The following is a 72,089-nucleotide window of genomic DNA, read 5'->3' on the forward strand; positions in this document are numbered from 1 at the left end:
AGGTGGCTTGGCTATAATTTTGAGCAGGACTGCTTAGCTATGTGTGGATACCTCTTGCCTTCTACTTACACCTAAACCTCTTGTCAAGACCCCAGAGGTAAACTTGGGTTACTGCATGGCAGGAAAGGAGGGAGGGTAAGGAAAAGAGGCATGGAAGTTTGCATGGGAGTGAAGCTACTTTGCAGAAAGACTGGAAACTCCCCACCAGGGAAGAGTCCACAGCCTCTAAAATTCAGGAGCAGGGTGGCACCGTGAAGATGACCAACAATGGGGCATGATTCTTCTGGATCCATGCACGCACACACACCCCTCCAAACATGCTGGTCAGAAGTGCTACCTCCACTGCCTATTTCTGTCATTGTCCATTTGCCCCAGGTTGAGTCCTTTGCCCTAGCAAATGAAAACCTTAAAACCACAGCAGGTGTCCTCATGATGAGCTGCGCTTGTGAAAACTAAACCTTTTCATCTGTAAATATTGCAAATATGACAATATTGCATAAATCTCCTTTCTCTGATTTTCAAGATTATTTCTCTCTAATTGATCTATCAGGGTGCAGGCTCTGACCCAGGTCCAGCAACAAAATCTCCTCACAATCGGTGAGGGATGATGGTGAGGATTTGGAGCACTAGGATTGGTAAATACTCAATTTTAATTAAGTACCTTTGGGGCTCAGAAAACCACATTGCATTTTGGACTTTGTCCTTGAACTCCAAGATCTCTCAAATCCCTTTTGTAATAATTTAGATAAAACACTGCGCAGTTCCCTGAGGGGAGCAGTGGGCTACGAGGGGCAGCTGGGTCCCACCACCCGAGGCCTCTGTGGGTCCCAGGCGGGTGGGAGACCTTGGCAGGTAGGTGGGCAGCTAGTCCCACCAGGAGTGGGTGAGAGATAGAGACGAATTGGCATGCCATGAAGAATGAATTTGGATATAGTTTATTCAGTAAAAGGGAAGAGGGAGACAGAAAGAGAGGGAACGAAACAGAGAGGAGAGGAGACCGCAGCCACTTCTTTGGAAGAGAGACTGGAAGTGGAAGGAAAAGCCACTTGCCCCGTGGAAGGAGAGCAGAATGGGCAGGACTTGTCTCTTAAAGGGACTGGACAGACCATTACACCCTTCTCTCATACTTTATGCTTTTCATTGTCCTTCAAAGTACAGGGATGCATTTTCTCTGCAGTTCCTCTGTCTGCCTATAGAGAAAGCCTCTAAAACAGAAGTCAATTATCATGTGTTCCCTCCCTAGACTCTTACCTTAGACTGGTTCACAGGGTAGACAACACAATCTCCAGACTCTTTATTGCCCATTTTCTTAATGCGCTTTCTGAGACAGCTCTTGTTATGTAAGAGATCCTTTATCTACATGTAGTAAGAGGAGCAGTGGGCTGCGTCCTGCTGCCTGGCTAGCTTAATCCCTGAAAAAACCACACAGAAATTGTATTAATTAAATTACTGTTTGGTCCATAAGCTCTAGCCTCTTATTGTCTAACTCTCACATCTTGATTCAACCCATTTCTAATGATCTGTATGTCACCACAAGGTCATGGCTTACCAGGAAAGATTCAGCATGTCTGATCTGGCGGCTTCATGGTGGCTTGGCTCTATTTGATTTCCTCCTCCCCACATTCAGTTTTGTCTTCCTGCCTATCTAATTTCTGCCCTACCAGGCCAAGCAGTTTCTTTATTGATTAACCAATGAAAGCAACACAAATACAGAAGGGCCTCCTATACCATTTCCCCTTTTTCTGTTTAAACAAAAAATAAAGGCTTTCACTTTAACATAGTAAAATTACATATAACAAAAACAGTTATCGAGCAAGAATTACAGTTAAAATATTTAGATCTATTTTATCTTTTATCGTAACAAAGGAAAACTATAACTATCTAATCTTCAACTCCATCAAAGACTCTAGAAGGATATAATATTACCTAAGTAAACAAGAAGTAAGCAACTTCCAAAACTCTAGAAATGACAGAGACTTTCACTTCCTGGACAATTACCGAAAGTTCTTTTATACTGTTGGAGCATCCATCTTCAGCCTGCAGGCCCATAGTATCATTTACATAAAGCAACTCACCCCCACCCCAACAAATTTCTTCACATGCTCCCATAATTTCTTGCCATCTTCCCCAAGAAACTCCCTATTCTTCTTATGTATTCTTTGTGTCTTTCACATTATGCATCCTGATCTCACTCATCTGATGTGGGAGTGTCATATATCAATCTGTTGATTTCATTGGTTAAGCAATAAAGAAACTGCTTGGCCCTCATAGGTTAAAACATAGGCGGGAGGAGTAAACAGAACAGAATGCTGGGAGGAAGAGGAAGTGAGCTCAGACTTGACAGCTCTGCTCTGGGGAGAGACGCCATGCTTCCTGCTCCTGAGCAGACACACGCGATTCAGCTCCGACCCAGGATGGACGTAGGCTAGAATCTTCCCAGTAAGCGCACCTTGGGGTGCTACACACAGATGATTAGAAATGGGCTAAATTAATATGTGAGAATTAGCCTAGAAGAGGCTAGATAGAAATGGGCCAAGCAGTGTTTAAATGAATGCAGTTTGTGTGTTATTATTTCTGGGCATAAGCTAGCCAGGCGGCTGGGGTGCTGGGGACACAGCCCCGCCGCTCCTACTACAACACCCATCTACCCCACCCCACAAAAACTAAACTAAAATTTAAGAGATAAAAGGGGGAAAATAAAGAAAAAGGAGGGGAAACTGCAGTGTGACATAGTAAGTCACACAGTAAACCCCTTTATATTCATGCATTTTTTTACATGCAGGCATTCATTGCTGAGAATCATTGGTCTGGTTCAAGGTTTCTGGTCTCTGCTGCTACACCATTGATGCTGAGACCTCACTTGGGACTCTTCCCGAACATCCTGTTGCTGCCTTGTGTTGTAGAGATCCTGTAGCCCTGGGTTTACAGGATCTTGCCCTGCTCCACTCCCACCACCGTGTGTATGTTTGTGTGTGAGTATATGTATATGCGTGTGGGTTCGCACCAAGCCAGAGGATGACATAAGATCTCCTGGAACTAGAGTTACAAGTGGGTGTCAGCCACTTGACCTCTTGACCTGGATTCTAAGTCCTTTGAAGAGTAGCAAGCTTTGTTGAGCCATTGAAGAATCTTTCTAGCCCCAAAGTCCCTCTTCTCTTCCATAGTCTTAGGTGCTTAAAACCTTCAAACATGTGGTTCTTCTTATAGTCAGATATTTCGTGGGATAGTATTCATAGGCATTCTGGTGGTTTGAGGAAGACTGGCCCCCACAAGCTCATGTACCTGAGTGTTTAGTTACCAAGGAATGGCACTATTTGAAAGGATTAAAAGGATTTAGAGGTATGACCTTGGAGGAAGTATGTCATTTGGGGTGGGCTTTGAGCTTTCAAATGTCTCTCTGCTGCCTGGAGATCAGGACGTAGTTCTCAACTACTTCTCCAGCATCATGCCTGCCATACCTGTCATCATAGAACCACAGTAATGGAGACAGAAGTTGGTACCTGGGTGGGGTAATGCTGTGATAGGTCTGACTAGGCTGTTGTTTGGAGAAATAGGGAAGAGTTTGGGAGCTGTAGAAGAATAGCTGAACGCTTTAAGTGGAGATTAATGGGCCTCCAAGGAGGAGCTTGGAAGACAGTAGTGTCAAGGGCTGTGTGGACTGCCTTGGCCCAGCTGAAGAAGTCTCAGAGGGAATTAATATTGGGACTATTTCTGTGATATTTGGCAGATATGTGGCTTTTTTCTCTTTATCTATTAGCCACTGTGTTATGAGGCGATGAGTGATCACTCTGTGCAGACCTACTCAAGAGTGATAAAGGGACACACTGGCAAAGAAAAGTACAAAATGTAGAATTCGAAGAGAAAAAGAATATCAAGAAATGTAAGTTAGGAGCCAATTCTTGTGTTCAACGAGATAAAATGTCCAAAGAAAGGCCTGATGTGAAATCGAATGAAGGGAGTGGTGTCCACAGGAAAAGACCTCACCTAGCTAAGTTTCAGACTTGTGAAAAGTCTTTAAAGGAAAGCTTAAGCAACTACAAACAACACAAAGCTTGTGCAAATGTAATTCAAGGAGTGGGGGCAGGGCCCAGCCCCAGGAAGCAGAAGAATTTGGCAGCTTCAGCCACATGGTTCTGGCTTTAGAGTCAAGAATGACACAGGAAAGGAGTTATGGAATCTTTCTTGATTAAGAAAAGCTGCTGAGGCCAGGCCTATGACAAAGTCCCTGCATAGAGGCCCAGGGAGGTCATTGTATGAAACTGTGAAGCTTGGATTGCCTTGGAGACACCAAGATGTTGGGGAATACAGAGGTGTGGGATATCTGCTGACGAGAATGGTAGACATTATAGGAAACCAGTCCAAGAAAGAGAAGAGTGTTGCAGTCAATAAAGCTGGGAGGGAAGAATCTTCTATGCTCTTGGACATTGGGCAAAGAGAGCTGCAGAATTTGGGGTTTGGTCTGCTGGCTTTTGGACTTTCTTTGATCTAGTATTTCCTTCCTTACTATGTTTTATTTTTTTTTTTGGAATGGCAAGGCATACTGTGTGCCACTGTATGTTGGACATAAGTAGTCTGCTTTCTGCTTTTGATTTTACAGGGAGTTACAGTTAAGAGATTGCTGCAAATTTCAGAAGAGACTTTGGACTTTGAAACAGTCTCATGACTGAAAAGGATGTAGACTTTTGAAATCACACTGAGTGCACTTTTCATTATGATATGGTACAAGTCTATGGGGGTCAGAGAGGAGAATGTGGTGGTTTGAATGAGAATGGCTCCCATAGGCTCATATATTTGAATGTTTAGTCACCAGGCCATGGAACTGTTTGAGCAGGATTAAGAGGTGTGTCCTTCTTAGAGAAAGTGTGTCACTGGGGGTTGGCTTTGAGATTTTAAAAGCCCACCTCAAGCACAGTGTATCTCTCTCTGATTGTGAGAGACCATCTCAGAGAACAGGAGGTGAGATCTCAACTCCTTCTCCAGTACCGTGTCTACATGCCACCATGCTCCCAACCATGATAATGGAACTAAACCTCTGAAACTGTAAGCAAGTCCCAAATTAAGTGTTTTCTTCTATAAGAGTTGCTTTGGCCATGGTGTTTTCACAGCAACAGAACAGCACCTAAGGCATCAATAATAATCTCCCTAGAGCTAGCAGGATGTCACAAAACCAGATAATGATCTGAATGAGATACTCCATGTGTCTGTAGCAGAGAGGAATTGTAGCCCATTATGGCTGTCAGAGGCTGCAAGACTCCCCCCTCAGGATCCTTCACTCAGGGAAAGCAAGGTCCTTGACTTCATTGAAGAGAAGAAGGCAAGTCATGGTAGAGTAAACTTAAGTTTATTAAATAGAGATAAAAAATAGCCCTTGTTTTAAACTTAAATATGAGGGGATAGAGAGAGAGAGAATGTCAAGAAAAGGAAAATAGTAAACATACTACACATGGGCGTGGGCTTCTTGAGAGAGAGAATTGCACCTATGTGTCTTTGCTAGATAAATGATTTTTGTGTTGGTTTTTGAAATGATATTGCTTAATGAATGTAATTTACAACCAGTCTCAAAAATTAAGCAAAGTTTAAAAATTCAGGAAAGAACATATGAAATAGTTTACTTGTTTCTTTTATCTTAAAAAAATATATATCTTTTTTGAAAATGAACTTGGGCTGGGCAGTGGTGGCACACATCTAATCCCAGCACTTGGGAGGCAGAGGACGGAGGATCTCTATAAGTTTGAGGCCAGCCTTGTGTACAGAGTGAGTTCCAGGACAGTCTTCAAAGCTACACAGAGAAAGTAAAAAGAAGAAAGAGAAAGAAAGAGAGAGAGAGAGAGAGAGAGAGAGAGAGAGAGAGAGAGAGAGAGAACAATCTTGTAAGGGGGCTTGCAGGTGCATTGTTCGGGCTCAGGGATGAGAGAGAAGTGTAGATATAGCTGAACTCAAAGGTTACAGGCATTCTGGTCTCAAGTAGAGTAGCCCATTTGTTATGTTTAAAGCTAGACGACCACTGTTAAGTTGGGAGTGTAGCCTCCAACCCCTGGCATCCATCCCAACCCCCAGGCCTTGGAGTTGCTTTGGTCTGGACTCCAAATCCCAGCATGCCAGGTCCTGACCTCACCACCCCCACAGAGTATTTAAATGGGCTCCCAGAGCAGAAACACATGGTTTTTGGGTCTGCATGGGCTCTCTGCTGTCCTGTCTCCCCGCCATGTGCTCGGCCACCCGAAAGCGTCATTTTTAATAAAACGATGGACATTTTGATTTGGTTTGATTTGACCTAATTGGATTTTTTGCGCCGGCGGAGCTGCTTCTTTCTTATTATTTTTTCTTAACGACCACTACCACAATTTTGTAGCCAAATTTAAAGCAAGCCTTATTAAATACTGTCCAGGATGATAGACATTGGCCAGGTCATAAACAGAAATCCCAGAAAACATTGTTGAATTATGTTTCTCAGGTACTTATAAAGGCAAACCCCACAAGGTTACATACTTCCTGCCTTCATCCAGCTGGTGGCAAGCATACATCCTGACAGATTTCCTGCCTATGTACCTCCCACCTCCATGTATCAAGTACATCCTGTGCCTTTGGGACAATCCGACTCTGTTTACTGAAGTGAAATCATATAGCTTAATATCTGACATGAGCAACCTCCATCATTCCAGGAAGCTATCTATCCTTGGGGAAGTGGGGCTTCTAGGTTAGGGGCATCTTTTGTTTTGTAGGTCTCTTAAGCACAGTGGTTAAAATTTAAAACAAAACTTTAGCCCATACACTACTCTTGGGATAGGAATACTGTATCTGTAGGTAATCTTGGTTTGTGATAGTTGTGTGAAAGTTTCCGATTCTCAGTCAGAAAACACATGAACACACACACACACACACACACACACACACACACACACACAGAGAGAGAGAGAGAGAGAGAGAGAGAGAGAGAGAGAGAGAGAGAGAAGAGCTTTCCCTTCCCAAGTCCTCTTGCCTCTGTTACCTCATATTCTGGGGACATGGTGAAGGGAGAAGTCGAGCTGATTATACAGCATGATTATACAGCATGATTATACAGCATGATTATACAGCATGCAGTCAAAGGTGTTTTACCACATTATGTAGAAGGACTACAGAGACTATCAAGGAGGGACAGGGCATGTGGGTGCAGTAACAGAAGAAATCAGGCTTTATTTTTAGGAATGACTATCAGGGGAGGCAAGGAAAGGGGAAGGAGTGGGAAGCTTTGCTATTCAGGAGCAGCAAAGAATTTTTAAGATAATATGAGTTCCGGGAAGGAAGAGATGAAGGAAAAGGAAGGCCCTGAGTCAGCTCAGGTCTCATCGTTGCTCACATCAGTTGCCTTCTGTGCTCAGACGGCTGCAAGCTTGCAGTGTCTCTTGCTATCGTTCCCAGGCTGGGCCCTGTCAGCTGTGAAGGCTGCAGGTGTTAGAATCATCTAGGCCCTCAATTCCAGGTCCAGGAACCAGACTTCACTTGAGTAACAGGGAGGTGGGGCCTCATGTGGCTGCTGAAGGCTTAGGAAGTTGGGAAAATTTAGGACGTGTCAACAAGTTTGAGGGGGCATCTGGAGGTCTTAAAGCCCCACAGGAGGGAATTGTCTGTCGTTGAGACCGAAGCTCCTTCCTTTGCTTGGCTAAGGGAGCAAGCAGCTGTGGCTCCCTTGGAATGCAGCAAGCCGGGGAAGCAGATGGTTGGTTTCGCTTTTAAAAGCCCTGTTAGTATTGGCAGGAAGCCTGTCTGAGATAAGATTCTTCTGGGGCTTCCGCTTCTCAGTGATGCAACTGGGGCTGGGAGCGACAGTGATGCAAACAACTCGGGCCAGTCCAGGAGGAATCTCTTTGGCGGGCAGAACAGTCAGAGGGGATTTTCCGATAGTTGGAACAACTGGCTTTAGTGCTCAGTAGAAGGGGCAGGGCCTGCAGACTTGGTTGTTATTTTGAATCCACATCAGAAAGGAGTCAGCTCTAGGGAGGAAATCTATGTTTCTGTTCATTTAGTTTAATTGATGTTTTGCGGAATAAAGTGTCCCCCTCCCGTCTCCCCCCCCCCCATGGAAGGCACTTAGTCTTGGCTACCTTAAACAAAGAATGAACTGGCTCGTTCTTGAGCAAGGAAGCAGACCCTCTAGATCTGTGCCAATACCTCACTTCTCGCTGTGTACTTTGGACCCATGTAGAATATCAGGAAGCTCACAGTGGCACCACACAGAAACCAATCCAGAATAACCAAATGCCAGCCTGTAAACCGCCTGCCCGGGAACCGAACTGCGAAGGTCCCTAGGAGAAGACTCCATCTTTGTCAATCCAGAACCGCTGACTTCGGCAAAAAGGACATTTCCGGGGTGATGACAGAGTTGCGATGACCCGGGAGAGGCTTCTGCTTTCATTTGCATAAATCGAAAGTTACACCCTGCTCATAAAGGAAGACGTGGTGCTGTACAAAAACAAACAACGCCAGCAACCTGGTGATGGTCGTAGTGGAAGCTCTTTAGACCGGAGAGGGAGGCATTTGGTTTGTACACCTGCCAAAAGGAGAAGTGGTATTATCCTGCTCTTGCAAGTCCAAGTGGAAGAGAGAGGAGGCAAAGTAGCCAGGCAGAGCAAGAAAGAGAACATAGGAAAGGAAGGAATTCACACCTACTAAATCCTGGGTTATGTTGTCATTAATCTGAGCACTTTCTACAAATTCTTCCTTCTGGTTGCTTGAAGAGTACCGAGAGAGAGGTGTTATTGCCCTTATTTTAGAAATGATGATAAAGATTAAGAACAATCATCTGAGGCCATAACACTTGCAGTCTTTTCTTTCTGTGCGCAGTGTGGATTCAGAGGGTAGAAGGACTGGGTAGCTGGTATGTAAGTTCTAGAGAAATGATGCCTGGCCTGAAGTTACAGCAGTCATAAAGGCCCATTAAGGGAAGACGATTTCCTCTGCTCAAGAGGGTGAAATCCCTAGTCTGAGTGGAAAATTAACATTTCAGTGGGCAGGGCCAATGGCTTGACTAAAGACTACCCCACTCAGGAAGGGGGAGCACCCCTAGAAGGTAGCTTAACCTTCAGTCATGCTAAAGAGGAAGGAATAATTCATCCTTTAGTGAGGTAATATGCTTTTCCTTCCCAGAATTCCTGCCCCTTAGAGCGGTCCCTATATGCTGCCATGAGGTTTGTTGTGTCTGTCCACTTTTCTGGAACTTTTCTTTGTTCTGTCTCTTTCTTTCAGACACTAGCTAGAACTCAAGTATCTTATTCTGGTAATCTGGGCTCCCTCATCCCACCTCTGAAGCCCTTCCTTCCCCCATGCGGCTGTCCTCGGTGCCAGCTTAACTCAAATGGCTTGTCTTTTCCCCTTTTCTCCTCCATTTCACTCCTCTGGGCAGCTGCTGGGGCATGCAGTTTGCCTGCCCTACGGCATTTTTCTCTTATGCTCTAATTAAATTATCTCATGCTTTGGGTTTGAGTCTATTCTTAAATTCTTTTATCAATGAGGCGAAAAGCCTAAAGACAGAACCTGTGTTTCTCTAGTATCACTGGCTTCATCAAGAACTAGGCACACGCTCCATCTTGCAAATGCCAATGAAGAGCCTTGCTTAGATAATCTATGTAGAGCAAGCATCGAATCTGGAATACTGTATTGCTCGAACACAGCTAATTATTATTCTACAGAAGCTAGTGGCAATGAATGAGCTGTGTTCACATTTTTGTGCTCTTTTTTCTATTTCCAGGTGTCTGGTTGTTTGAATGTAAAATGTCATTCACAGGTTCGTGTGTTTGAATATTTGGTCCCCAGCTAGTAGCTCTGCTTTGGAAGATTGTTGACCTTAGGAGATAGAGGAAGTGGGTCACTGAGACCCGCCTTGAGGTTTTATAGACTGGTTCCATTTTATGGGCATGCAATGGTTGGGTGAACTCAGTGTGGCCAGTTACTGTACACCTCTGCCACTGTGTCTTCCCCATCATGAGGGACTGTGTCTCTTTAAACCGTGAGTCGAAACAATACTTCTTCCCTTTTCTTTCCTTATCACGGATTGATCACAGCCACATGACAAAGAACTAATACATCTCTTACAAATAGATTAAAATATTGTCCTGCACTTTTAAAAACATCTGTACATCTATGGCTGCACTCTCTGATCATTTGACTATGACAGTACATTGCAATACTCTTTCTAGCAAGAATGCAACCTTTCTTCTAGCATGCTTGATTAAAATACACTCTATTTTTTTTTTACCTTTAGCATTTATCAAAAAAAAAAGTAACAGTTATAAAATCTGGTCCAAAGTTAAAACCCTAGAAGATTCTGCCCTGAGATGAAGGTGCGGCCTTTCCTCCTGTCTGTACCTCATTCCCTGGTGGCTCATAGCTATTGCCTAGACAACTGATCTAGATTGGACAAGATCTTTAGCTTCTAGTGTCCTATTTTCACTAGGTTAGTCTTCAGAATGTGTAGAGGCCATGCAGGCTGAGCCCCAGATATCCTCATAGCAATATCTCATTAGATTCTTCTTGTGGGTATAGGGAAAGAAGAGGACCAACAACAAAAATATCCAGAAGTTTGATGAGGTCCACCAAGAAGAGTTTTTGTTTGGGCGTGTTGGGTGTGAGGAACATGTGTACCTACCAAAGACCCCAGGACCAATGTGGTCACCTGGAACTCTATGCTACCCTTCCCTTGGCTGTATCCTTTCCTGGTGAAGAGTTAGCAGGGCCCTAATTCTTCTGTACACTGTATAAATTCCACTGTGGATGGTTTAATAAAAAAGCTGACTGGCTAATAGCTGGACAGGATAAAGTTAGGCAGGAGAACCAGACTAAGGACACTGGGAAAAAGAAGTGCAAAGTCAGAGAAGTCGCCAGACAGACATCGAAGGAAACAGGAGATACAAGATAAAAGAGAGGTAACGGCGCATGGCAGAATGTAGATTACTATAAATGGGTTATTTTAAGTTGTAATAGCTAGTTAGTGATAGACCTGAGCTATTGACCAAGCATTTATAACTAATATTCAGTCTCCATGTCAGTTTTTTGGGAGCTGGCAGGTGGGAAAGAAAAGTCTGCCTACACCAAGTGGTTACAAACTGGCTAAATCTTTATAGACTTCTGGGCTTATGTGCTTTCAGACTTGTGGGGCCTCTTCCTTGTATCTGTCCTTCAAAGATAAAGAACAGTTGTGGAATGTACATTCCTAAAACTCCGAGTAGCCATGTAGTAGTTGTTTACAACAGAAATAGGATGGAGTAGGGGCAAGAAGGGCTATGGATAGAGCTGGATGTGTAAGTTAGGAATCAATGAGATTCCTTAGTATGTGGGAAGAAGCCAATGATAAAAAGAGATGGGTGGAGAAAGTGACAGAAGCAGGCCCTTGCAATGTCATTTTTCATATCAGTTGTAAATTAAGAATTATAAATTTATCCTGGTCTTCCAAATCATTTTGAAGGCTCTTTGTCATATCGGTATGATACTTGATTTTGGCTCATACCAATCTAGATTTGGGTGTGACAGATCTTTTATAAGTTAGAATGCATCTTCAGATCTTGTGACAAAGTTCTCCCATTTTTTAATGCTCTAATATTGTCTTTATATAGGGAGGTAGGGCTTCAGAGTAAACATTTTAGAAGAATTCATACACACAGTTCTCTTGGTTCCCAGTTGTTTTGTGTTAATCAGGGTCCTTTGATTAGTTTTGACCATTGGTGTGTGTAACGAGTTGAAGAATCAGTCTAAAATTCATGTGTTCATGACTCATCACATCCTTGAACACAGCCAAAAACAGAGGCAAGTACCAGGCAACCTTCCATGTTTCCTTAGGTCCTTCCTGACATTTGCATGCTAAAAATTGGCAGAGAAAATAAAATTCTCTTTATTTTCTCATCTTTTTTTCTATACTCTATTCTCAAAAAAAAAAGCCCACACCCACATTGCCTTAATTATTGTAGTGATATTTCATTTGTATTTTAATAAGTAAAACTTGCCTGAAGATCAGAGAGTAAAACAGTGCCACTGGTCAGCCTTACAGACCAGGCAGTGGTGATGCACACTTTTAATCCCAGTACCCATGCTAGTTTGCCATAGAAATTGGGCGGTAGTGGTGCTGAGCCTTAATCTAGCTTTAGAGAGGAGGAGACAGCTCTCAGACACAGTTTCATTCTTGGATTTCTGGAAGCAGGATCGCCATTTCAGACTGAGGTAGAGGTAAGAGCCAGTGGCTGGCTGTTTTCCTTTTCTGACTTTGAGGTTTATTTATTAAACCACAATATCTGCCTCTAGGTTTTAATTAATTGTGCAATGAGTTAGGGTTTCTATTGATTTGATGAAACACTATGATCAAATAGCAAATTAGAGGAGGAAAGGGATTTTTGGCTTACACTTCCAAATCATAGTCCATCGCTGAAGGAAATCAGAACAGAAACTCAATCAGGAAAGGGTCTTGGAGGCACGAGCTGATGCAGAGGCCATGGAGGGTTGCTGTTTACTGGTTTGCTTCCCATGGCTTGCTCAACCTGCTTTCTTATAGAACCTAGGACCATAAACCCAGGGATGGCACCATGCACCATGGGCTGGGCCCTCTCCCATTGATAATTGAGAAAATGCCTTACAGCTGGATCTCATGGAGGCATTTCCTCAACTGACGCTCCTTCCTCTGTTATGACTGTAGCTTGGTCAAGTTAACACACAAAACCAGCCAGTACACACAAATAGAAAGATTTTACAGGGCTCTTGTAAAAACTTGTGGTCAGAGGTTTTCTGGAGATTTCTTTATGCTTTACTACTGTAGAGTATAAGAGGGGAAAAAAGGCTTAGGAAAAAGGAAGAAATCGTCTCAGAACACGGAAAGCAAATTCTAAAAATAACGCATAGCTTCCTTTTGTCCTTCGGACATGATGCAAGCATTGTGATATTTAGGAATTATTGACATCCATCACATTATTTCTGGATCTTTGCTATTCTTCTTTCCCATTAATGTTTTCTCATATTGAGGTTCTGTGCACTGATTCTTGAGTGGATCTCTGCAAAGAAGTAAACACAGATGTCTCTAAGAAAACCCTAAAGTCACAAGCTCTTCTGAACCTTGAGTGTTTTGAGTGAAGAATAGAGACTATGAAAGAGGAATAAGTGTTCAAATTGCTTCCTCAAGGACAGGGGAAATCAGCCAGACAGGAAGGGAAAGAGGCTGATGGTCTTCAAGGCAGAGGAAATGGATGCACTGAAATCCTCATGGAGGGCCTAGGTGGATGAAACATGGTCATAAGTCCTAGCACAGAGATTCCTCATATTAAGAGCCAACATGGAAATTTACTTCTGCAAGACAGTTGTGGCACTTACAAAGATGTATCAGAAGGGATATGAGGAGGGAGAGGACACAAGAGACTATGAACAGAACACAGGTTCATGTTTAGCTGGAAGGGCGAGTACCACATTTCCATCTAACTAGGAGAAAATGAGAGAATATAATTGGGTCACTAGTTCACTCTCTAAAAAAATGGCATGTTTTCTTCTAATGCTGATTGCAAATATTTCTCTAAAAAACCAGCTCTTTATATTTCTAAGCATTATTTATAAATTATTAAGCTAATATGAGTTTGTGGTGATGGTCCACATATGTTAAAATATTTTAACACAGGTCATTTTATTATTCAGAAAAAGAAATATTATTAATGGCTCAAAATATTTTTAATTTCTTTCTCTCTCAAAGTGTTTCATAATAAATATAACAAAAGACTCAATTAGTACAGAAGAGGCTTCAACATTAATTTAGTGAGAGTTGACAAACATCAGTTTTGCCATGTGTCTTGGGAGGGGGAAATGGGGAAAGATTATGTGCTTTACTTAGGGTTTCTATTGCTGTGATGGAACACCATGACCGAAAGCAATTCACATTACAGTCCATCAGTGAAGGCAGTAGAGGTAGAAACTCAGACGGGGCAGGAGCCCAGAGGTGGGAGCTGATGTAAAGGCCATAGAGGGGTGCTGCTTACAAGTTTGCTTAGCCTGTCTTTTTTTTTTTTTAAAGAAGCACCCAGGACCGCCAGCCCTAGGTTGGCCCCATCTATAGTATACTGAGCCCTCCCCCATCAATCACTAATTAAGAAAATGCCATATAGACTGGTGTTTCCTCTTCTCAGATGATTCCAGCCATCGCATTACATATAGCATTCCTTTCTTGGAAATTTATAATAGGTTTTATGCTGATAAAGACTCTAAAAATTACTGTCTTTTTTAAAATTGATTTTTATTGAGCTCTACATTTTTCTCTGCTCCCCTCTCTGCCTCTCCTCTCCCCCCTTCATCCCTCCCCCAAGGTCCCCATGCTCCCAATTTACTCAGGAGATCTTCTCTTTTTTTACTTCCTATGTAAGTCTCTCTTAGTGTCCTCATTATTGTCTAAGTTCTCTGGGATTGTGGTTTGTAGGCTGGTTTTCTTGGCTTTATGTTTAAAAACCACCTATGAGTGAGTGCATGTGATAATTGTCTTTCTGTAAAAATTACTGTCTTAAGTAATAATCAGTACATCTCAAGTATCAGACCTTCTCCTAGGCACAGGGGACACAGTAACAATTTTGGCTTGATGGAACTTACTGTGCCAATGTTGCACAGAAAAAAATGTGATTTAATTAAAAACCTTCCAACTTACCTAATAACAGAATAAAATTTTCAAGAGATCCCATCAGTACTCTGCAGAATACACTTTCTGAAATATGATCTACATTTCTCTATACCAGCTGACTAAAAGCCCCAAGACAAATGTCCTGAGTCTTGCACACTATATTTTCAGTGATTGGTGACTATCAGAAGGCAATGGAAATTGGAGCTTTATAAGAGTGGCATGTGATTACGGGAAAATAGGAAGAAAATCATGAGACAGGCAGTACAAGAAACAAAGACAATTACAAGATGACCCAGTTTTCTAAATCTTGGCAGTTATAAACTGGTTGACAAATAACACACAATGGTATCGGGGAGGAGCAGGCCAGTGTACCATAAAGTAAGATTCTTTCTGAGAAATCTAGGTGCCAACAATTGTAAATTCTCTCTTTCAACTGTTAGAGAAGTATATGTATTTTCAGTACAATGTTGCAAGTGATGGCAACTTTATGGGAATTCAGGCCTAAGCCTAGGTGGATCTTGATAATATCATGGCCAGGGAAAAGTTCGAAATTAACAATTCTCAGAAACAATATCAAAACCAAAAGTCAAGACTTTCTAATTAAGCCCAAACCAAGGTCAGGAAACTGGAGCATAGCTCCATTTTCTACACCCTCTTGACCCTCTGCCATGGTTGAAGAGTAGTCTCCTGTTTGATCAGCCTCCTCTCAGGCAGCATCTTGCTTCTACACAGTTTTTCTGTGGCTGTTTCCCTTCCTTCCTCACTTCCCATCAGGCCATCACATGCCTACTCCTTAAAGATAAAGACTAAGTCTCTCTTTGCCTTTCTTTTCTTCTTCCAGTGGAATATATAATACATTGATGGAGGAAGGTCATTGGCTAATAAAGGAACTGCCTTGGCCCATTTTATTGGTTAGAACATAGGTAGGTGGAGTAAACAGAAAGGAGTGCTGGGAGGAAGAGGAAGTGAGCTCAGACTCCACAGCTCTCCTCTCGGGAGCAGACGCCTCAGAGAGACGCCATGCTTCCCGCTCCAGGGAAGATGCACGCATGAAGCTCCGACCCAGGATGGACTTAGGCTAGAATCTTCCCGGTAAGACCGGTGCTACAGTTTATTAGAAATGGGTTGATCGGGATATCAGAATTAGCCAGTAAGGGCTAGAGCTAATGGGCCAACCAGTGATTAAAAGAATACAGTTTCCGTGTAATTATTTCGAGTAAAGCTAGCCGTGGGGCGGCCAGGTGCCGGGGACGCAGCCCTGCCGCTCTTACTACAACAATACATCAGTGGCATTAAGAATGTTCTCAGTGCCAAGTAAATGTTTCATTCCCATGCCCATGTCCACCCAGAACTTTTTCATTTGAATGTTGATATAATAGAAAGAGTGCTAAAAAATCTCCTTCCCCACATGGAGAATATTGAGAACCAAGTAAAACAATGCATCATAATATTTTCCAGAAGTCCTTAAAATGTCACTAAATGTTTATATGAAATAGGATGAAAATTCATTGACTCTAAATAAAAAAAATACTTTTATTTTATTAGGCAGAAGAGAAAAAAATAAGACAGTTTCTTCCCCTAGCCCCTCATCCCTGGAAGCACTCACTCTTCAGACAAGAGAGCTCTGTGCATAAAATGGGTGAGATTGACAAGTGACCTCATCTTGGGATGTCACAATGATGAAGGTTCTTCCTGGAGGTTGTGTGAAGGCTTCCTGGATTATATATATTAGGTGGGTCTGGAAAGACCCATCATGGAACCAAATGAAAAAAACCTATGGTGTGGTAGAAAACTTAATAGTTGCGCCTGGAGAGATGGCGCAGTTGGTAAGAACACAAGCTACTCTCCCGGAGGACTCACATTTGGTTTCCAACGCCCACATGACTGCTCACAGCTGCCTCTAACTCCAGTTTGGGGAATACAGCCCTCACAGGTATAAACTATGAATAAATAGATTATTAACAGCAGAACACAGCAATCTTTAATTGTGAAGAGGTAGCTACTCTTTGTCTGACTTAAGAGTTCTGAGGATTCTTTTGAACAAAAAATCAGAGACCATGGCAGGGAAAACAGACTCAATTTGTCCTCAAGCTTGCTAAAGCTTCTGTTTCCCTCTTCTAGCTTCTGTGTGAGAACTTTCTAAACCATGGTTGGTTATTTGCTAAATCCACTCCTGTTGCCTATGGTGGCTCTGGCTCCTTTCTCCTTTAGAAAAGTTAACAATAACAATCGGGCTAATGACAATTAAACCAGAAAGACAAAGGACCACTATTTTCACCAAGTGTGAGTTAATTTAGAACTTTCTCTGGAGCTGCAGGCCTTGAGACAGCTCACAGCATTGCAATGGTCTGTAGTGTTGTTGGAAACACGTCTTTTTCTTTCTCAACAGTTTCCAGAGATCCAAACTATGGAGGGGGAGAGTTGAATTGAGTACAGCTGTCTGATCAGGGGGTCACTTGGAATGAACTCTACAGGAAATGATCAAATTACAAGGCACTCAGCGCAAGATAAACCCAGAAAACATTACTCACCAACTTTCTCCCAGCAGACAACCCGCACCAGTGTTCAGATTTAAAAGAGATGGGGCCCTGGCAATAGCTGTTTTATCATTACTACCTAAGCCCACTGGAAGGGGCCCGGTGAACTGAATCCTGAGAAGATGCTCGACAAAGGAGGTCTAAGCCAAAAGTGAAATCAGGACAGCAAATAAACTTCATTATTATAGAATGATTCTAGCATTGATACTTCTTTCTCTTCCTCTTCATTTGCCCTTTGAAGAAGAATTCATACCCTACAATCAAAAGATGAGGCCCAGTGAGTAGGGTTTCCCTTCTTGCTTATCTGTTGTTTCTTTCCCCTAGACTAGAGTACATCGCTACCTCACCTCAACTGGGAAAGATACTTGGTCATGGTGCCTTTTTACAGCAATAGAAAAGTAACTAAAACTGTTATTTTATGTCAAAGGCCAGATCCTACATTATCATTAGTTAATTTATACCCTCAAATATTAGATAATAAACCAAAAGGCAATACTTTTTTTTTTTTTGTTTGAGACAAGGTCTTGGTTGGCCTGGTGATTGCTGTGTAGCCTAGGCTGGCCTCAAACTCACAACAATCATGCACTAGTCTCCAAAGAGCTATTAAAGACATGTGTTGGTGGTCAACTTGACTATATTTGTAATTAAATAAACCTCAAAATGCCTGAGTGATGTGAGAATCCACAATTTATTAAGGGGTGCAATGGAAAGACAAATTTACAGATACAGAACAAATCAGACACAGCTACTGACTGAACTGCCTCATCCAGCCTTTCTGCCCAGGGGTGAAGAGCACCAACTGCGCTGCCTCTTGGCCACTTGCTCTCCACCATGCCAAGAGAGAGTGCAAGAGCGTAAACAGACAAGACCACGCCCTAGGGCTCATAACTCCAAAAGCCTTTGGCTAAAGGGATTGAAATCCCACAACAGCTGGGCACATCTATGAGGAATCTTTACTTAGTTACATCCTTTGAAGTAAGAAAATCCAGATCTATCTGGATTTTTGAGGTAGGAAGACATACCTTTAATACAGATCTTCTGAGGTGAGAAGACCCAACTCTAATCTGGGCTATAGCTTCTGCTGGCAGCCTATAGAAGGACATGGAAGAAGGAAGCTTCACTTTACTCTGTGTGCTTGCTCTTACCTAGCAAGTCCATTCCTTCACTGGCATTAGAACCTATGTTTTCCAGATTCTGGCATACTTGAAGACCAGTTAAGATATCCAACCTCTTGGACCGAAGAACTACTGGACTCTTGGACCTTCTGTTCATAGGCAACTATGGTTGAATTAGCTGGACCGCAGCCTGAAGGTTGTTCTAATCAGTGCCATTTTATTTATAGAGAGATTCATTCTATAAGTTCTATTACGCTAGAGAATCCAGACTAATTCACCCATATTCAAAAGGGATACTTTAAAATTCCAAACTGGTGGCAGACACTTCTCTAATGAGAAACTTGTAGAATTTGTAGAGCCAGATTTGGAGGTGGTGACAATTCAGCCTGAGCTACTGGAGCTTCCAAATTGTCCATCTTGTTTTAGAGTTTGCCATCATCTACTTGAACAGAAGCTAAGCCAGCCACTTAGGCCTCAGAACCATGTGGATGGAACTCTGGCAGAATTTGTAATGTTCTGGGAGCAAAAGAAATGACAAAAGATGCCTTAGTGCATGTCACATGTCTGTGTGTGTGTGTGTGTGGCAAGGCTCACTTTAGGGTACTAATGTTTACCAGCCTGTGGTAGAACATTCCTAGGAGCATCAGTATGAGTGGAAGTTGACATTCTGAAGACAAGTTTAATTTCAAGAATGAATAGGCCTGTCAACTATAGGGCGCCTCTTGAGAAACGCAGCCTGAAAGCTGGGCTTAAAAGGTTTTATTTCATGACATTAGAAAAGCAAAGAAGTAATTTTCTGAACTGTCTCTCCTCCAAGTAGATCTGTACATGCCTTGGGTTGAGGTTCTTTTAATATTAATGCAATGTCCAAGGGGGACGGTAACTTGTTTTCTTAGCCATCCTTGTTCCTTGTGTTACTTAGTTCCCATTTGCATGCAATAAGAGAAAGCAACATTTGATAGTTCTCTTTTAATGTTTTATGTCTAAGTATAAATCTCTTAATTGTTAAGGGACTTCAGAGTCATTGATTAAGTATTGTTCCATCCCTTGTTAGACTCTTTCCACCAGGCTAGATGATCATATCATTCTGTCCTCTGCATGGCTCTGTTGAATACCTATTTCCTCTTGCCTTTCTAATTTAACTTCTGTAATAGTTTTATAAATGTGTCCATCTGAAGAAGTACTGACAAGAGATTAATTCAGGAGGTTGATCTGAGTAACTTTAAAACACATAAATACCTAAAGAAATACTGTATTTAAATATATTTATACTTTAATATATTTGTAGATTATATAATAAAATTAGATATATATCTTTGACATATATACACATGCACATACAGACATATAGTAGGCATATTACAATGAGCTCTTATGGGATAAAGAATGTGGAAATAGAGAGAGAGAGAGAGAGAGAGAGAGAGAGAGAGAGAGAGAGAGAGAGAGAGAATTCATTTATTATAGACAATAACTGCCTATGACTCAAAACAAGATAAAAACTGAGAATGAGGTGGTGGTCTTTCTTGGTCTGGATTACCTTACTCAATATGTTTTTTAGTTCCACCCATTTACCACAAAGTTTGTGATTTCATTTTTCTTTAAAGCTGAGCAGTATTCCATAGTTGATCACCTGAGTGAGGATAACTCCATTTCAAGAGAACACCATTTTCTAACCCTCCCACGTATGTTTCTAATTTTTAGCTCCCAGAACCTAATGCTCTATTCTCTTGAGTTTCTCCTCATTGCCACAATGTCAGCTTCTCCCTAAATCCTGCCACTATACAAATGAGCCAATACTCACTAATGTTGTGCACCTTTATGCAGAAGTCAAGTTTTACCTTTTGGATTATGTAATCATTTCTTATGATGCCAGCCACATATTCAACAAGAGCAATCTTGTTCACTGAATGTTAATTCCCCAATCCAATCTAGCAGTTTGGGTGTTAAGCAATTGTATGTCCCAGAGCCAAAAGGTTTCAAACATATTTTTGTAAATGGAGACTATTCTTTTGTTCCTGGCCACCCAGACCCAAATAATCACACAGAAACTATATTAATTACAACACTGCTTGACCAATGGCTTAGCACATTCCTGGCTAACTCTTATATCTTAAATTAACCCATTTTTATTAATCTGTGAATGGCCTGTGTCAGAAATGGCCACCGTACTCCCTTCCCCCATTTAATAAAGGAACTCTCTGTAAAAGTAGATGCTTGGGTGTGGTTTGTGCCTAATCCAGGGTCCAGGATGGAGCACCCTGCTGTGTTTAGGACCCTTCAAAAACTCTATCCTTCTTCCTTCCCTCTTTTTACCTCTGTTTCTCTCTGTCTTCATCTCTCAGAAGGTCATGGTGACTATAGTCTATGGAAAACGAATCAGAAAAAGCAAGAGTGGACATCATTGTTGTAGTAATTCAGGCAATGCCATTAAAACCAGAAAACAATATGACCACAAGATTTGTTCAAGATCGTGTAGGAGAAGGAGAAGCAGTGTGCAAGAAAGAAGATTAAAGAATTAACTTTTGGATGGGTAGTAGGTTGGGCATAGATCAAAATTACAAGGAAGAATTATTTTAATGGACGTTGAATGGATTCAATTTTGAACATGATGGGTCATGGGATTTCCAAATGGGGCGATAAGTGGGAAGCTGGATACATGCATCTGTTATTCACACATTTTTTGTCTGAAGGTATAGTTCAGGTTTGTCATCTGTGCTCAATAAATACTACTTGGCTGGCAGCACAGTCCTCCCTGACCCTCAAATACTCCAAGTTCATATTCTTCTAAGAGCACAGGCAGGACATTTGTTTTCCTCTATGAAGAAAACCTGGCCCGTCTCTTGAAGAGAACTTTATAGAAAGCTTGAGGCTGAGTTTGCATAAAGATGGGAACAATTAATTTCTTGGCTTGTTGCTATCTTGCAACATGACTAAAATTAAGTGCTTTGGTGAACTCAGCTTTCCCCTCAAACTTCTATGCTTCAGAGTTTTCCTGAGTAAAACTGTCAGTCTCTGTGGCAGCTAGAATTGATTTAATATTTTGTTAATAAATAAAGGAAATGGGGCCATGATATAGGATGTCCTTCTGTATATGTGTTGTTTTTTATTGGTTGATGAATAAAGCTATTTGGGCCAATGACTTAGCAGAGTAAAGCTAGGTGGGAAATCCAAACAGAGATATATAGAGAGAGTAGGCAGAGTCAAGGAGATGCCATGTAGCTGTCAAAGGAGACAAATGCCATATAGCTGCCTAAGAAGCAAGAGGTAACAAACCACAAGCCTCATGGTAAAATATAAAATAATAGAAATGGATTAATTTAAGATGTAAGAGCTAGCTAGAAATATACCTGAGATATCGGTCAAACAGTGTTGTAATTAGTATAGTTTCTGTATGATTATTCATGTCTGGGCAGCCGGGAAATGAATGAGCAGTCTCTGTCTACAGGGCTATGGTATGTGTGGTAAGGGGTTGCCACCACAAAGGGTAGTTGGTGTCACAAAATTTGCTAGAGTTGATCCTAAGGACTCATAAAGGTTTGGATTTGTGGTTCTTTGAGGAGTCTCCATTAGGACTTAAAGGCACTTGGAATTAGAGAACCCTACAAGGCTGGTCACAAGGTCACAATTCTAGAACATGGGTAGCTCATCCATCATTCAGAGAAAGGAAAAACATACTTGTAAAAACTATTTCTTGTAGTTAAATACAGGAATAAAAAGGCATTAACTTCCTTTGAATAGTGTGAAATTTTTGTCTGTAAGTGCTTTGAGTACTTGAAAATTCTCTCTGCTTTTCTTCTTCCTTTTTATCTTTCTGTTGTTTTTTGATCCTAGTGTGTGGCCTTGGCAGCCATACTTATATTTCTTCTAAGAGGATGTTGAGCCCAGATGGTTGCGGTCTCCAAAGGTAATAACTGTTACACAATATACCATCCAGCTTGCCTTCAAAGTATGCTCAGAAGCGCAGTCTAGGAAAAAAACAGAAGTTATTTCTAAATTGTATTAACAATAAACTCTTTGACACAACAGTGTGTTTTATGTGTCAGAAGATGACGTAAACCTGCCCCGTCCTCTTGTACATTACTCACCACCAGTATGTAATGGGTGGTGTTAGCTTTCTGGTACTGTGACAAAATACTGGAGACAATGAGCTTCATAAACGAGGCTAATTGGTTCAAAGTTTCAGAGTTTTCAGTTTATGGTAAGATGGCCTTGTTGGTTTTGAGCTTGAAGCAACGATCACATTATTGTGGGACCATATGTCAAAACTATTCATCTCATGGCTAGGGAATAAGGCAGGGTGGGGTTTAATACCCTTTATAAGATCCACCCCCATTGTCGGAAGACCTCTCACTAAGCTTTGCCTCTTAAAAATTTTGTTATAATTTGACATTTTAGGCATTATTCATCTGCATCCACACGGGATCATTTGCTACGTTTGGACAGCATTTTAAATTCTTATGTAAAAACCGTAAGGGAAAAGACGATGAGATGCCGCCTATATGTCAGTTACAGAGGGCCACGGTTCCAAAACCTACTTTACTTTTTGTGTAGATAAATGAATGCTCTCTTTCAAATTCAAAATGAATACTTCAGTAATTATCATATTTGTTTTGCACAGCTGCCAGATAATTCCCAGCCAGATAGAGCACACAAGGACTGCAGCTCTGGTCTTCTACATGATAACGCCCACTTCCTTATTGGATGGAGTTGTAGAGACTCTCATAGTAGAGGCAGCATGGTGGTCGGGCTGTGTATGTTAGATACTTTTCTCATTACTGAGGTACACTACATGGTCGTATGTTGAATGCCAACTTGACACAAGCTAAAGTCATCTGGGCGCAGGGAACCTCAATTAAGAAAATGCTTCCAGTTGGGCGGAGGTGGCACCTGCCTTTAATCCCAGCACTTGGGAGGCAGACTGATCTTTGGGTTTGAGGCCAGCTTGTTCTATAAAGTGACTTTCAGGACATCTAGGGTTATAATGGGAATCCCTCTCTTAAAAAAAGAAAAAAAAGAAAAAAAAAAAGAGAAAGAGAGAGAGAGAGAGAGAGAGAGAGAGAGAGAGAGAGAGAGAGAGAGAGAGAGAGAGAGAGACTTCATAGGGTCAGGTTGTTGGCAAGCCTGTAGAACATTTTCTTAATTAGTGATAGGCAGTGCCACCCCTGGCCTGGTAGTCCTGGGTTCTATAAGAAAGCAGGCTGAGCAAGCCAGAAGCAGCAAGCAGTACACATCTGTGTTGTATCTGTTCCTGCCCTGTGTGAGTTCCTGGGCTGACTTCCCTCGATGACGAACAGCGATATGGAAGTGGAAACAGAACAGACCCTTGCCTCCAGACTTGCATTTTGGTTGTGACATTTCATCACAGCAATACCTAAGACATGAGGCAAAATACGTGACAAAGGCAATTTAAGAAAGGAGGGGTCTACTGTGGTTCACGGTTCCAGGGAACACAGTTTATCATGGAAGCAGAGGGAGATGAACATTGGTGTTTTACTCTCTCTGGGATTCCAGCCCATGGGATGTAGCCATTACTAGAAATTTACCTTCTAGGTGACTCTAGATCCTGATGGGTTGATAATTAGTATTAACTGTCACACCTGTGGTCTCATCAGAGCTCTGCCCCTTGGCACCTGTAAACCTAGCAAGTCCTTTCCCTTCTGTGTGCCTTATATTTCCTTTAATATAAAATGGATAGATTTAATTTTATTTCCTCAAGGTATTTGTGAATACTAAATTAAAACTGCTTTGTGGGCACAAATAGAAACTCCAGTTTACTTTTTAAAAACAGTTGTTTGTGTGTGTGTGTGTGTGTGTGTGTGCATGTGTACATGCATATATGTGTGTGGACGATGTGTGCAGGAGTTGAATGTGGGTCCCTGGTTTTGGATCTGATTGCCTTAGGAGTCAATATTATGTAAAGACATTTGTGGCAGAAAGAAAGTCCTACTAGAAGTGACTCCTCAGTCTTGGGCTTCCTAGCTTTTAGGATCATAATCCAAGTAAGCTTCCATTGTTTGTAAATTATCCAGTCTGTGGTGTTCTGTTCTAATAGTGGAAAATGGAATAAGACAATCAACATAGTCTTTAACTTATTCATTTATTCCTTAACTTACTCATTTATCATGTAATTTAACAACAGACAGAGTGCAGATGGAGATAAAGCATTGTTCTGGTCTCCAAGAGACTTTCAGCTTCATCAGAGGCATTGTTAAGGATAGGTACAGTGCACCCCAGCAGGTGAAAAGGAGGAACAAGCAATACTACAATTATAAGCTGACAACAAGCTCAAGAGTTGATTGGGAGGCATGTGAGCTATTGAGTCCTTCTTGGATCACTGGATTATTGTCATCCCCTATGGGAAGCAGATGCTCCCTGTACTTACTTTTTTGATACGGTTGTGGTTTTGTGGTAAAGCTTATGTTGTTGCATAGCTCAATACACATTAGGAAACAGACACACAGTAATCACTCAAGGCCTATAGTAGTAAGTTCCTGCTAACTATAAACCACGGGCAGGGTACTTCTGGGCTTCTAGTATGGGCACGACTAATATGAGTCATGCTGTTTATGTGACAGGCTTAGGCAACATGGTGAGTGCATACACTGCTTGTTTCCTTTGCTCAACTTTGTCTTCGCAGTCATTATCTCAGTGGGGAGAAAGAGAGTGAGGCATTATGGGTCAGATATGTTGATCAGCATAGGTAGTATGGGCACCATCGTAATACCTATAGACTCAAGCATGGAGACTAAATCTGGTCTGGTTGCTGTTATATGATGACCTAGCATTATTAAAACTGTTTATCCATTCATACAGTGTTCATTAACTATTCACTATGAGACAGTTTTATGTTGACTTTGAATATTAAGTGATTTTCAAAAAAATACTTGCCTGTAAACTAAATATAAATAAGCAGGTGATTTCTACTGTGGTGTGTTAACTACCACAACATGGATAAACGTAATGGGATCTGAGGAAATACAGAAGATGGACAGAATTACAATGACAAGGTCAAACTGGTGAGATGGCTCAGCTAATAGAGTTGCTTGTCACCAAGTTTGATGACCTGAGTTTGATCTCTTGGACCCACACAGTGAAAGGAGAGAACCCATCCTCTACAAATTGTCTTCTGACTTCCATGTGGGATCCATGTCAGCGCCCCACTTTCCACTCCATATGCTCTAATTAAAAATGAAAAGATGGCAAGATTAGAAGGTGGTCACTCTCGAAAGGATTGACTCTCAGAGTGTGGCGGTAGCTGGTCAGTGGAAGGGTAAGAAACAGACACTGAAAGACAGCTTTTTTGCTTTAATACTGGCCTCTGACATGGGGGATTCCAGGAGGCAGATTCTTGACTTCCCTCCAGCAGGAGACTCTTACTGAAGGAAGGGAAGAAATACCCTGAGAATCCTCTACACTGCAAAAAAGAAGTGTCACATACAATGGCCGAATGCTTTCTGCCGCAAAGCAGTGGCATCCCTCAGCTGAAGTGGCATCGAGAGAAGAGCACCAGGTAGAGTCTGGACAGCCACTCTACACACTTTCAGATCACATTTGCATCACTATTTTGCCCAGTTTTGAAGCCAAGTAATAAGCTTGAATATAAAGCAACAGTGAGGAATAATGTTTCTAGAAGTCTGTGTCCACTTGAACTGTGGGTTCTCTGTCACACTGTTTAGCACCAATATTTATGGTCATACCAACCCAAATTCACCTGATCTCATCTGTTTTGCACCAGAATTTGAGAAAGGCATGTGAAAACATTGGATGATGTATTACTTTTCATGCTCTTCAAAATTTAAAAATTCTGAAAACAGTATATTGTTGTAGTATGCATCTATTATATATATATATATATATATATATATATATATATATATACTCTCTATATATTCATTATTACCTTGTAGATTTTTACAAAGCGCTGATAGCTATTCTAGAAAATGACAGGTATGGAACAATATAAAAATGAGGCTGTAGATTTGGATATGAAAAGTGTTTGTCCTCTGCTTAAACACCTCATTTCTTGGTGATTGGTACAGCTCACAGACATCTCACAGCTAAGGATCTACGAGTAAACGTTTTGTTCTAAACTTACATTTGTAAGTCATACAAATGCCTGTTCCAAGCTTTCCAAAGAGAAACAGCTTATTAAATTTCAAAAAACCTCTATTCTTTATTGATTTCAAACAGCTGGAGTTAGGGGAAAGGGGCCGTGGCAGAAAAGGGGAGGATCAGAACAGCTATGAAGAAAACCCTTATAATTGGGCTGCCTGGTGTGGGTTGTGAGAACATGGCTCCTTTTCACACCCCAATCCAACCTTCCGACTCTATAGGAACAAGGTCACAACACAGAGAGAGTAACAGCCATAGGGCTGTTCCCTCAAATCTTCCTTCAAAGACTTCAAAAGCCAAGCCTGTAGCAGAGGATTTCCAGAAATAACCCACTGCACATAGAGAACGCAGCAATACTTTCCCTAGGACTCCCTGATGGTTTCCTGTGGAAGATAGATGGTTTCATGAAAAGGGCAGTAGCACCACCCAAAGATGTACAAACCATAACCTCTGCAATGTGACAATCACTGTAGACAGCCAGAAGGACTTGGCAGATTTGATAACTATATGCATTCATCAATTATTACAGATTAATTAGTGGGCCCAATGAACTGCCGGGGGCCTTAAACATTGAAAACATTGTGGGTCTGATGTCAGAGAGATTCAGAGCATGACTGTCTAGTGATGGCCAGAAGGTGGAAGAGAACAGAATCCTGCCAGCTGCCTAGAGGAGCCTAGAAGCAGCTTCTTCAGGAAAGTGGACATGGTGACTGATGCGTTTATGGCAGCTTTGTGGGGCTACCAGACGTCTAGCTTACAGAATTATAAGATGGAAATGTTTCAAACTACGGAGTTTGTGGCAATTTGTATCAGCAATAAACGGTATACCTTTACCCACATGGTACAAGACCTGAGACTGCTTAGAGGACTCGGAGAAGGAGTCCCAGTCTTGTAAGAAACTGCAGACCTCCACTGGGTCCTGCACTGGTCTGAGCAGTCTCCCCTTTCCACCTTAATTCTTTACCTGTCTTTCCCGTAGCAGTGTTGAACAGGTGGCCCCAGGCAAGGTTAATATGAGGAAACAAGAAAGTGGGTTGTATCCAGACTCCCTGTTTTTCAACTGTGACAGTCTTTTTTTTTTTGAGGGGTGCAATCAACTTTATTGATGGTATTCAAGAGAGTAGGGCTCCCTAAGCCCCCTCCTGCTATCTGGGGGTCTGGGATGGAAACTGTGAGGGAGACGCTCAGTGTCAAGGGTTAGTTAGGACAGGGACTGCTCAGCAGCCGAGGACCTCTCTCTTGCTGTGTGTGTCCTTGCTGGGATGGGTGGTCCAGGGAGGGCTTCTTACTCCTTGGAGGCCATGTAGGCCATGAGGTCCACCACTCTGTTGCTGTAGCCGAATTCATTGTCGTACCAGGAAATGAGCTTTACAAAGTTGTCATTGAGAGCAATGCCAGCCCCAGCATCGAAGGTGGAAGAGTGGGAGTCACTGTTAAAGTCATAGGAGACGACCTGGTCCTCAGTGTAGCCCAGGATGCCCTTTAGTGGGCCCTCGGATGCCTGCTTCACCACCTTCTTGATGTCATCATACTTGGCAGCTTTCTCCAGGCGGCATGTCAGATCGACGACGGTCACATTGGGGGTAGGAACGTGGAAGGCCATGCCTGTGAGCTTCCCGTTCAGCTCTGGGATGACTTTGCCCACAGCCTTGGCAGCGCCAGTGGACGCAGGGATGATGTTCTGGGCAGCACCATGGCTATCTCGCCACAGCATCCCAGAGGGGCCATCCACAGTCTTCTGGGTGGCTGTGATGGCATGGACTGTTGTCATGAGTCCTTCCACGATGCCAAAGTTGTCATGGATGACCTTGGCCAAGGGGGCTAAGCAGTTGGTGGTGCAGGAAGCGTTGCTGACAATCTTGAGGGAATTGTCATACTTGTCATGGTTCACACCCATCACAAACATGGGGGCATCGGCAGAAGGGGTGGAGATGATGACCCTCTTGGCCCCACCCTTCAAGTGGGCCCCAGCCTTCTCCATGGTGGTGAAGACACCGGTAGACTCCACAACATACTCGGCGCCGGCATCCCCCCCATTTGATTGGCGGGATCTCGCTCCTGGAAGATGGTGATGGCCTTCCTGTTGATGACAAGCTTCCCATTCTCAGCCTTAACTGTGCCTTTGAACTTGCCATGGGTGGAGTCATACTGGAACATGTAGACCATGTAGTTGAGGTCGATGAAAGGGTCATTGATGGCAACAACGTCCACTTTGCCGGAAGTGAAGGCAGCCCTGGTAACCAGGCGTCCAAATCCGTTCACTCCGACCTTCACCATCGTGTCTCTGGAACGAGGCTGGCACTGCACGAAAAGAAGCGGCTGTCTCTAGAACAGGGAGGAGCAGAGAGCTCAACTGTGACGGTCTTACACGTAGAGGATGGGGTAAGGGTGAATCAAGAAAAGAAAACTTTGGTAGCAGTTGGTGGAAAGTAAAGTATCTTTGTGTATGTTGCTGAGTACATGACTGAGTTTGAGACTTTAAGTCATAGTTCTATTATAATTATGAGAATATACAATTAATAAGACATGTATTCTTAGAGGGCTTATCTGCAGGTTATATAATTAAACATGATCTCAATTATCCACTATACTTTTATATAACCTTAATATATTTTAAAGGATACATATGTATTGAGAGAATTTATTTTATTTCCATGAATGACATGGACCTTTTTGAGGGTGTGGCTGACTGTGAAAAACATTTTCACAATAAGTTTCTGGAGTATTTAGAACAACATCTTGATCCTTGAAAATCTGATGAAAATAAGTGTTTAAATATATTTTCATTAAACCTTGAATATATTCATATTCACAAATTAGTAGAGTAGGTATTACCACAATACTTTTCAAATACTTAATTACTTATCAGAATAGAACAGAATTTTAGAAATAATATAATAATTATATTATATATATATAAATAAATAGATAATATCTGCACCTATAATCTCATTGTTGGGAAAATGGGGAAGTGAAAGCAATCCTTTTTAGTTTTTGCAGTTTATGGTGAGAAGACCTCAAAAGAACATTGGAAGAATCCTGAATCCGGTCCTGTACACCCACACACAGACTCAACAACTCTCCAGAGTATGCTCCATTTGGATAGTTTCTTCAGACAAGTGAACACAGATGCTAAACACTTAGGAAATCCAGCTACTTTATTGTTCATTTGCCATCACAGACTAGTCTGTGAAGGCATGTGTGTGTGTGCGTGTGTGTGTGTGTGTGTGTGTGTGTGCGTGTGTGTGTGTATTGGGAAGGGAGTCCACAAAAAAAAAAGTAAGAAAGAAGTATCTTGCTGTGATACAAAAAAAAAAATGTGATAAGTAGCCTGACAAGTTCAATGCCAAGGGAAGAAAAGTATGGCAAGCATTTTGCATTATATATGGATTCACAACTTATAACACTTTTTTTTTGATAAAGAAGCTAAAATCTAAAGAGGGCTTTTTTTCATATTCAAGGTCACACATTGACTAGATACTATCAGATCCAGAATCTGAAATCCCTGACCTGTTGGCTGGACTCTTTCTATCTCACTGAAGTGTTAACCAGGAAGTACTCCCCGCTCCCTCTCCCTTTGAGCACAGAACCCAGAGGAACACCAGCAGCCAAGAAAGTCTGGCCTTCTCGTATTAGCTTCAAGTGACCATGTGCAACAGGTGGGCAAAGGCAGCGGGGGGTCGACACTGGGAAGAGATGGAACCAGGGGTGCACTTCTCATTCTCTTAGCTCACACATTCCAGATATCCATAGTGCAGTCTTCCTGACAAACCACGTGCTTTTTCCCATTCATAATTCCTGCTTTGCAACTAAAATGGTCCTGTATATTGGTTGACTTCGAATCAGTGTGGGCAAGTGTTTCTGTTGGGGTGATCCAACTCTGCTTAACTGAGAGAAGAATTTCAGTGGATGGCATTCATTGTTACTGCTGTTGTTAGGTAATGTCGCCACTTCCAATGGAATATTCCCATCAGTCTTCGCATGTACAGCATATTCACAACTGACCCTGGAGGTTTCTGAATTGTCTGTTGGTTCTATGGGAATACTGCCCTGTCTTCTTTCTATTTGAATTCACTTTATTTTTTTTAAAATGGAGCTACTAAAATTAAATCATTTATTTGTTTCTCAAAACTCTCCTTGGCTCAACATTTCTTTTAAAATTCTTACTTATTCCCTTGGCTCGGTGTTTGCCCACAAATTTTACTATGAGCATTCTCATCTGTAAATTAGCATAAAGGATAACATTTATAAAATATGATGTCCTATAAATGCTATCAAAGTAATGTATAAAAGTTTCGCCAATGTGAAACAATAGTATTGCTTTTAAGAAAAATTTAACAGCATAGCCGAAAGTTTGTGCCTGGAAAAAGTTAGGCTATTTCTACTACATTTTATATCTTTGTTGTAATTTAAAACTTGACATACAGTTGCTCCATTTGGAAACTGAAGTCATTTTTAGATTAAGGAGAAAAATAAGAAAGAATACAGTTCTGAACACAGAGCCAAAACGTTATTCCTTTCTGAAAATTACATTTAACTAGTAAGCTTTTTTTTTCAAAAGAGATTATTAGCATATCATATTAAGAAATACTTTTATAAGGATGTCCAACATTGCTAACTATTTCTCATTAAAAGTTCATCCCCAATTTGAGATATTCGTTTATATATCAAGACATAGAGGAAAGAATAGATTTTAGAGTTAATTTATATTTGACTTTTTATCAGTCATGTGACTTTGGGTAAATTGTCCCATCTTAACCTCAGGTTTTTGTGAGTCCTAATGAGACCTGCTTTGTAATAGTGCAAAGAATATCAGGTAATCAAAATAATCCACGAGTTTAAACTTTAAATACGGTGCCTGTAAGAGGACATGTCTTTAATACAAAATTCATTTTCTGTTGTTAATTTCTCATTTTCAGTCTTCCTTATTTGTTTCTGTGATTGACACTAGAAATCATTACTCAGTGGCACTGCAACCCGAGAGGCCACATCCTGACTCGGTTAGGAATGCGCAGGAGGAAGAACTGAATGGTGATTTCACAGATGAGAGACCAGGGCTTCTGGGGGATGTAGGAGGCAGTGTACGTGTGGGGCGGGGCAATGCCTTCACCTGCAGCCAAGGAGATTTCCCTTAGGCTCGCTTGGCAAAGAACGACTTGAAATAATTTGGATCTTATCGTTGCATAACTTTCACACGTAACTCTTCAGGGGTGTTTGCTCTTTCCTCAGTGGATGGAAACTGCCTGTTGCCTTCAGCTGGCTCCCGTTCAAACAAAGCTGCATTCCACAACCGTGCCTGTGACTCAGTGTTTTTTCCACTGCACACAGGTCTGAAGTTCCCTCTTCAGAGAGGAACATGCTACTGTATGCATAGTTAATCACCAAACTGGATAGACAGATAGTTTGGCTTGAACTCTGGATGCTTTGCCAGTTAGCATCTGAAATTGAACTACTTAGTAACTCTGAGGAAGTTACATAAGGAAGAAATTTATCATTACAGGCATATTTTTAATACAAGTTTGGGATGCTTACATATAGAAGAAGACTCAGTGATAACTGAGCAACGATTCCTTAAACTTACAGATTTTTGACTTATTCCTCCATTTTCAAGTAAAATACTTAAAATCATTGTAGCATTCTACATATATATTAAATACATTTATGAATTATACTCTAAGCATTGTGTAGTAATCAGAAAATTCATTAGTATAAACAGTAACTGATTGGCTAACCTTCCTGACTTTGTGCTTTTGTCTCAGCCCACACATCTCTTTTCTAAAATGTCTCATTAGATAGAGTATTCAGTTCAGCTGTACAGCGCTCCCTGTGTTGATCTCATATATGTGTTTCTTCTCCCAGGTGCCAAAAAGACAAAAACAACAAGAAATTTGTAGAGTTGGCCTTTGTCTATTACCACTGAAGCCTCTAACATTGAATTAGTACAGAGAAGGTGTTGTGGAATGTTACTTTAACTATGTGAAAGTTTGATATATTTGTTCATGCTGCATTTGTTTAATGATATAAAGATGTGCTGCTTTTGTTTATGATGCATTTGTGTGCCTAGGTAAATATTAAATATTCTTCCAAATCTCTTTGAAAGAAGGGGTATATGGGAGGGATTGAATGGATGAAAGGGAAGGGGGAAATTATATAATTATATTATAATCTCAAAAACAAAAGAAAAATAGATTTGCTAGTTGGATTTAAATTTATTTAAAATTTTTTTATTTCCACTGCCATCTATCTAAGCCAAAGGAGGCCCTAAATTAAGACAACTATTGAGTTTGGTATTCATTTGCCTTTGGCAAATCCTGAAATGTCACAAAATATTCCTTCTGTCTTATGCTAACAAGGTATCAGTTATGACTCAAAGCTTGAGAATGCCAAAATCCTTCTCTGCTGTCTCCTGTGCTGACTTGAAGTTCCATCGTCTCTGAATCCTGTTGAATGGAAAGATGCCCTGGAATGTAAAGTCTTCTTAGGAGAACTGTGTCAATTTTCTTCAGATACTGTCACAAAGCTAAAATAAGAATACACCCAAGCCCAGCCTTATCTGAAGGTGTACGTGAATTTCACTTGGACTAGTTCCTCATGTGAATGCATCTCCACTGAAGTGAGTAAGCAGCAGATCTGTCTAACGTTTGGACAGGAGACAAGAAAGGAGCAGATGGGATGAGCAGGAAGGAAAGAGCTCTACTCCTCAGTGGTGATATCAAGGTCTCTGATTGTGTAACTCAAGTGCAAGGGGTACAGGATCAAGTATCAGTATCGCATTCACCCCTGTGTGGTATTATCTAGTACATAGACATTAAAATGTCTGCTGTACTGAAGAGTGATTCTGGTGTAACCATCTTCCTCAAGAGTAGCTTGTTGGTTAAGATACAAGAGGGTCCAGTTGAAATTTGACAGCTCAGTAGGAACGACTGCCCAAAATAGTGTGGCACGAAGACAGATTTGACTTGGTTACAAAATGCTATGGTTTCTGGGCTAGGATTTCTACTTCATCAGCCACTAGTGGTTTGAGGAACCCCCAATCTCTGGTATTCAGCTTCCTTTTTCATAAGCGAGGAGATTAAATGTTTCTTTCTGCTTTCAAAAACTTCTTGCTTTTTCCTCAGATTAAAAAAAATACTGTCTTCAAAAAAAACTTTGTCTTAAATTAACTTCAGTTGAATTATTTTCTATTAAAAACTAATAAGAAATAGTCACTCTTTTCGAGGATTTTATAATGGAGTTTACCACTACACTTCTAAAGAGGTAAGAGACAAACTATCATAACCCTTATGGGATATCTTTTGTAAGCTAAATTTTGTACATTTATTTTATTCTTGCAAAACTATTATGAAGTACAAACCTAGGCTCAGAGAAATCCACTGATGTGCATACAGTAGGTTAGGGATGAGCTTTGTTGGGCAATGCCCTCAGGTGTGTCTAGATTAAAAGCCCCGAAGGTTTCTAGCAAATTATATTGACATTCTGTAAGACACGCAATAATTTTAACAGATGAGGAGGCTCAGGTACAGAGAACAAGGGACTTCTTCAGTTTTATGCTAAATTGGCATTTTGATGTCAGGAGGGGAAAAAAAAATCTCTATTTGGGGTTAAGGGCAGAGTACAAGTCAAGTCAAGGAAATAACCTTTTAAAGGATAACATTATTACTATTTGATGCTAGCATTGGAATTTAGTTTCAGCAGGGTCAAGGTATGAGAAAATTGACCATTGTTTTATTCTCCAATATTTACTAAGTTCTAGCAGGTTTTAAAAAATTTTTTAAGATTTATTTTGTGTATGTGAATGTTTTGCCCACATATATATGTATGTGTGTAATGTGAGTGTCTGGTGCCTTGGAGGTCAGAGAGGGCGTTGTGTCCCATGAGCTGGAGCAATAGATGGTTGTGCATCCCCATAGTGCTGCCGGGAACTGAATTCAAATCCTTTGTAAAAGTAACAAGCAATCTTAATGACCGAGCCATCTCTCAGGCCCCAGTTGCAGCTTTCTTCAAGACTGTTTCAGAGCAAACACATTTTGTAACCTAGAAAGTTAATTTTTTGTGACTATAGCTTTGATTTGATATTTTAAACTGCTATCAAGGTGTAACCGACAAGTAAAAATGGTGTATATATATAAAGCAGTACATATGTAAAGTGTGCAATGTGGTGACTTCATGGGAACTCCATTGTTCAAACCGTGCATCCCTGCTCTCTAACTCTCTGTCCCATCCAGTCATTATAGCTGCAGTATGATAAAACTTAGCTTTAAGTTTTATTTATTCTTATAAGTTTTTTTTTCTTCTTCATTGGGAATAATTTTGGAGTATCTTCCAGCAGCTGAGGCTGGCTGTGCATGCACACAGTACTTCCTCTTGCTTTAGGAAAGACTTTTTTTTTACTTCTGAACTTGCCTCATAGTGGCTTTTTTTTCCCTCCCGTGTTTCTGTTGGCTCTAAGCCTCCCCATTCCTTTTGTAGTTTTGGCCTGCTGCCACGATGACTGTCAGTGCTCAGCAGTGTTCCAAAGGAAAACTCCACCTCCCACACCCACGGCCTAATTACTATAAAACATGACATCGCATCGTTCATCCATCACTTGTGCATATCTGCTTTCCAGAGCTCTCAGCCCGTCACAGAATGAGTTCTAGCCTCATGGAGGAAATGCCTTTGAGCCCGCCAAGTCCTCGAGGGGCACAGAGGTTCAGGAAGCCATGGCTTTTATGCATGGTTCCTCTGCTGGTGCTGCTTTTCTATACCACGGGTGCACTGATCTTTACTTCACTCAAGGTAAGGTGGTAAAGGAACCTACAGGTGCTAATTATAGTATATAAAGGTTGTTTAATTGTTAGTCTGATTATTATCGTTGCCATTCAGCATTGCTGAAGATAGTGGGAAGGAAGAGATCTGAGGGTACAGCGTAAAAAATTCCAGTCTTGTAAGGACTTGACCCCTGAAACTCATCTGAATGTCTTGAGACAAAGGGCACCAGAGGACACAGAGTGCCCACTGTGGGCTTGAGCTGCATGGGACTACATGTTTAAACTGAGTCTTTAAAAGGTGTCTGTGGGGGTCCTTCTCCCTCCCTGGAACTCCGCTAGTCTCATATTCAGTCATCACCTGAAGCATGATGCTCTTCTTCATGCGATTCCAAACAAGCAGTGGTCTCAATGGGGTAGGGATACAAAATGATAGTGGAAGACAGAATGAAATCACAGGAAGCAAGAGCATGTGGAAGAGGGAAATGGTGCTGAGCTAGAAGAGAGAAAATCTGGATTCCAGTTACAGGTGAATCTCACTAAAACCAACTGCACGCATGTGAGAAAGTTGTTTCGTTGTTCTGATTCTAGTATTTTAGGTCTACAACATGGTGTTGGGAGACTGGATCTGTTTACTTAATGCCCTGCTAGCTATAATTACATTGGTCAATAATTTACCTAAGTGTAGGGTACTATGTGTACCTGTAGTTTAGGAAGTCTAAAGCAAGGACGATGACTTTGGACTGGAGTGACCTGGGAAGGCTTCATGGAGGAAAGAAGAGAACATGTCTGTTTGGGAAGCCCCTGATGGTTATCAGGAATTTCCCAGTGAATTACAGTCTAAATTGTGGATCTAGATGGGATCTGTACTGGGAATGTATATATATATATATATATATATATATATATATATATATATATATATATATATATTAGGTTCTTTCTAGAAGTTTGCTTTCTGTTCCATGACAGCCAGGGCTACACAGAGAAACTGTGTCTTGAAAAACTACAAAAGAAAAAAGAAAGCGTTTGACCAGAAGAAATAAAATAAAACTTTATATAATTCAGGAGTTAGCCCGTTACTTTAAAAGACTCTAAACCTAGGGCAGAATAAAGTGATGTATAGCTGTGTAAGGAAGGGTTGGAGCTAAGCCCAGGAGCATTTGTCTAAGGAGACCAACCAGTGATGGTTTTAAAGGTGTGGTTCTACACTGGCAAGACTTTGAGGAAAGGCACAGGAGGAAATAGTGCACTGTAGAGCCAAGGTTAGTTAGAACGCTCTGGTGAAAAGCGTACATAGGAACCCGTTATTCTGTACTCTGTAACTGTGTAAGTGGATGAGAGGCAGAGAGAGTTCTAATCCCAGCCCTACACTTCCAAAGAAGGAACCAAGAAGAGAGCTTCTAAAGCAATGAATGTTGAGCCACAGGGAAAGGACTATCAGCCTCTCAAGTGTGGAAAGTTTTGAAAAGGAGGAAGAATGAGAATAGCATTGATTTCACATTGCTTTTTCTTCCTGTAAACCCCCTCAAGTCTTATTAGTCAGGTGGTTCTGAAGTGCACTGTGTCTCGGTGTCAAAGAGCCCCGCGATAATGCATGGGGAGGAAGACTTTTGTTCCGAGTGACACCTTTCTCCACAAGCAAACTGTTAATTCATGGTGTTTTGAGCTTTGATTTCAGATTATCCCCTCAAGAGAACACACCCCTTTCAATGAAGGGTTCCCCCTCTAAAAATACCTGTGAGGATATTTCAAACTTAGGGAAGTAAAAAAGGTTTTGGAGTCTATTTTCCTGCCAGAATGCCAGGCAGCCTAGTTACTATGGAAAAACCACTGGGCTTTAGTAGTAGCTTGAGAATTACACTTTTCTTATTAGCTACAAAAAAAAAAATTATTGAGCAGAGAAATCTGCGTGGATGACAGATGATAGTAACTTCCACCTTTGCATAGGTAGGAACTCAGAACGGTTTTATATTTTTATTCACTCCAATTTTCTCATGCAAATCTCCATTTATAAAAAATCCCTTCAGATAGTAATCTTTTTTAGCTTGGTTCCTTTCAGATCAGCAGAAATTTTCTTGGGAGAATTTTTTTTCTCTCCCTCTCTCTCTTATAGAAGACATTAGTTAATAGACTATGCTCTGAGCTCAAGGAGTTTGGCCAAGTTCTCTGTGAAAGCAGTTCAGCGCAGTTCCCTCTGAAGAATCCAGTGATTCAGGAAAGTCCCTTTCTTCAGTGAAATGAAGGATGGATAGGCTTCCAGAAGGGAAACTGGAATTTGTACAACTGTACTTGCAAACAAATAGAGGAGGGTTTGTTTCCGGACAGAGGAGGTTAGGATTAGTCTGAAGTCTATTTTGGCCAGTTTGAGACAAACCAAGTAATCTAGGATTAAACCAAAGTGAGGTTAGAAGACCAACTGACTCTTCTAAATGAAAGCAAGCAAAACTAAAAGTAAACCGAAAGGCTTGTGTGTAACTCTCTATAATATCACCAGAATTATAAATAGAAACGGCCTCTATGAGTGGTAGGCTGAGTGTTTTGAATGAGACAGTTTGGTTCTGGATCCCAACCTCTTATCAGCCATGTGACCTTGGGCTGGTTACTTCACCACGGAGTCCTCATTTCCTCCTCTGCAAAAGGAACACGCTAATTCTTCTAGAGCTGCCTCAAGGAATAATGAGGCAGGGAAGTGCCTGACGTGCCTGACTCACAGTAGACTCTAGATATGTTGTAGTGATTAATATTCACACCATTGTTAGTTAGAAGGTCACAATGAATACAGACTCGCAAGGCCAGTTAAAGCGTGCGTGGTTTGTCTGACCTTATCCCTTTCTCAGTCAGAAGACCACAGTTTTCAACCAAACTGAAGATTTTCCACTTCGATTTTCACTTATGGCAATAGCTAAAGATGAGCCGAGTGGCGTTTTGTAATTCTAAATAGATATTAAAGAAGTTTGCAGTTGACTTTCTGGATGTTTGTCGGTCAGTTAATTTGTCTATGAATTTAAGTTTTCTGTGTATTCTTACACATGGTAACAGCTGGGACACAATCCACAACGTTTATATTTAGGTGCCTGTTTAATTGCATCATATAAGCAATAGTGTCTCTCTAGTTAGATTACAAACATCTTGAGAGGCAGAAATTATACATTAAATTTGTCTCTCTTACAACATTAGTATAATATTGGGAATATAGGTACTTAAGCTGTTTGTTTAATTCTTCATTATAACCAGTATCATGATCAAAATAACTGATATTTACTGAGTATATCCATATAGAATGTCTGGAGAAGCCCTTCCCAAGAGTCAGCACAGTTATGTAGAACAACAGTTCAGTGAACTCTGCTATTATCCTTGGTTATTGGATGAGGAAATGAGTTTTTGGAGTCCCTGCTGTAAGTCTATCAGTCGTTCTAAATTGAATTTGGACATCTCGTCTAAGAAAAACCAAAATAGGATGAAATAATTGCAAGAGTAAAACTGATCTCAGGAAATCCAATTACTTATGGTTTTTAGATTTATGGTTTCCATAATTTTCTATTGTATCTCCTTATCAATAAAATACTTTTATTATAATTTCCAGCAGATGTGTGCCAAATAGTATCTCATATCTGAGTACAATACCATGAACACAAAACATATACACAAGATGGAAAGTCACTGTTCTAAAGGTTTAGCACAGATTTTCCAGTCTAAATCTACCTGTTTTAGCTAAGATGTTAAGTTTTCTATAATATATTCACACATGATACAGATATAACAAAATAACTGAAATACTGTTTTTTGTGATTATGGGGTTCAAACTCAGTATCTCTACCTCTTAGTCACATTCAAAGCCCCAGTAATTTGATATTTTCTTTATTTTCTTAATTTTAGTTTTACATTTTATAATATAGGAACTCAAGGTTTTATTCCAGTTTAACTTGATTTGTGATTTTGACTATAACAATTGAAAATTACTTCACAAGGAAACATAGATAAAAATTTACCAGAGCATCTTTGTATATTCTTAATTGCTAAGACACTTAATTATCACTATCATTGGATGGGGCTGCTCTTTAGAATTAAAATAATATTTCATTTCATCCACGTCTTTTCTTTTTCTCATTACACAACTAAGCTCCAAAGTCTTTAATTACATCTCGTTCCTTACACAAATTGGCTCACTTGCTTCTTTCTCTCATCACTACAATCCCATGTCAAAACCTGGCTATCAAAGGACTCCAGCAATAACTAAACCCAGCAGTACTGGGTCTCCGAGAAAAACACAAGGCCTTTTGAACATTCTTTCTTTATATGCTCATGGCCACCAGCTTTAAGTGGGGTTTCCTTGTTGCCGTGGAAATGGTGTGTACTTCCCCAGTCCATTCTTTCTCCTTCAGAGACTACCTTGCACCCTTGGCTCCCCTCTGAACTTTCAGGAACCATTTCCCACCCTCTCTCGGTAGGAGAGAGGAAAGACCATGTCTGCCAGTTGCCTGCATTTGTGTCCATACATTCTGTGTTTCCTTCATCTGCATGGATGCATTATCCACGTCCCTGCCAGAGCCACCACCTCCGAACTCATTCTTGCATGTCTCACCTGCTCAGAGCATCGCTGAAGTTCTCGCCTGCCTCATTCGATTGGAATAGTCCCATCGAATGGCGACAAGCATACTTGTCATCTCCTTCATATCAAACAAACAAAGACCGAACCCAAAACAAAGGAACAACAACAACAAAAGCCTCTATGACTTCTCACCCTTATCCAGGGCCCACTCACTTTTGCTAGCCTCCCATGTAGCAAATTTCCCAATTGCTCATCTCATCTTAAATTTATCCTGGTGAGACTTGTGCTCTTATCACATCATACAAACTATTACACAACTATTCTGTCAGGAATTCTTGTAGAAACCATGTTTTTAACTCCACCAGTCAAGTCTCTGCCCTCTTCTTTTCTGATCTATCAGTGACTTTTGACACCAACTGCTTAGTCTCCTCTCTAGAAGACTTTCTTCTCTTGGTTCACAAACATTACACACATCCATTCTTTTCAGACTCACTGATCTTCCTAGAGAGTTCCTCCTCATTGTCTGACCTTTGAATACCAAAGGGTTCCAGTACTCATCTCTGTTACACTCGTGGACTTGATGTTCACATAGAATGTCAGGTCTGAAAGCAGAGTCTCAGCATTGCATACCTAACCGCCTACTTGATATCTCAGAAGCACCACAAATCAACTCATCCCAAAACTCATGATTGGGCCTCTCTTACTTTATTTCTCTTAGTCATGCTCATCCTGCCAATTAACTTACTTTTCCCAATGACTGCAGTCCCAAATCTTGGCATTACCTTTCTTTCTTCCTATTGTCTCACACCAGTATTCCTGTCAAGAACACCAGCTACTTCTTGCTTTCTTTGAAATATAGCCTAGCTTGACCTAAAACCCATGGTCCTCCTGTTTTAGTCTCCTAAGTGCTGTTATATCTGGCATGGATCACTATACCAGACCAGCTGGCGCGTTCCCTCTTTGCCAGCACCTTGGTCAGAGGCAGTGCGTTCCTGTTTTCATGAGCTTCGGTCCGTGCTTAATTGTTTTCAGTGCTTTTACCTTTCATCTTCTTTAGTTTTTTTTTTTTTTAGCACAATAGCTGTATAGATTCTTCAAAAGGAACATATATCTCTTTCCATATGTAAAAAAAAAAAAAGTCTTTTGAGCACTTTGCTCCAAGGAAACGTATGAATTTTGAGTACCAAAAACTTTGATAGTTTATACCTTATTTTACTCTCAAGCATTTGACAACATTTAAGTGATTGCATTTGTAAACTAGTCATAACTAATGTCATCTTTCAGCATGTATGCTGTGATGTGTGGTAGACATTTGAAACAGTTGTATCTGATTCTCAGTTATTGCATATGGCATGTGGATTTCTAAACATTAATATTTCTAAAGTCAATTTATTGTTATTTTAAGTAAAGAGAAACATAAGCAGAGGTTTCATTATCTTCTTCCCATATGTACCAGATAATGTTGGGAAACCTAGGGATATAGAGACTGCTGTTTGTAGTACACTAGAGGGAAAGAACACAGCTCCAATTCTTGCCTTGTGGGTCAAAGTTAGATGAACAGAATGAAACGCCAAATGAATGACCCCAAAGTGAATGAAAGATCCCCAAATAGATCTGCTATCTTTCTTCTCATTGTCAAATCTATCATTCAATGATATCATTTTTAAAACTAAAATAATATTGCCCACCACTCTATTCATGTGGTTTTGTCTCCTTATACAGCTGAATTTCAGTGTGTCTATTTACACCTCTTCCCTTGTATCCCCATAGCTTACTTGTTCACTTGCTTCTTCCTGTCTCTTCTAAACACTAATATCAAAGCTACCGTAAGTCAAATGTAGAGGACAGAACCAGTCATCTGTAAAGGAAGCAAAGAAATGTGACAAGTCTCTATGTGTGGTGGGTTTTTTTAATTTTTTTGCTTTGGATAGTAGTTTGCTGCAGAATCTTTAAGTGCTAAATAATTCATCCAAGCAAGTGGCAACTGTGCCATCATCCTGACCAGTTCTTCTTTTCCTTCTACAGGCAATTGTCAAAGAGCCCTGTATGGTTAAGTTCGGTGAGTAACCCACCTTTCATTTTTCTTAGTTTCTGATGCAAGAAGGCATCTGCCAGTGCCTTCAAAAAACCTGTACAACTTTTTGTTCACTTTCCTTTATTTTTTAAAATTACAATCACTCATTCTATACTAGGCCATCAGCCTAGTGAGAGCCGAGGCTTCCAGAGCTGAGCTAGATTTGACAAGCCCACATTTGGTGACATGTGGATATGCATACAGTAGTCAGCTTTTGGTTTGGTAGTCCGTTAAAGATTCCTACCACCTTTCCTCAAAGTCCTTCTCATATTTCACAGATTTTTCCTTTCTAATAGGGTGTATGGGAAACATTACTGCTGTGAGTAAGTACACAGAAGAGGAACAGGCACTTCCTCTTTGCTTCTGAGTCACTTTCCTTAACAGTCACCTGATAGCCGCTCAGAAAATGTATGAAAAACAGTGTTGCTGAGTGTTTTACTTTCATTTCTGTTGCCCCGATAAAGTACCGCAACAAAAAGCAAGCGTCGGAGAAAAAGGATTTGTCTTAGCTCATAAGTGCAGACTATAGTCCGCCATGGCGGGGGAATGGTGGCAGCAGGAGCTTAGAGCATCCTGTCACACTCACAGTCAAGCAGGGAGAAACGAAATGTATGCTTGCCTGCCCGCTCGCTTTCTTATGCTCAGTTCCATTTCTCTACCTTCTTACAGTTCCGAACATCTTGCCTAGGAGATGGTGCCAACTGTAGCGGGCTGAATTTTCTCACATCTTTCAATTTAATTAAGACAGTCCCTTATAGACCAACTCAGTGTGAACACTTAGATTCTCTTCCTGGGTGTCCCTAGGCTGTGTCAAGCTGACAGAAAAGCTAGCATCGCCTTGAGGCTCAGGATATTCCTTAGGATATACTCAAAACATCAAGTGTATACATTTTTTGATTGTCCGTATGGGCAAACAAACACATTTACATTTGAGAGTAGATGATTTCTATAATTCAGTTTTTCACTCGTCTATCTTTTGCTCCAGTTTTCAAAATACCTTGGCTTTCAGAGCTTGGGGCATTCTTTGAGTGTGTCCACAATTCTGTGCTTTGTTTTGCCAGTGAAAGGAATAGAATAATGTTAGAAATTTCTCCTTGTTGTGATAAAAATGATGCTAAGATGCTCTTTAAAAAAAATTCCATAATTGAATTAAATAGGAAAAAAAGCTATACTTGTTCCAAGAAATCTGTCTCTTGCGTGCCAATGAGGAGAAATGCAGAGTTCGCTGGGGATGCTGCGAGTCTTTGCTTTTTTCTCTAGTCATCAGTCCTTCATCCTCCTCCAGCATCTTCCTCCGAGTCTTCTACTAGCTATTTCTGTATGAAAGGGAATTTAAGCCAGTGTTACTTCTTCTAGGGCTTTGCCTTCTATATCTAAAGTTATTGAGTATTAGAGAAAAGAACTTTGAACCAGTAAAAGCATCTCTTGGGGCCTTGAAGTTACATAGTTGTACATTCCCTAAGATTAGGGAAATATGTAAGTGTAGTACATAGGAAAAAAAAGACTAAATTGGACACATTATCCCGTGTGGCAGTATTAGACTAGGGGTAGTTATATTTAATTAGAGAAATTTATTTCTAGTTACAAAGCCATCAATATACCAGTAGATATTTGGAAGTGAGCTAGATAATGATATGTGGAATTGAAAGTGATATGAAGAAATATATTTCAGACACAAAGCATCAAATTTAGAAACAGATCTGTCAACCAGTTTAGAGATATTTACGGATGCTGAGGGGGAGGACCACTTGAACTCATCAATTTGAGCCCAGATAGGCAATATATCAGGACTCCCATATCAAACAAACAAACAAACAAGCAAACAACAACAACAACAACAACAACAACAACATAAAACCTGAACTCATCTATTTGAGCCCAGATTGGGCAATACAGCAGGACTCCCGTGTCAAAATAAAAAAGTTTTTAGAGTTCACATTATTCTAGAAACTCACGGTGATGGGAATATAGTAATTGGAAAAATAGAGAATGCTTATTATCAAAGAAGTCGTATTTAAGTGGATGTAAGACAATAGAAAATGGTCAAATTAATTTATAATAAGCTTCCTCCTAATACTTTCTATGAAGAAAATTAAAGCAGTATAGAACAAGGGAGTCATAGGAGAGCAATGTTGCATGTAGACTGATTAGGGAATGTGTCATTGGTAAACCACCACTGAGTAAATACTGTTCATATAAGAAAGACATGGAGATGCATGAATTATGAGCAGTCCTTATTCTAGTCTTGCTGTGTGGTTCCTCTCTCCTCTCCCTCCCTTGTTCATTCCTATTACCTGGGAAGAGGTACAGATCCATGAGGATCTGCAACTTCTCTGAAACAGAGAAATGGTTGATTCTCACAATCTATTTAAAATAGGGTCTGAAAAAAACTAGCATAGTCCAGGTAAATTAGTATGTAGGTAGTAAAGAATATACTGCGACCAGGTAGAGGATGAAGTAATAATGATTTCTTTTTTTCCCTTCATTTTCAATTTCTTATAGAACTATCATCTTCAAAGTGGCAAATGACATCTCCTGAACCTCTTTGTGTCAATATGACATCTGTCGGGAAGCTGGGGATACTTCAGGATGGCGAGTATTTAATCTATGGACAAGTGACTCCTTTTGCTAAGAAAGACATAAAAAACTCTGCTGAATTTATAGTAGAGATAATTAAAGATGGAAATGTCTTACAGTCTGCAACAAATGACTTTCAAATTCTAACTATAGGAGGGATTTATGAACTGCATGCCGGAGATAGCATATACTTGAGGTTCAACTCTGATGACCATGTTCAGAAAGATAATACATACTGGGGGGTTGTTTTAATGCCAGATCTCTCATTCAGCTCCTAGAGATTTAGTTTGGTCTCATCACCTTCCTCAGTGTACCCAGAGAGGCTGTTCAGCGGATTGGAGGGGTTGCCTGTTTGAATGCACACAGTTTGTAGCACCTTACACATCAACACAAACATAACCTCTTGGCATCATAAGACTTTAACTCTCATATCTGTCTGAGGAAGATTCAGTGAGTGGGCCAAATCCCTGACGTTAGATCTGGAAATAGAGTTTCATAATCCATGATAAAATGAGTATTTCAAAGCATATCTCTCTAACTCTTGAATCTCTGGGTGCAAAATGAGGTGCTATTTCCATGGGAATCTTACTTGGTTTTCACAAAGGGTGTTTTGCAGCAGCCTGGCCTTCTTCTCATCATAATTTCCTTGAGCTGTTTACCTTAATCCCTTCATACTCTCACCTTCTGAGAGCCTCCTAATGAAAAGCTGTCAGATTGGTGGGGTGGCCACGATATGCCAAGAGCACTCCTTTTACACGTGATATTTTTAGAGGACGGAGAACACTTTGAAAGCCATTGGGACAGAAGTGGCGATGGCATGGAATGAAATTGATCTGGGGAATTTTTCTTGATTTCGTCATCCTCAGGATGCAGGTTCATCCTGAACTTTCACGTAAGCCTTTATTGCTTTTGTGTGTATGTGTGTTTACACACTGCAAATAGGAAAACGAGTTTGCACTAGCAGTCATTATGTTTAGCCCAAGAAATTGGTGTTTCTCTAGTGTATTGTGTAATGATTCCAAATTTTTAGTTGGTGTTCCCTAATTGGCAAATACATTGGTTTTCCTATACTACACAACTCTATGATGTTAATGGAGTAGATATTTTTAGAAAAAAATTGAACAATGTTAACATGGACAGATGGATCATGAGACTCTCACCTCAACTCAAAACTCACAATGAATTGAGTGGGGTCTTGCCATTCACATAGTCCCCGATTTGAAACTGGTATTTTCTACTGTCTCATTATACATCTCTAAAATGGAATAAATTCAGCTTTCAAATGGATGCATCGCCTTTACCCCAAGGTGGCCAGAATGAAGCGACGAGAGCCTTTCTTTACCAGCAGACATTTTCCTCTTCTTGCCTGGAGCAAGAAAAGCCAGGACCCTGTTGGAAGAGTATGCTGAGGTATCAAAGTAATGAAGAACACTCATTTTCAAATTTTGGATTCTGCTAAATTTAACCAGCTTGTGAGTTCTTGTTGAAAAGTATTTTAAACCAATTTATAATATTTATGGGTATTTGTGGAAAACTGTATTATAATTATGTTTTATATAGGGCTAATTTAAAAATATCTTTATTGTATGTAACAAGAATACTTATTGTAGGCTAAGCTATTTCTTATTTTTTTATGAATACTTGCTGTGCTGAATTGCTATAGAGTACAAAGACACTTGTGTCTGCATATCTTCTCAGGAAACTAAAATTATGTCATATGTATTTATAGAAACCTGTTAGTGTTGACATTTGATGTGTTGCAAGCAGCCCTGTGCTGGCATGGGCTGACACTACTTCATAAAAACTGATTGTTTAATTCCTTTGAATTGTGCAGTTTGGGAACTTTTATGCCATGGAGGTTGACAAACACTATAAATGGAAGCATTTCTTTTGGAAAACTGGTTTACTAGGACACCATTCTTTGTAAAAAGGTGTGCATGTGTGTTGTGTGTGTGTTTGTGTATGTGTGTGTTGTATGTGATAGTGTAGGTGTGTGCGTGTATGTGTTGTGGGAGAGCCTGTTCATATGAGTATGTACTTGTGGGTGGCATACTGAGTGTCTTCCTTAGCTGCTCTCCACCTTAGTCTTTGAGACAAGGTCTCTCACTGAACCTGGAGCTCATTTATTTGGCTTGGCTGGACCACCATTTGGCTCTAGGGATCTGCCTATTGCTGCTTTACCTTACCACCCACAGGTCTTCGGTTACAGATGTGTACCACCATGTCTGACTAGTACACATGGTCTGGGGATCTGAACTCCAGTCCTTATGCTTACATAGCAGGCGTGTTATCAATGGAGCTATTTCTTTGAAACTTAATGATGTCATTCTGCCCCAGCCTCATTCTTAGGGCAATCAAGGCAGACAAAATGATACAATGATACTGTCACACTCCCAGCAAAGGTCCAAAAGCATTGTGATTCTTTTAGAAACCAGAAGAGGTTTCCATACTTCAGACAGAGGGATAGCTACCAACACACAGCATCTGAATTTCTCCCAATGTTATCATTTCAGCCTTTGCTTCCAATGTATACTCAGTTCCTTTTCTGTATTTTAAGGCTATAATAAAGTGTGTATTTTTAACTGTACTGCAATTGATTTGTCCTTTGGTTATTGGCAAGTTAGTGATTTAAAGAGCACAAAATTGCATCAGAGAAATCCTTGCTCATACAGACACATCTTGGCAAGAAGTGTCAGGACTTGCAAGAGTGAGAGTTGGGTGCAGTTAGTGTTGGCCTCGACTGCCTCTATTCCTGATGAGTCAGGCAGTTCCGCTTTCTGACTTCTACCTTTCTCAACTACTCCACCCTGCCAAGGATCACCCATTTGAGACTCAGCTCACACTAATAGCCCTTTGCCTTCCACTTTCCCTCATCCAGGCTGTAGGTAGTGTTACAAGACTGCAGATGAGCATCTGGTTCTACGATAGTAGTTAGTACAAAAGTGATGCAAGCCCACAAACTATTCTAACAAAGCAAATCCCTTAGATGAGGTGTATCTGTAGATCTTGGAGAGGAAATGTTTGCCTTTTTGTTCTATCCCTATCAGACAGTTTCACTGAGGGGAGGAATTTTTGCTTATTAGTTAGGAGAAGCAGAAATATGACCAGTAAGTCATCAGTTTGAAGATTCCCTTCAAGTAGGAACAGACACACTCCTTGATCTGACAGGATGCAGATACATATTACAGCATTACCCTCAATCTCATTGGTTGTAACCCTCTTGTGAGCCTCACGTTTGTTCATAGTACACAGGCTTTGCCCCAGGAAGCAGAGAGTGTGCAGTTTCACCTCAGTGCAAAAAGATCTTCTCTTCTAACTAGCGCTTGGTCTTTGTCTTCCTAATAGGTTTCCTGGGTGGGGTTAAATTATAGCCCACAGTCACCACGGTTACCTTTCTTTGGTGGGGGAAGGCACTTTTTTTTTTGCATATCACAATTTCAAGAAATTCATTTCAAAGCTTTCTAGGAAGTACCCTAAGTCTTCTTACTAGGCTTGTATTCAGAAAGTTCTGTTGCTCCCTTTCCTTTCTGTAAAAGTAGGGAGCAGTGTCTTGTAGTATAACCTAGACAGCTGGGATGCTGCCACTGATCTCTGGACAGGCACTGGGAGAGTTTCTTTGTAATTCCTGTATGTTGGAGAAGGAAGGGATTCTCTTGATGTCTTTCTAGCATTTCGGTACCAGGCCATGTTATATCAGTAAAAGTTAACTTCCTAAGTCCTACTTTAGTGTTTGGCTTTACTATTCTGTGTTTAAAGGTCATATAGAAGACTCAGAATAAGAGATTTTCAAAGCTCTAAACTATCATCATGGAATCAATCAAACAAAAGCTAAATTAAAAGTCAGAGAGAAATTCAAAGTATCGATCAATAAAGTTAGATGCAATAGAACGCTATTAAAAACAAACAGAAAACATCACCTTTAATTTCTTGACAGTTAAAGAAAATTAGAGAAGCATTCTCATCTGTGTTTTAAATATATTGTTTTACTAGCAGAAATTATTTTCTTTCTAGAGTGGACATTGAGCACATGGTACCACATCTACACTGAATGTCCTAGGTATCAAGATACAGAGGTCCTTCATTCATTCCATTTAAACCTATTGGTTTCTGACACCACCAAGCAACTATATGGAATTCAAAACGGTTGAGTCCAAGACCCAGAAATATTGAGGAGCCTTGTTCTGTCTATAAAAATACACCAGAAAGTTTTGTCATATGCCCCTAAAACCCAAAAACTAATAATTTGGTGGACAAGAAATGTAAGGTTAAAGCAACTTCCTCATGTTTTGGGTACCACATCAGTACAGAAATCTTCAGCTTCAGGGTTCAGGATGATTGCTCCCATTTTGCCTTTTTACAGGGGACACTGTAGAGATAGTATGTCTCTCTCTCTCTCTCTCTCTCTCTCTCTCTCTCTCTCTCTCTCTCTCTCTCTCTCTCTCTCGGCCTGAAGAACCATTTTCATTCAGATGCATCAGTTCCAGAGAACTGGGCTGGCTTAGTTTCCTGGGAGTAAAAGACAGAGAGTTTTGCAATCTTCTCTCATTATCTTTGTGTTGTGCTACTTGGCTGACTGGCTGCTCTTTGAAAGGAAGCTGATAATCAAGTCCAGGATTTAGCAGTGCCTGTCTCAGAGTTCTTATTATCTGTGTAGTGAACCAGTAAGTGGCTTATAACTCTGACTCCTAGTGCTAAAACAGCATTTCTGTGCACCCTGGACAATTGAGGCCCTCAGCCCCCTTTCCTCACCATCTCCCATCCCATCCCTATTATTCTCAAATAGTCTCCTCTCTTGTCAACGAATATTGGCCTAAGGAACATAGTTAATGCAGTTAAGGACAGGAAACTTGTAGGCTCTCTTGTACTAAAGGGAAGTGAACATCCAAAATAACAAAATCAGAAATGAAAAGGGTGATGTAACAACAGACACCGAGGAAATCCAGAGAATCATTAGGTGATACTACAAAAACCTGTACTCCACAAAATTGGAAAATATAAAAGAAATGGACAATTTTTTGGATAGCTACCACATACCAAAATTAAATCAAAATTAGAAGAACAATTTAAATAGACCTATAATTTGCAAGAAAATAGAAGCAGTCATCAAAAGCCTTTCAACCAAAAATCCCAGAGCTGGATGGTTTCAGTGCAAATTTCTACCAAAACTTCAAAGAAGAACTAACACCTATATTCCTCAAAATATTCCACATAATAGAAACAGAAGGAACATTGCCAAACTCTTTTTATGAGGCTACAGTTACCCTGATACTGAAACCACACAAAGACGCAACTAAGAAAGAGAATTACAGACCAATCTTACTCATGAACATAAATGCAAAAATACTCAATAAAATACTGGCAAACTGAATCCAAGAACACATAAAAAAAATCATCCACCATGATCAAGTTGGCTTTATCCCAGAGATACAGGGATGGTTCAACATATGGAGATCTGTCAATGTAATTCACCAAATAAATAAACTAAAAGAAAAAACCATATGATCATATCATTAGATGCTGAAAAAGCACTTGACAAATTCAATGCCTCCTCATGATAAAGGTCTTGGAGAGATCAGGGATACAAGGAACATATCTAAACATAATAAAAGCAATAAACAGCAGGCTGACAGCCAACATCAAATTAAATGGAGAGAAACTCAAAGTGATTCCACTAAAATCAGGAATAAGACAAGGCTGTCCACTCTCACCATATCTATTCAATATAGTTTTTGAAGTTCTGGATAGAGCAATAACACAGCAAAAGGAGATCAAGGGTATCCAAATTCAAAAGGAAGAAGTTAAACTTTCACTATTTGCAGATGATATGATAGTAAATGACCCAAAAGACTATACTAGGGAACTCCAACAGTTGATAAATACCTTCAGTAATGTGGCAGGATACAAGATCAACTCAAAAAAACCAGTAGCCTTCTTAACACAAATCATAAAGAAGCTGAGAAAGAAATCAGAGAAACATCATCCTTCTTAATAGCCACAAATATCATAAAATATCTTGGGGTAACACTATCCAAAGAAGTGAAATACCTGATCCACAAGAACTTTGAGTCTTTGATGAAAGAAATGGAAGAAGATACCAGAAAATGGAAAGATCTCCCATGCTCTTGGATAGATAGGTTCAACATAATAAAAATGGAAATCCTACCAAAAGCAATCTATAGATTCAATGCAATCCCCATCAAAATCCCAACACAATTTTTCACAGAACTTGAAAGATCAATACTCAATTTCAAATAGAAAAACAAAAAACCTAGGATAGCCAAAACAATCCTGTACAATAAAGGAACTTCCAGAGGCATCACAATCTCTGGCATCAAGCTCTATTATAGAGCTACAATAATGAAAATAGCTTGATATTGGCATAAAAACAGACAGGTTGATTAATGGAATCGAATCAAAGACCCAGATATTAATTCACACACCTATGAACACCTGAATTTTGACAAAGAAGCTAAAATTATACAATGGAAAAAAGAAAACATCTTCAACAAAAAGTGATGGAATAACTGGATGTCAACATGTACAAGAATGCATATAGATCCATATCTATCACCATACACAAAACTCAAGGCCAAATGGATTAAGGATCTCAATATAAATCCGACCACACTGAACCTGATAGAGGAGAAAGTGGGAAGTAGCCTTCAATGCATGGTCACAGGAGGCCACTTCCCAAATATAACACCAGTAGCACAGACACTGAGAGAAACAACTAATAAATGGGACCTCCTAAAGCTGAGAAGCTTCTGTAAAGCAAAGGACACAGTCAATAAGACAAAAAGGCAGCCTACTGAATGGGAAAAGATCTTCACCAGCCCCACATCAGACAGAGGACTGCTTTCCAAAATATGTAAAGAATTCAAGAAACTAGACAACAAAATACCAAATAATCCAATTAAAAAATGGGGTGCAGAAATAAACAGAAAATTCTCAACAGAAGAATCTCAAATGACTGAAAGACAATTAAACAAAGTTCAACATCCTTAGCCATCAGAGAAATGCAAATTAAAACGACTCTGAGATACCATGTTACACCAGTCAGAATGGCTAAGATCAAAAGCACCAATGATAGCTTCTGCTGGACAGGATGTGGAATAAGTTTGCATTCCCACCAACAACTCCTCCATTGTTGGTGGGAATGCAACTTGTATAACCACTCTGGAAATCAGTATGGAGGATTTTCAGAAAATTGGGGATAATCCTACCTCAAGATCCAGCAATACCACTCTTGGGCATGTACCCAAAAGATGCTCAATCATATTACAAGGACATTTGTTCAGCTATGTTCATAGAAGCATTATTTATAATAGCCAGAATCTGGAAACAACCTAGATGCCCCTCAACTGAAGAATGGATAAAGAAAATGTGGTCCATTTACACAATGGAGTACTATTCAGCCATAAGAAAACAATGACATCTTGAAATTTGCATGCAAATGAATGGAACTAAAAAAAAAAAACCATCCTGAGTGAGGTAAGCCAGACCCAGCAAGATGAATATGGTATGTACTTACTCATAAGTGGATACTAGCTGTAAAGCAATGGATAAAGAGCCTATGGTTCATGATCCTAGAGGAGCCAAGTAACAAGGTGAACCCTAAGAAAAACATACAGAGAGCCATCTGAAAGTGGAAATAGATAAGATCGCCTGATAAACTTGGAAGCATGGAGGTCAGGGGAGAAGGGGAAGCAGAAGAGGGAAGAAGGGGAGGTGGGAAGAAAACTTGAAGGAAAGGGATAGATGAGATGGAGGAAGGACAGAGATGAGAGCAAGGAAAGAGATATTTTGATTGAGGGAGCCATTATGGGGCTAGCAAGAAACCTGGCACTAGAGAAATTTCCAGGAATCCACAAGGATGACCCCAGCTAAGACCCTAAGCAATTGAGAAAAGGGTGCCTGAACTGGCCTTGCCCTGTAGTCAGATTGATAAATATTTTAAATGTCACCATAGAACCTTTATCCAACAACTGATAGAAACAGAGGCAGAGATTCACAGTGGAACACTGAACTAAACCCCCAAAGTCCAGTTGAAGAATGAAAGGAATGAGAATAAGAGCAAAGAGGCCAAGACCTGAATGAGTACATCCACAGTTTGCCTGAGCTAATGGGAGTTCACCAACTCCAGCTGGACAGGGAAAACACCAGCATAGGACCAAACTAGACCCACTGACTGTGGGTGACAGTTGTATGGCTGGGGCAGACTGTGAGGCCACTGGCAGTGACACCAGGATTTATCCCTACTGCATGTACTGGCTTTTGGGGAACCTATTCTCTTTGAATGGATACCTTGTTCAGGCTAGATATAGTAGGGAGGGCCTTGGACCTTCCCCAAAGCAATGTGCCTTACCCTCTCTGAGGAGAGGATGGGGGGTGGGGTGGGATGATAGGTGGAGGTATGGGAGGAGCGGAGGGAGTAGAAACTGGGATTGGTATGTAAAATGAAAAAAGATAGTTGGTTTTCTTTTTTAAATAAAATTAGATAAAATAAATTATAAAAAGGATAATTAATCTAAAATCTCTCACTTAAAATACAGAAACTGACACACAGTGATGTTAAATGCAATGCAAGAATAGGAATCTGGATCACCATATCTTAACCCCATTCTTCTACCGGATCATCAAAAACAATGTGTTATAGAAATTAAAGGACTATACCAAGGAAATATCAAATTTTAGGTAATTGGTAAAAGTAGATGTTTGAATTTTATGTAATAAAAAGCAAGAGTTGGTCTCCAGGCAGAGCGTGAGAGGTATGTTCCCATGGCCTAGGAAGGGCATGTGTGGAAATACCAGGCAAAACCCGACACTAGCCGGCAAGGAGGGCAAATCCCAGGAACGATTGTTGCTTTGCTTTTGAGAAACTTAGTTCTACATTCTTAAAGCCTGATTTTGCCTGTTTTATGCAGAAGGTAGATGGGACAGGCAGAGCATGACGACTCAAGAGGCCACTAAGATTTTCTCGGTGAAGAATGGTCTTTAGTGTCAGGAGCAATGGAGAGGTGGGCAGCTCTGCTTCAGACACAGCAGAAACCAAACCAAACCAAACCAAACCAAACCAAACCAAACTGTGGACCTCAAGCAATAAGCAGGTCAAGATGATGCTCTGATTTATCACAAAAATGGTTTCTAGGCAGTTTGGATGCTCATTTTACTAGAACTGGATGGAGGTGGGGGTTCCTTGGACTTTCCACAGGGCAGGGAACCCTGATTGCTCGTCAGGCTGAGGAGGGAGGGGGACTTGATTGGGGAAGGGGGAGGGAAATGGGAGAAGGTGGCGGGGAAGAGACAGAAATCTTTAATAAATAAATAAATTAAAAAAAAAGAAAAAAATGGTTTCATTTGGATAGTGTTGTTTTGATGATAAATGGATAGAATCATTTTAATTAAAATAATTCTTGAAGTCGTCGTGACAATTCTGATAACATAAGAAGTTGTTTCCTAAAATTATTATAATATTAAAAAAGAGCACAATTCAAAGTCAGTTCAGATATCTTTCCCCAGGGATCCTTTTGCCTTTCATAATCACTTAATCAGAATTAGTGAATCTGTTTTTACGTGACTATAATGCTGAATATTTATTCATATTTTACTAAAGAGTTGTAAAGAGTTCATTTTTCTTAATCTGTTATAATATCTGTTAGTATTCTGGCATCTGTACTGGCCAGCAATTGGGGTCCTGACAGGATTCATCCTCAGCTGTAGCCGCTAAGAGTACCTCCTGTGCACATACGCTGGGTTCTCTTTTAAAAGGTGGGCTTTGCCCACCTCCCATCTATTTCTCTCTCTCTTCCTCTCTCACTTTTCCTTTCTTTCTCCCTCTCTCATTCCCTTCCACCACTCTTATACCCAGGGACCCATCTCTGCTCCCCTTTCTGCCCTCTTCTCTGTCCCTTCTCTCTCCTTTTCCAATAAACCTCCTGTGTGAGCCTTGTTGAATGGCATGATTTCTCTTTGCAGTGTTTTTAAATAAATTACAACAATATCCTCTAGAATATATACATACTTTGACTCTACACTCCAGAGAGTATAGTTCCTATATATGCATAGCACCAAAGCGCCTGGTGTACACATTTCCCATTTTACAGGGATTCCAGTTATTGATTATATTTCCTTGTGCTATACTGACAAAATTCCTTTCTTGTGGTGATAAAACTTGTGCTCCAACAGAAAATGTGTGTGGGGTCTGGCATGACTTGCTATTAATGAGCTTGTTCTGGTCTCAATATATTCCCACTTCCTATTACACGTCAAGTTTCTTTCAAGCACTCTGTTTTGAAATCTTGTTGTGTCTGAGACCAATTATTTTTGTTTGTAGCACAAATGATTATAAAATGGATCATATTTTGAAAGATTACCATATACTAGCTATTCTGCATTTTTACGCATAATCCTTTGTATTAACTACCTTTCCTGTTGTTTGGACAAAATACTGACTAATGTAATTTAAGGAAGGATGATTGGGGTGATAGTCCCAGGTTCAGGTTCCTGGGACAGCCAAGCAGTGGGGAGTGAGTGCAGTGGTACCCTGCCCTGTTCCCTGCTTCAGTTGGGAACCAGATAGCCAAACTGTGGTGAAATAGCCCACAGTCAAGTATCTATTGAAATGCAAGTGCACCTCCCACCAGGTGTCTGTGAAAACCTGTAAGCTAGTGAGACTGCAGCTTGTATTTTCCAGGGGATCTTGAGCCCCTAGGTGAGATTAAAACATAACTTTAAAAAATATGAATGAGTTATACCCTCAGTCTATATTGGAAAGGACCCCACCCTGTGTGAGTATGGGGTTAAGAGTATGTTTGTGCTTTTTTTTCCCCCGCAGGAATACTGCCTATAAAACCGAGGTGTGCCAGCCCCGATGATGTCACAGCTGCTGGTGTTCCCACAGAACAGTCAGAGTGAGGTTTCTGAATCCATGTTCCTGACTTTCTTATGCCATCTTGCTGCAGTCTAAGAAAGGAAGGAAGATTGGGGTGATCCCCAGTTTCTTGGTGGACCCTAGTGCACCAATTTCTAGACCCCGGTGTGTTTTGTTTACTTTGGAGCTGACCCGTGATCGCTGACTGAATGTTAGGCAGTTTATCTGTACTATATCTTGGAACACAGTATGCTGTTCAAATCTGCTGTTGAAATAAAGGACCTGAGAACTGACACCTCAGAAAATTTTCCCTCTGGGGGAAAGAGCCTTGTTAAAGGAATGAAACACTATTATGGAGGCAAAGAATGACTGAATCCCCTTTTCAGAGATGAGGAGATACGGCATAAAAGTTTTTGCTGTTACTCAAAGACTGGGACAGTTTGAACTTATTTTTGAAAGTTCAGAGCAGCAAAACAATTGAACTCTAGGAGAGAAAAAAGAGTCATAGCTCACCCATCACAGAAACCTCTTCTTGTCTTTTGATTAGACAAGATTTAAGAGAATTGTGATTTGATAAATTGTGTGTTTATTGTTAATTTCTACACTAGAATTATAGTATTGACCTGTTAATGTTTGTAACTGCTTTAGTTCACTATGGAGATGTTACCAATTAGAAAAAGATTAGAACTTGTCTGAGAGAATTTTGACATGTTTAAAAGGACACATTTGGATTTTGATGTAGCTAAAAACTGTTAAAGACATCCTAGACCAATTTAAAAAGGCAATCCCACCTCTAGTCATCCTCCACTCCTTTATTATGAAATACTGTAGCCATAGGAGTGTATGTATCACAAAACATTGTTTGCATGTAATTATCTGGTTGGTGAATTCTCTTAACAGAAAGTTGGCTCAGTGGTGCACAGTGCCTAGAGATGCCTTCTCTCTTAACCCTTTCTTTACAGAGACTGATAGTCAATGATGGGTAAGATCCCGCCCCCAGGCAATCTAAAACAGAATGTACATGACAGAATATATGTACTGATGATGGGTAAGTTTGGAAAAATGGGAAAAGGCCCCCCCAAAGGCAAGTCATCTGTCCTGTAGCAGAAGCACAGACTTTGTTAAATAAAACAAAGAGGGAGGAATATGTGGGGGCCCACAGATGTGAGTCCTGTTCCACCTTGACTAAAGGTCAGAGAGTTTGAGCTTCTTTTTGCTCTTTCAAAGTTGTTGACAACAGGCGTAGCTACACACAAGAGATTCTGACCTAGGGTGTGATTAATTAGTATTTTGAATATAGAGGTGAATGTGCTTCACCTGAACCAAAGGTTGGAGAATTCAAGTCTGTTCCTTATATCATGTCAATGAAGCCTGTTGCTTCCCCCTCTCCTTTTGGAGTGAAGTATATAAAAATGTGGAAATAAACGCAGCTGGCTCAGTAGTCACTGAATTTCCCTCCTGATGCTATTCTGTGTTTCTGCCTTCTTTCTCTCATATCTCTCTTCTTTTCGTTTAATAATTTTTATTCTCACGCTCCTACCCTGAAACGTGCTAATTTCATTGAGGCTGGACCCCGACAGACGTTGCCTCAAGGTGTGGCCCATGCCACTTGATCCCCTCGGTCCCTCCCCCAGTTGTACTTGACAGCATTCCTTCTAACTTTCTTATAAAGTCTGCCTTCTACATAACACAGTCATTGTGACTAGTGATTCTTTTCTGAAGTTACTTTTGTGATAACCATATTGCTTTCCAAATCTACAGGCAACACATGGAAGAACTTAAAGTAAAAGGAATTAATGAAGTCCCTAAGACACGATGTCTTTGAACAGATAGGAAATTGTTTACAGATCAGTCTTATCTGAGATAAAAAACACACACATTGAACTAATGTTGCACAATGTGTGCTTGTAAGTTCTATGTAAGGTGCAGGGCTCCAGGACCTCCACTGCCTAAGGAGAACCTTAGTACTACCTGCATTAGTATGGGTGTAGTAATATTAGTTCCATTAGGTCATTCTAAACTTGAAGCCAGCTAAAGCATTCAGATCTTTTTCTCCAATCCTCTTTATTTTACTTATATGTATTAATGGTATTTATTCTAGATGCAGGAACTTAACTTTATGTTAGTTTAAACAGGTAGTACGTAGCCAAAGAAGGATTAGAAGTAGCATTTCCAACTTCTAGTTCAGATCTTTTTCTTGACATTCTCTGCTGTTGGGATTGCAGAGAGAAGCCAAATGCTAGCATGGTATTTTGAAGGATCAGAATGAGCTTAAAGTGTGTGGGAGAGATGGTACTACCATATGCAGATATCCTGGGGAAACACTGGCTTTCATCCTTTCTTTCATCTTTTCTTAATGGAGCAACAACAGTTGGTATGTGCCAGGAAAGGTTTGCTCCTGCAATCCCAAAACTTTAGGCAAATGAGACTATTGGTATTTCTTTTTCCAGGGTCATTGTTAGCATGTCTTCTCTCTCATTTTTCCACTTCTGTTTTCGTAAGGAAAATAGTGAAGTGTATCTAAAAGATGAGAAGAAAGGAAAAACCTTTGCACAAATTCTTATTCTTTTGAGCTTCTAGGAAAATCAAAGCTCTATTAGGACATGCGATTTCCTCTTTTATTCCTATTGATTTGTGCTTTATAGCCTTGTGGTGGTTTGAAAGAAAATGGTCACCAAAGGGAGTGGTACTAAGAGCAGGTGTGGCCTTATTGGAGTAGGTGTGGTCTTTGTGGAGGAAGTGTGTCACTCTGGAGTTGGACTTTGAGGTCTCATATATGCTCAAGCCATGGCCAGTGAGAAAGACCACTTCCTGTTGCCTGCCATACGTAAGACTCTCCAGCTACTTCTCCAGCACCATGTCTGCCTGTATGCTGCCATGTAGCATCATGATGATAATGGACTAAGCCTCTTAACTGAAAGTCAGTGACCCTAACTAGATGTTTTTCCTTTATAAGAATTGCTGTGGTAGGAGTGTATCTTCACAGCAATAGAAACCATAAGACAAGCCTCCTTCTACTCTACATACTTCAGTGATGCTCATTCGGCTTTTGATAAATCCAGTTCTCTCATCACTGGTTATTTATCTTTTTTGAGTAACCCTTTCTCATCAATAGCCTTTCCATGTGTGATGGGTGGTAATAGTGACTCAGCCTTTTCTCTCTACCATTGTAGAGCATCATATCTGTTATACAGTAGAAACCACAGAAGAGAGGCCCAGAAGTCAACGATCTGTATTAACCATGCTCAGTTAATGCCTCTCAGTACTGGCATTGATCTCTAGAAAAAGAATATTGTAGTATGCTTTTCAATGAATGATAATAAATTTCTCACAGTTCTAGGAGTGAACGGGTTTAGATCAAGACACTATTTGATTCAGTGTCCTGTGAAGATGTACTTCGTAGATGGTCATTTTTGTTGGACACCTTGTGTGGTAAAAGTGGCAAGGCTCTCTTTGGGGCCTCTTCTTTAAAAAATATCATTTTGAAATTAAAATATAACCATATAACCTTCATCTTTCCCTTTCCTTCCTCCAGCCCCATACTTGTATTCAAACCTTGCTCTTTCCCCTAAATTCATGGCCTATTTTTCTTTAGTTGTTGATTTGTATAAATAAATACATATATACATACATATGTACATATGTACCTATACACATTTTCTTAATATAGAAATACAACCTGCTTAGTCCATATGTTACTTGCATGTATATGGTTTTAGGACTGACCACTTGGTATTGGATAACTAATTGGAAGGCTCTTTCCTAGAGAAGACTGTTTCTCCTCTTCTCAGTATTCCTTGGTTGCCTGTAATTCTTTGTGGCTGAAATTTTGGGCCTTTTTGTAACATCATTGATTCTATTCACAATTTCTCACTTTTCTAATAGAGAAATGTGTTCTAGTTTCATTTCTGTTGTTACAATGAAACACCCTGACCAAAAGCAGTTTAGGGGGGGGAAAGGCTTATTTTGTTACAGTCCTTTATTTGGGGGCAGTCATTCAAGCAGCTAGACACATGACTCTAGTGTATTTAAGTACAGACAGCCTTTTCCATTCTTTAGTCTTACACAGTCTTAGACACCATGCCTGTGGAGTGAGGCTAGGAATAGTGGGCTAGGTGAGTTAACAATCAAGACAGTCCTCCATAGACATGCATGTAGTCTAATCGGATCTAAGCAACCTCCAGTTGAGACTCCCTTCTCAGGTTGTGTCAGTTGACAGCTAAAACTAACCAGAATACTTCCCAAAAGGCTTCAACTTTCTCACAGCATCGTGTTAGGATGAAAATTTTTGGGAAAACACAAACGTAAGAGCATAGCAATAGTTTTGCAATATAGGAAAAGTGCCAACATGCATATTCTAGTAAAGTTCTCTTGGCTGCTTCCAGTTGAGGGATGATGACTAAGCCTGTTACAAATGTCCACATACATATCGTTGTGTGTGAATATGGGATTTCAGGTTAGCTGAGTAAATCTCTCTCTCTCTCTCTCTCTCTCTCTCTCTCTCTCTCTCTCTCTCTCTCTCTCTCTCTCCCCCTCTCATAGTGTTTACATCCTATGATGATTATATGGATCAAAATCAGTATCCACGTGTATGTCTAAGGTGTGAGTCAAGTTAGCTCAGGAACTCTCAAGTGTTCTCTGACATAGTATTTATATCATAAGATGCCTATGGGAACCACAATCAGTGTCTGAAAGTATGTCTAAGATGTGTAGACTACAATTGTATGAAAACGTTATTAGAATCACCTGTTCCTGCTCACAGCCCAGCTCTTCTACTGAAGCTGAAACAAAACACTCCAGAGTAGGCTTCATTTGTAAAGATCAAGGGAGAACATTTGCTCCTCATCAAAGCACTGCTCTCCCGTGGTGCCTAGAAAGGCATTAATTGTTAGGAGCCATGCTGTCTCATCAGCTAAAGCATTGTCTTCCTGACTATTCTTTGGGTTGTCTTTATTTTATTCACACAGAATCATGTTATCCAACCCAAATGCTGTAGGGATTTATCTTTAGGCTAGTTTCACATGGCTTGTTTTTACTCAATGCTGGAATATGCTGAGGACTTGGAATCGGTCTTCTAGCAGAGTTTTCTGAAACATTTGTAGATGCACTAATTTACTTTCACCCTTCACTTATGTGCTTTTCCATTGCAGCACTGGAAGATTTTATAGTATGCCAGTCCCTGACAATCTTTAGGATGGAGTCTTTCAGGGTGTCTGATCTCCATAATTACTTGAAGGGCCTAAGGAAAGCCCAGAGACTAACTTCTCTTTTAATATGGAAAGTGAAGGTAGCGCACATGCCATGGCACACATGTAAAGGCCAGGGGACAACTTTGTGGAGTCAGGAATTGAACTCAGGTTACTAGGCTTACGTGGTAAATTCCTTTACCCATAGACCACACTGCCAAACCCAATTAGTAGATTTTTGTTGTTAGTGTTTAGTTGGTTGAATGGACAGGAACAAAGTGGTTTACTTCCCTTGCCAGTTCTTATGAGAGTTCTTGCCTTTTGGATGGAAAATTGATAATCTTTAGTACTTTTTATTTTGTTTACTACGGTGATGAAAACGTCTGATTCATGAGTTTTCAGGTTATGAAGTTTTTTCCACTCCCATTTACTGCACATGAGAACTTCCTCTTTTCATAGGAATGAAGAACGTTTATACTCATCAGAATTTATTTTCTATACTATTGTCAAAGTCTTTTGGCACTTTTGTAGTACAATGGCACAGACCATAGATAATTTGTAGAAAATAGAATTTTATTTCTCACAGTCTGGGGTTTGGGAAGTATAAAAGTAAAGAGGCAATGTCTTATTGGGCCTTTCTTCACCCTAATCCAGCAGACGATGAGAGTGTGGCAGGAGAGAGCAACTCTACCGCCTACCAAGTCCTGTTTATTGTAGCCTCAATTCATTAGCATTGGTGGGGACTTAGGGTCTCCATGCTCTCCCAAATCTTCAGCTTCCAACACACTGGAGACTAAATGTCTAGCACATGAATTGTAGAAAAAACTTTTAGATCACATTAAGTTTTTTATTGTATCTCAAGAATATACAGCTCAGCGGTCCACCTATCCCTGTCCCACCTTCTGAAATAGCAACTAACTATAGGAAATGTAAGCCATATCTCCAATTTTGGACAGCAAATTTTAACTTTACATCACATAGACAATATGGCTTGATTAGGCATCACCATGACAATCACATTGTCAAATTAAAAACTTACTCCCCCAAAAGAAGAGAGAGTTATGATGGTTGTAAGTTGATATAGATATCTTACCACGGTTGAGTTTTTTTTCCCTTTTAAAAGTGTTTACCATGGAAATAGCTATAGCCCTAAACATTGCATTTATTGATAAATTGATAAACGTAGGGACTAAAAGTCCTAATATGGATGCCATTGGAACTGTCCTACTAGAAATTGATAAAGCAATAAAATAACCCTTTTAAAGAATGTTGCCAAAGATAAAATAGCCAGCTAAAGGATAACTTTAGCACTTAGGCTTTGAAAATAGAGACACAGACTATCTTATGCGACTTCCTGCTTCCCTGAGCATTTGTCCAACGTATCCCGTATATCTCATTTGGTCAACCTTTTATGGATTTGCGTCATCTTAAATTTCCACTGTTACAACTATCCTTTCCCTTTCACCATTCAAGCACTGCTAGAGTTTTCGATCTCAATAAACATGTTGGACTTTTCAGCTCACTTCATCAGACCCTTTGTTTTGACATTCTTTTACTGTTTTTGTTTTTAGCTTTCTCATCTTTTAATTACATGTGGAATTCATGCTTAACTTCTATCATTGAACTGAAAAAAGTCAAGCTTACCTCTGACATTGTGAATGGCCTACTGCCACTTCTTCAGGGAAGGCTGGGAGAGCAGAAGCGGGTCCTGTGTGACCTGGTGTAAGCAAATAGCAAGAATAAGAGAGAAAGTGGGCCATATCCCTAAGAGAAAGGAAATTTAAAAACTCTAGAAATTCACAAATGGGTCTGCAGTGAGAGGACAGCTGGCAAAGGCCCACAAGCCTGAAACCCCAAGTTTGATCCCTGAACCCATGTAACAAGCCTGTGAGGTGTCTACACACATGTAACCTCAGTACTGGAGTGGGACACGGGAGGATCCCTGGGATTTGCTGCTCAGCAGGTTTAGTCTGATTATTGAGCTAAAATCCAATGAGAGAGCTGCTTCAGAGGAGTTGGATAATGCCCCTGAGAATGTCAGCTGAGGTTGTCCTCGGGCTTCTACACATACTCACACACACATGTGCATACACATACACAAGAACATACATACACACAAGCACACTGATACACACACACATATTTTTTAAAAAAAGAAATCCACAAAGGGGTCTGAAATGTGTAGAGAGAAAGAAGTAAACCAAGTGGACACAGCCCTGTAGTAGGAAGGGAGCAGATGCCTCATCCAAAAGCTATAAGAACAGTTCCTTTTTTTTCTCTTCTGAGTGGTTTTGGTGATTGAATTCTCAACATTAGGATGACCAAGAAGATCCATAAATGAAATGGACTTATCTCAACCAATAGATGTACACATTGCAACACAGTAAAACAAGCAATGTGGAAAACCAAGGCAACATGAGTTCTCCCAAAGATCACATGACCTCAACTATAGAATAAAAAGATGTTAAAATTGGTAAAATTCTGAAGATTTTAAAAGTTTACTTGTAAAAATTATAGATGACCTAAAAGACTATAAAAATTAGTTACACAAATTCACTTTAGGACCTAGTGATGAAAGTCAGCAACATTAGAAAAAACAATCAGCAAATGGATCAGACAATAAGGAATATTGATAAAAAAATTAGCAACATAGAATAAAAAAGCAGTAGGACATAAAAAATTTTGAAAAAGAATTTTGGGAATGAAAATTTCATGAATAAAATAGCAAACACAGTAGAAAGTACCACCAACAGAACAACCAAATGAAGAAAAATATACCCACAATAGAGGACAAAGTCAACAAATACTACATCCAAACATGAATAAAAAAAGAAAAAAGGCCCATGACCACACATCTAACCACTAGAATAAAACCAGACCAAGGCTGAGATTCCATGGTATAGGAGGTGAATTGAGAAAAATAAATAAAGAAGTTCAGTGTAGGATCTGTTCAATGAAGTGATAATAGAAAATCCCTCAAATACAGAGAAACAAATGGACAGATATTAAAGGCATTTAGAAACTCCAAATAGTCATGACCAGCAAAGAACCTCTCATGACAAATGGTAGTCAAGATATAAAATATGTAAAATTTAGAGCAAAAGAAAAATCTATTAGAAAAAGATGACAACACATATATGAAAGAAAAGACATTAAAATAATATCAGATCTCTCATCAGCAATTTTAAAAGCCTGGAAAAGAGTGGAACAATATATTTCAAGCCTTAGGAACAAATAACTGTCTACCAACATTGACTTATCTAGTAAAACTGTAAACTGGCAGAGAAATAATGACATTTCCAGACAGGCACAAACTAAGATAGTTCATGACCACTAAGTCAAGACTGTGGAAAATTCTCAAAGGAATTCTGCACATAGAGGGGAAAGAAAAACAGTTTCCATCATGTGAACACAGGAAACAATGAAGTTCATAAGTGGATAGGTAAAGAAAAGAGAGCTAGGAAGGATTTTATCATACTCAAAACAAGCAATCCCTGATACCAATAGAGGAAATAAATAATAATCCAACTAGCCAGAAAAACAACAATGAAGTTATAAGAATTACTAAATATGTCCCAATAATAATTTTAAATGTAAGTGATCTCAACTCACCAATAAAAGGACAGGCTGGCAGATTAGACTGAAAAACTAGTTCTACTAATATCATCTCAAATTTTGTTAAATTTTAATTTTTTTATAGGATTAACATTGTTGACCATATCTCTAAAATTCTCCCTGGCTCTTGGTCTTTGAAATAAGTAAAAGGAGAAATTAAAAGAAAGATGTTGAAAATATATCTTGAGACAACTTTAAAATGTGAACATGACATGAAAAAAATTAAAGGATGAAGAAAAATATTTCTAAAAAGCAAGTTTTGAATAATAACTTCGAAGTCATTAGGAAAGAAGAAAAATCTCAAGTCAGCAAGCCAAAGTTATAATCAAGGAGCCAGAAAACAAACAAAGCAAATATATACTTTGAAAGAGAAAATAATAAAACCAGAGCAGAAACAAAGAACTAGAAAATCCTGAATATTTTAGTAAATAAAGTTATTCTTTTGAAAGGACAAAATAAACATTTAGATATACAAAGTAAACAGAGAGAGAACTCAGAATCAGCAGTGCAGATATTACCAGGGAAATAGAAAGGCTTACAAGAGACTGCTATGAAAACTTACAAGTCAAACTGCAAAATTTAAAAGAAATGAATAAATTCCTAGGAATACACATGAAGAAACAGAATATGTGAACAGAAGAATCATATGTACAGATACTAAACCAATGATAAAATCTTTTATCACTGATTGATAAAAATCAATTAAGCACTGGATTTCATTACTTCACTGGTAAATTGGAGCATTTAAATAACTGACACTAATTATTGTCAAATTCCCAAAAACAGTAGAGAAGAAATACTCATGAACTAATTTTATGAGGTGGAAATACTCATAAACTAATTTTATGAGGTCTTTACTATCTGATACAAGACCCAGGAAATGACTTTACAGAAGAAAATAAAGATATTGTCACCAACAAACAAAGATAGAAAAATCTTCAACAAAAATGCTATCAAATTGAATTTAACATTTTATTAAAAGGATCATTCGCTATTCCTTAGTGGATTTATCTTTAAGATACAGTGACATGAAAAATTCTGTGACAATTACAAATTTTCAATAAATTAAAAAAAAGTATTTCACAGAATTAAACAGCTCTTCATATTATATTAAAAAATTAAGGTAGAAAGGAATGCACTTCAATGCAATAAAGCCTTGTGTGACAAAGTCGTGGCGGCATCATACTCAATGGTGAGAGGCCAAAGCTCTGCCTTCAAGGTTAGGAATAAGAAAAGGGCAGGATGCTTATCCTTGCCATTTGTGTTGAATACAGTGTTGGAAATCCTTGTCAACAGAGAAAGCAGAGATAGACAATAAAGGAAGAACTGGAACGGTCTGTTGTCAAATAACACCATCTTCTACATAGGGAATCTCAGAAGCTTCCTGAATTCAGTGAAATTACCCCATATAGAGCTGGTGTTTAAAATTAACAGCTTTTCTGTGCTCTCAACTATCTAAAAGAGAAATCATGGGACCAATCCCTTTTAAACTAACAACTTAGGGATAAATTTAACCAATGAGGTGAAAGAGTCACACACTGAAAACAATAAAATATTCATGGAAGAAATGGATGTTAAATAGGACGACAGTCCATGTTCACGGACTGGAAGAATCAACAATGCTAAACTGTAGATATTATCCAAAGCAATCTACATGTTTGATGCAAACTCCATTAAATTCACAATAGTGTTTTTAAATAAAATCAGAAAAATAATTCTAAAATTCATATGGAACCAAAAAAAGACTCAGAATATTGAAGGAATCTTGGTGGGCTGGAGAGACGGCTTGGCCATTAAAGGCTGGGCTCACAACTAAAACTACAAGAATATTGAAAGGGTCTTTGCAGCCTGAGGCATCATACTACCTGACTTCAAATTACATCACCAGGCTTGAATAATCTAAGCAGCATAGAACTAGTAAGCTGGCAGACATATAGACCAATGGAACAAGAGATTCTCAAAATAAATTCATATTTACAATTACATTATTTTACAAGAACATAGAATGGAGAAGGCTAGGTTGCATTAACAAATGATGTTGAGAAAACTGAATAAACACACATAGAAACATTAAAGAAGATCTTTATTTTATGCTTCATTAAAACAAACTCAAAATAGGTTAAAAACTTAAGGAAAAAACTCTAAAATTGTTACAAGTAAACACAGGAAGATAATTCCGTAAAATTGTTTGAGAAGTTTTATTTTTGCCAACTCAGCACAAGTGCCAGGCAACAAAAGCAAACATAGCCAGATGGAATCCTTTCAAAGTTGAAGTTTCTGAGAGCAAAGGGACAGAGTTCCTCCTCATCAATCAGAAGATATTGCACAAGTCTGTTGTCGCCCTGTACGAGCGACACGGTTACACAGACCAATGCTGTGGGTCTGGGGTCTGGTAAAGACATGTCTAACTGAACTCTTGGCACACATTTGTAGAAATATAAAGTTTTACATACACCCAGCATGGGGGGAGTTCCTTAAGGAATGAAATCAGAAGATATGATCCAGGAAGCCCACCAAGGAGCATATATCTCCAAGAAATTAATTCAGTACGTTGATAAATTATTCTCAGTCTATATTCACTGCAGCATTCTCCTTGGTGGAGAATACACGAAATCAACCTAAGTGCCCGTCAATAGGTGAATGGATAAAATAATGTGAAATATATGCGATGGAAAATTATTCCGCCTGAAAATGAAGGAAATGCTATTATTTCTAGTAGTGGGTATTATCAGACCCAATGGAAATTTTGTTGTGTGACATAAGCCAGATACTGAAAGATATTGCATGACCTCTATTTGTGGCAGCTTCTGAAATCGAGCGTCCCTGAAGCAGTGGTTAGAATGATGGCTGCCGGTGACAACAAGCGGAGAGAACGGAAACTGATTCTTTTAGGAGAAGTAAGTTCAAGAGACCCATTGTACAAGTGACTGTAGTGGCCATTCACTGTATTCTGCTGACAGTAAATTTTAGATGTCCTCCATACAAATAAATCATATGCATTTTTAAAAAAAAGAATGCATTGAACAGCCATCACTTACAAATTTTCTGCTGTCAAATAATGGTGATCAAGTCACAGGGACTCTGCCCTTAAGGCACATTCCATGTACATAGAACATGTCAATGTTTTATGGTGTGGCATTTTGAATGACAGAACAAAAAGAGAAAGGTTGTGTATACTTTGAAGTCATTTAAACAAGTTGTTTCATTGACTTTATAACAGTAAGTATAAGGCCTGGGCCATTAGCCTGGAGAAGTTTGTAATGGGAAGGTAGAGCACGGAGGTAGTTCCAGCTGTGAAAATCTGCTGTCCATGTGTCAATACTAACCAGGAAAGAGGATTCCCACACAATATGAACCTCAAGCTCTCCCCATGGGATTAACACTAGATGTTTTGGAAAACATCCGTTTTCTATTTCATCTGAAGCTTCTTGTACATTTCTTGTCCCTTTGGATATCAATGACACATTCTTTCCATGACACAGGAGCTCTTCCCAGGAAGGCCAACGAAGTCTGCTGATTAATTAGGGCCATTGTTGCATGTGTGTTTTCACTTTTTCTGCTGTGTATTAGGGACATTGGTGGCAAAAATCTGTTCTTTTTCCTTAGGGATTCTAGAAGACGTTATGTTTGAAAAGATTTCACTTAGTAAAGAAATGTAAAATGGAACTTCAGGACGGGATACCTAAACCCATCAATCATCACCTGCCAGGTCAGATCAACCTTAACACAGAGACACTGTCCCCAAACACTTGCTATATAAACAAGTTCTAATTCTCAGGAACTTTTCAGTTAAGACAGACAATGCACCTGTATGATGATAAAATGAAAAAGTGGGCATTTCTGCTTACAAATATTTACAGAGGGGAACGTACGTAAAGCCAGGAAATATTTAATCAAGAACTGGTCCTTCTAAGAGGGAAGTAGAGATTACATATTTGAACACAGTGTGTGAGTGCTAGTGTGTAGTGGCTGGTAAAGTGTTAAGCAGCAGGAAGCGTGGTTTTCTGCTGTGTTCTGAAAGCTGAAGGAGATGCCCATAGTCACTGGCTTTATGAATTTCTTTGCTCTTGACTTTGCTATCCTATATCTCTGTTTATTTCTGGACAATTAATTAACTAAGTGTGATGTTGGTAGGTGCTACATCCTTCTAAATACTTGTATAGAATTAGATAAGATTATAGTTAGCTCTTGAGTTGGTAATAACAAATGCTAAGGTCTATGTAAACAAGCAAATAAATACAGTTGTAGCCTTGTTGGAGAAAGATGCAAGTAGCTGGGAATGTTCTCTGCCACAAAGCAGTCCTCCAGAGAAAGCCACCCATTTGGCAACTTTACTCTGGCTACTTTTCATGGGGGTTTTTCCTTAAAAACAGTGTACAGGATCTTGACAGCTTTTCTGGTTGACACATATTTTTGTTAAAATCCTCCAGTTCCCCATATGGTTTGAGAATGCCATTGCTCTCTGTTTCTCATGGAAACTAAGTTGCTTCTGTTGGTTTGTGCATTTTGTGTTTGGAGACAGAAAGGTGTGGTGAACTCTTAGCTAAATTATATCTTTATCAGCTCTGGGGTGAGTGGAGAAGAGCTAAGGCATTGGTTCTCAACTTATGGATCATGACCCTTGTAGGGGTTGAATGATTCTTTCATAGGGATCACGTAAGACCATCAGAAAACACAGACATTTATATTGCAATTCATAACAGTAGCAAAATTTCAGTTACCAAGTAACAACTAAATAACTTTATGGTTGAAGGTCATCAAAGCTTGAGCAAGGGTGAGAACCACTGATCCAATGTGTCTTTTGAGTCTTCCAGCTTCTTCCTTAGCCCGCTCCACCCTTCATAGGCACAGAACCTTTCCTTTTGGGTATCACCATCTACTTTTTTCAAGAAATTTCGCCAACTCTTAGCAAAACTGCCTTCTGTGACCAAAGGAGCTAAAGGCTACTTTAAGAAATACTTATTTAATCAAGACAGACAATTCTTTTCATTCTAAAGCAATCTTCAGTCTAGAGTGTAACCCTGACCAGTGGAGGAGTTCTTTCTATGCTTCTTTCATGTTTCTCCATGATGTGCTTGTCCAGGAGTAACTGAAGGACGAAGGCTAGAAGTTCTTCTCTTCTTTTCAAAAATGTTTTTCCTTTCGGTTTTGTGGTCCTGGAGATGCGCATAAGACTCATTCATGCTCACTCATACTAGACACGTGCTCTACCCCTGAGCTACAGTTCAGTTCCCTTTTCACTTGTTGAACATCCGGTATGAATCAGCCACTCATTCCACTCTGGGGAAGGGGCCTGCTTACATCAAGTTACGCCTTACTTACGTGAAGTTCTTCCATATTGTATAAAAACAGTGTTTGCTTTTGTTCGTTTGTTGTCTTTCAGATTGTGCCACTTTTGACTCCATTTGGAGGGTGGGGGATGATGGTGTGTACCTGGGTGGACATGTGACCGCGCTGCCTTAGTCACTTTCCTATTGCTATGGTAAGACCCAGGCAACCTGTAAAAGAAAGCACTGGACTGGACTATCAGTTCCAGAGGCTTAGGGGTCTATCGTGGCTGAGGGTAGGCATGGAGGCAGGGACAGCTGAGAGCTCACATCTTGAATCTCAAGCAGGAGACATGGCACTATCAGGAAAATTTTTTAAATTTTATTTTTGAGATTATAATATATGAACATCGCTTTCCTCCTCTCTTTCCTTTCTCCATACACTCCCATATGCCCTCCTTGTTCCTTTTAAAATTTATGTGTTTTTCAACAATTGTTGTTACATGCATATGTTTTGAAACCTCAAATATCAAATATCGCCCTAATCCTTCCCAAACATTTTTATCAACTGGGGACCAGGTATTTAATTGTATGGGCCCGTGGGAGTTGTTCTCATTCAAACCACCAGCATAGCACAAAATCATAAATGACTTATTCCTGGGAATAGAAAGGGTGCCACTCAATACATTTATCAGGAACACAGTGGCACATTATAATCATCTTAGGGAAACTTGGCCAAAGAACTTATCAGACACACGAGACCAAGGAAAGGATGTAACTCCCTCCCCTAGAGCCCACAAAAGATGGACGCCCAGCTTTGTCATGGTGACAACTGCCACCAGCTTCTCATCCGGACCAGGAAGAAAAGGGCTCCCGCTTAGCTTGGTCCCCATGGTTGATGTAGCCTCCTCAAACACTATCTTTCCATCTGCCTGTTCCTTTGTCTTTCTCTTTCCTCTGCAACTGGACTCAGTTCTGAGGCTCCACTCTCAGATCTGCGGCACCCACAATCACACTGTTCTGCTTCTTCCCAGCCCTGGTTAGCTGTCAGCATCAGTACTGACTGTCCACATTTCCGCAGGCCTGCTTCTGACCTCTTGAACTTTGCTATGTCTTCTTTACTGTTGCCAGCCACTCTACAGCCCACATACATGCTCTCACATGCATATATTCACCGTGTGATGTAGGGTGTGTGAGCTGAGGGTTAATTGGTGATTAAGACTGGAATCAAAGAACCTGTGCTTGCCTCAGCTACCTTTACCAGGGAAAACACAAGTGTCTGGCAAACGGTCGTCCTCGAAAGCACCATAGCTCGTAAAGTTTACTTAATACATTCTGACATGGTAAAAAGACACACGCTTGTTTGTTATTTTTCTGAAATAAAACAATCGTAACAGTAGCACAGTGTCTTGTCAAAACAAACATAAACAAACCCACAGTTTAGTCAGAGAAATATATACGAAAGCCTTCCTTCCAGACTATGCCAGGGTATCAAAGCGGATGTAAATTCACATTGAAGGGAAAATGGGCCAGTGTGTGTTTTCCTGGAAAGATGTGTTACTGAGAAAGGCAATTCTCTCTGCTTCCTTCACTGTGGGTGTATTGAAAGAGAACTAAAATTAACACCAGGAGGACTGAATGCTGGCTTTGCTACCTTGAAACACTGACATCTTTACTAGAAATCAGCCTCCCAGTGAGGCCTGATGCCAGAGAGACTCAGAATCTGCATAAGTATTCAGTGTTACCTTCTCCACTCGCCATATGGGCCTGCTCCTGCTCCCGTTGGTGTGAGCATCTCCCCCAATGATGGTGGGACGGGGTGGGGGTGAGAGAGCAGCACAGGGTGGTCAGAGCATTCTTTGCCAGGCTTTCTCTGTAGTGCTGCCATTAAGAAGGAAAACACAGCAGCTGGACTGGTCCTTACTGTTTCACTTCTGGCTTCATGAAACTCCTTAAAACAGTACCCTCAACTAACATCAAGGAAGATCCTTGGCCTTCTTAGATACATGGCAATGACCAACAAAGGGAGACTAGAATTGGAGGGAATGTAACTAGAAGGGGTGATGCTTTGTGATTAAAAAGAAAAAAACCTTTAGGATTAATAACAAAGCGTTACCCTTCCTCTTTCCCGTACACATCTACTCTGAGTTTTTTGCTCATTGTTTTATTTCTATGTTTTGCAACACTCTCCCTACTTCCTCTCCTCTGAAAGCAAACACTGCCAGTAATCTTCTTCCCTATGTTCTCATTATGATCCTATTAATGTCTACCTCCAACTTCTTTATCTCCGTAGTCTCATTAGATGTTCATATTACTATTTAGATGCTGCATTTTCTTTAATTGCTGCGGATGTCTTTGTTTTATTTTCTAAGTTTCACAAAAAGGGACTAAGTCACAGAGTTTTCTTTTCTAGTCCTAGTATAAAGTACACATTGCTGGTCCTATAGATACTAACTTGATTGATTACGAAGGAATGGTGTTTGTTTTCTAGCTTCTAAGGTTCGTTATGTACTTGTGATGTTAACGACATTCCCTGGGCCCATCTGAGAGAGGAAACTGTGGGTGGCTTTGATGCATTATGATGTAACTTTTGATCATGAGATGTTTTCTCCTCAAGGATCCAGAACACTCAAATCACAAGACAAGTAGGAAGTCACATCTGGAGAATAACAGCTATTGTTCTGGTTTATGTTGGGGGTTGTATCAGAAGTGAGAGTGTGGCTGTGTGGGCTAACACCTTCCCCCCCTCTTTTTAGTCAATACATAAAGCCATCTGTAGCAAAAGTCAGGAGGACAGTCTATAAGTCCACTCTCATTTCGCAAGTGATC

General features: G+C 40.0%; 1 protein-coding gene across 1 annotated transcript; it reads left to right on the plus strand.

Annotated features, from left to right (window-relative positions):
• The first annotated feature begins 35,000 nt into the window (after window positions 1–35,000).
• Window positions 35,001–45,154, plus strand: Tnfsf18 (TNF superfamily member 18). Its single transcript, XM_075987457.1, has 3 exons — window positions 35,001–35,150; window positions 41,697–41,730; window positions 44,248–45,154. The coding sequence occupies exons 1-3, from the start codon at window positions 35,001–35,003 to the stop codon at window positions 44,598–44,600; spliced, it is 537 nt and encodes a 178-aa protein (XP_075843572.1). The 3' UTR covers window positions 44,601–45,154.
• The last annotated feature ends 26,935 nt before the right edge of the window (window positions 45,155–72,089 follow it).

The sequence above is a fragment of the Microtus pennsylvanicus genome, chromosome 10 (genome assembly GCF_037038515.1).
Source record: "Microtus pennsylvanicus isolate mMicPen1 chromosome 10, mMicPen1.hap1, whole genome shotgun sequence".
NCBI classification, from domain to species: Eukaryota; Metazoa; Chordata; class Mammalia; order Rodentia; family Cricetidae; genus Microtus; species Microtus pennsylvanicus.

Coding starts and splice junctions, on each gene's coding strand:
- Tnfsf18 (XM_075987457.1), top strand. CDS start 35,001: ATGAGTTCTAGCCTCATGGAGGAAATGCCTTTGAGCCCGCCAAGTCCT. Junction 35,151..41,696: donor TGATCTTTACTTCACTCAAG/GTAAGGTGGTAA, acceptor TTCCTTCTACAG/GCAATTGTCAAAGAGCCCTG. Junction 41,731..44,247: donor GCCCTGTATGGTTAAGTTCG/GTGAGTAACCCA, acceptor AATTTCTTATAG/AACTATCATCTTCAAAGTGG.